Source organism: Neoarius graeffei, chromosome 8 (genome assembly GCF_027579695.1).
Source record: "Neoarius graeffei isolate fNeoGra1 chromosome 8, fNeoGra1.pri, whole genome shotgun sequence".
Lineage (NCBI taxonomy): Eukaryota > Metazoa > Chordata > Actinopteri > Siluriformes > Ariidae > Neoarius > Neoarius graeffei.
In genome coordinates, this window is record NC_083576.1 from 58,215,394 (window position 1) to 58,287,482 (window position 72,089).

General features: G+C 41.4%; 1 protein-coding gene across 2 annotated transcripts; it reads left to right on the forward strand.

Annotated features, from left to right (window-relative positions):
- The first annotated feature begins 25,058 nt into the window (after window positions 1-25,058).
- Window positions 25,059-51,544, forward strand: ap1ar (adaptor related protein complex 1 associated regulatory protein). Of its 2 annotated transcripts, none has more exons than XM_060927909.1 (10): window positions 25,059-25,386; window positions 25,919-25,967; window positions 26,062-26,088; window positions 26,197-26,222; window positions 32,921-33,017; window positions 33,401-33,499; window positions 33,856-33,905; window positions 37,497-37,567; window positions 38,985-39,107; window positions 49,785-51,544. In XM_060927909.1, the coding sequence occupies exons 1-10, from the start codon at window positions 25,316-25,318 to the stop codon at window positions 50,042-50,044; spliced, it is 873 nt and encodes a 290-aa protein (XP_060783892.1). In that variant the 5' UTR covers window positions 25,059-25,315; the 3' UTR covers window positions 50,045-51,544. The 2 variants fall into 2 exon arrangements, with proteins under 2 accessions (XP_060783892.1, XP_060783891.1); XM_060927908.1 differs by having other exon boundaries at window positions 25,060-25,386; window positions 33,853-33,905.
- The last annotated feature ends 20,545 nt before the right edge of the window (window positions 51,545-72,089 follow it).

Sequence of the window (72,089 nt, forward strand, 5' to 3'; positions counted from 1 at the left end):
CACCAAGTAATTACTAAACGCATCTAGAAAATTTTATATTTAACAGATTACAGTTTGAAATAAATGAATGAATAAATCCTTGCAACATTATGCCTGCATGTGGTGGAACCTTCTTGTTGAAGAGGGAACAGGTACTGTACAGCCAGGAGGGTATAGGTAGATACACTATAGGTATACAGGAGGGATTCGAGCTGTCTGATTATTTATAAATGTACATCTTACAAGTGTGAAATTAGTATTATATATCTCCTTACATGTCAGTCAAAAGTTCAAAAGTTAAAGCTTCACTCTGTCCCTAATTATCTGAAACTTCTACAATGTTATCCTGTCCCTTAACACTGCAGGTGATTTGGGGACGTATAATTTAGGAATGACCGCTGCATGACTGAAAAGGTGAGTCATCTTTAATGATGAGCATTTGCTCTCCCAGGTGTGAATTAATGGCTTTATATTTGGCTTGTCTGTGCGAAACTCTAGTGTGAGAAGGCTGGATTGCTTTTTTACCCCCAAACTGATCATCCTGATTTAGAGAAGCAGTTTTCCTCCAGGCTCTTGACATGTGCTACCGGATGTGTTAATGACAGTCATTTATATTGTCATTTGCTTATATGGCTTGCAGAGGCTATATTTGCCTTTGCCAAATTTGGAGCCAGAAAGCAGGGAATTATTCTTATTATTTTAAAATAAAACCACTGCCCAGGTCAGACATGATATAACTGGATGCTCTTTATGTAATGAATCTGTTTCTAAGTGCCCAGTAGATGTGAAATAAGTCGGTTGAACTTATGGGGTTGCAATTATTCTTTCTGTGTATATTTGAGTGAGATAGATGAAAAATTGTGCAGTTACACAAGTGTCTAAGCTACCTTTGAACTGAGGGATTCGTTGCCATGGAAATTGTGAAGTGGTCTTCTGCTATAATGCGTACACCACAAGCATTTTAGGAACAATGGAGTTTCAAGACTTAGTAGGCACAATACCAGCAGAACCTACTCATATTCATGCATCCACCTCAATCTAATTAAGGTCAGTCCTATAATAATATCAGAGGGCAATGCAAATGCAATGGTTAGAGTCATAGTGTGGCCACAAAGAAATGGAAAGGGTGTATTTTACAATAATTTCAGTCAATATTGCTTAGGTTTAGGATTGAAACCCAACAATCCCCCCCTAACAATTCCGAATAGAAAACTGAATAAACTTAGTGTCTTGCAAAAGTATTCATCCCCTTTGGTGTTTGTCCTGTTTTGTTGCATTACAAACTGGAATTAAAATGGATTTTTGGAAGGTTAGCACCATTTGATTTACACAACATACCTACAACTGTCTTCTTTCTTCTTTTAGCTGCTCCTGATTAGGGGTCGCCACAGCGGATCTTTCGTCTCCATTGTTCCCTGTCTTCCGCATCCTTCTCTACCACGCCTGCCACTTTCATGTCCTCTCTCACCACATCCATGTATCTCTTCTTTGGCCTTCCTCGGTTTCGTTTGCCTGGCAGCTCCATCCTCAACATTCTCCTTCCAACATGCTCTGCATCTCTTCTCAGGATGTGCCCATACCATCTCAATCTCATCTCTCTTAGCTTAATTCCCAAGCTCTCCACATGTACTGTTCCTCTGATGTGCTCGTTCCTTATCCTGTCCAACCTTGTCACTCCCATCGCAAACCTTAACATCTGACAAGTGTAAAGGCGAAAATTGTTGTTTTATTGTGACACAAACAATAATTAAGATGAAAAAACAGAAATCTGGAATATGCATAGGTATCTCCCCAAGTCAATACAGTAGAGCCACCTTTTGCTGTAATTACAGCTGCAAATCTCTTGGGGTATGTCTCTATTAGCTTAGCACATCTAGCCACTGGGATTTTTGCCCATTCCTCGAGGCAAAACTGCTCTATCTCCTTCAAGTTAGATGGGTTGTGTTGGGGTACAGCAATCTTCAAGTTATGCCACAGATTCTCAATTGGATTGAGGTCTGGGCTTTGATTAAGCCATTCCAAGACATTTAAATGTTTCCTTTTAAACCACTCCAGTGTAGCTTTAGTAGTATATTTAGGGTCATTTTCCTGCTGGAACGTGAACCTTCATCCCAGTCTCAAACCTCTGGCCAACTCAAACAGGTTTTCCTCCAGAACTGCCCTGTATTTAGTGCCTTCCATCTTTCCTTCAGTCCTGACCAGCTTTTCTGTCCCTGCAGATGAAAAAATATCCCCACAGCATGATGCTGCCACCCCCATGCTTCTCTGTAGGAATGGTGTTCTCAGCATGTTGGATTTGCGCCACACGTGGCATTTCCCATAATGGCCCAAAAGATCAAATTTAGTCTCATTTGACCAGAGAATCTTCTTCCATGTGTTTGGGGAGTCTGCCACATGCTGTTGGGCAAACTCCAAATGTGTTTTCTTAAGTAATGGCTTTTTTTCTGGCCTCTATTCCTAAAAGCCCCACTCTGTGGAGTGTATGACTTAAAGTGGTCCTATGGACAGATGCTCCCATCTCCACTGTGGATCTTTGCTGCTCCTTCAGTGTTCTCTTTGGTGTCTTTGCTGCATCTCTGATTAATGCCCTCCTTGCCTGGTCTGTGAGTTTTGATGGGCAGCCTTCTCTTGTCAGGTTTGTAGTGGTGACATATTCTTTCCATTTGGCTATAATGAATTTAATGGTGCTCTGTGGGATATTCAAAGTGTGGGATATTTTTTATAACTCAACCCTGATCTATACTTCTCCACAACTTTGTCTCTGACCTGTTTGGAGGCTCCTTGGTTCTCATGTTGCTTGCTTAGTAGTGTTGCAGAGTCAGGGTCCTTCCAGAACAGGTTGATTTACAGTGGTGCTTGAAACTTTGTGAACCCTTTAGAATTTTCTATATTTCTGCATAAATATTACATAAAACATTGTCAGATTTTCACACAAGTCCTAAAAGTAGATAAAGAGAACCCAGTTAAACAAATGAGGCAAAAATATTATACTTGGTCATTTATTGAGGAAAATGATCCAATATTACATATCTGTGAGTGGCAAAAGTATGTGAACCTCTAGGATTAGCAGTTAATTTGAAGATGAAATTAGAGTCAGGTGTTTTCAATCAATGGGATGACAATCAGGTGTGAGTGGGCACCCTGTTTTATTTAAAGAGCAGGAATCTATCAAAGTCTGATCTTCACAACACATGTTTGTGGAAGTGTATCATGGCACGAACTAAGGAGATTTTGAGGACCTCAGAAAAAGCGTTGTTGATGCTCATCAGGCTGGAAAAGGTTACAAAACCATCTCTAAAGAGTTTGGACTCCATCAATCCACAGTCAGACAGATTGTGTACAAATGGAGGAAATTCAAGACCATTGTTACCCTCCCTAGGAGTGGTCGACCAACAAAGATCTCTCCAAGAGCAAGGCATGTAATAGTCGGCGAGGTCACAAAGCACCCCAGGGTAACTTCTAAGCAACTGAAGGCCTCTCTCACATTGGCTAATGTTAATGTCCATGAGTCCACCATCAGGAGAACACTGAACAACAATGGTGTGCATGGCAGGGTTGCAAGGAGAAAGCCACTGCTCTCCAAAAACCTTGCTGCTCATCTGCAGTTTGCTAAAGATCATGTGGACAAGCCAGAAGGGTATTGGAAAAATGTTTTGTGGATGGATGAGACCAAAATAGAACTTTTTGGTTTAAATGAGAAGCATTATGTTTGGAGAAAGGAAACCACTGCATTCCAGCATAAGAACCTTATCCCATCTGTGAAACATGGTGGTGGTAGTATCATGGTTTGGGCCTGTTTTGCTGCATCTGGACCAGGACGGCTTGCCATCATTGATGGAACAATGAATTCTAAATTATACCAGCGAATTCTAAAGGAAAATGTCAGGACATCTGTCCATGAACTGAATCTCAAGAGAAGGTGGGCCTTTCAGCAAGACAACGACCCAAAGCACACAAGTCGTTCTAACAAAGAATGGTTAAAGAAGAATAATGTTAATGTTTTGGAATGGCCAAATCAAAGTCCTGACCTTAATCCAATCGAAATGTTGTGGAAGGACCTGAAGTGAGCAGTTCATGTGAGGAAACCCACCAACATCCCAGAGTTGAAGCTGTTCTGTATGGAGGAATGGGCTAAAATTCCTCCAAGCCGGTGTGCAGGACTGATCAACAATTACCGCAAACGTTTAGTTGCTGTTATTGCTGCACAAGGGGGTCACACCAGATACTGAAGGCAAAGGTTCACATACTTTTGCCACTCACAGATATGTAATATTGGATCATTTTCCTCAATAAATAAATGACCACGTATAATATTTTTGTCTCATTTGTTTAACTGGGTTCTCTTTATCTACTTTTAGGATTTGTGTGAAAATCTGATGATGTTTTAGGTCATATTATGCAGAAATATAGAAAATTCTAAAGGGTTCACAAACTTTCAAGCACCACTGTATACAGACTTCATGTGACAGATCATGTGACACTTTGATTGCACACAGGTGGATCTTAATCAACTAATTATGTGACTTATGAAGTGAATTGGTTGGACCAGGTCTTATTTAGGGGTTTCATACGAAATGGGGTGAATACCTATGCACACTTCAGATTTCTGTTTTTTTTTTTCCATTTTAATTATTGTTTGTGCCACAATAAAACAATTTGCACCTTTAACGTGGCAGGCATGTTGTGTAAATCAAATGGTGCTAAGCCTCTAAAAATCCATTTTAATTCCAGCTTGTAATGCAACAAAACAAGACAAACACAAAGGGAGATGAATACGTTTGCAAGACACTGTATATAACCTAATAAACCAATAATGATTTTCTTGAATCAAGCAAATGATAGAAAGAACACTATTCAATGTCAAGTTGGCTTTCATTCATCTATAACTTATCACAAAATAATATACCAAGCAATATATTCAGTAGGATAATGTAAATACTCTTCTGTGTATTTCCATTCTGAAATGGCTGACAGTAGATTTAAATCCCCTCTTTACTAAGCTTATTCACTGACAGATTGGTCTTATCATGATCATAGTAGGAGACAATTAGCCCAGCTGTCCCACCATGTCACTGGAGAAAACTTTCCTGGCCATGTGCAGATTTTTCCATGATGTATACTGGCATTGTGTCTGTATGCGTCTGTACACAAGATCATCAGTGGAGGTAGGTCAGGATGGCTTTTAGGATGGCTAAGCTCAAATCACAATCAGCTCTGCTAAAACATGTTAACTGTCAATGCTGATCCCTGAATAAACACCAATAGAAAGGGAGAACAACACAAAAGGCAAGTCTGGATAATAATGCCTGTGTTTGGGGAGACATCAGACAGGGCTGTGATATGCAATCAAACGTCAAGTATAAAAAGAAAGCATGAGGTCATCCATATTTCTTGGCTTTTGTTCGCTTTTTCCACCCATGCTGCTCTGAAACTAATAACTTTCTAATTACCCCTCACTCTGAGCCATGAACTTGAAAACCTGTCACTTATCTCGCAATGTTAAACTCCTGGACCCGTCCCCAACCTCCTCTAACTTATGACATCATTATGATGTCAGAATTACTGATGACAAGACCAACAATATGGTATGATCACACCATGGTGCTGAAGAGAGGTCATATGGCAAGATTTATGGCAATTTAACCCTTTTGAGGGCGGGATGATGGTGTAGTGGTTAGCACTGTCGTCTCAAAGCTAGAAGGTCCTGGGTTCGAGCCCAGCGTCCGACGAGGGCCTTTCTGTGCGGAGTTTGCATGTTCTCCCCGTGTCTGTGTGGGTTTCCTCCGGGTGTTCTGGTTTCCCCCACAGTCCAAAGACATGCAGGTTAGGTTAACTGGTGGCTCTAAATTGACTGTAGGTGTGAAGGTGAGTGTGAATGGTTGTTTGTCTCTATGTGTCAGCCCTGTGATGACCTGGCGACTTGTCCAGGGTGTACCCCGCCTCTCGCCCATAGTCAGCTGGGATAGGCTCCAGCTTGCCTGTGACCCTGCACAGGATAAGCAGCTACAGATAATGGATGGATGGATGGATGGATGAATTAACCCTTTTGTCACCATTTTCCTACAGTCAGGTGACCTTATATTTTCATACAAGTGTATACTGTGTACACATTTAAAAATACATTTAAGGCTGCAGTGTTGAATTTGATTCCCTTTTAATTAGCACTGGTATCATTTCACAGTGGTAGTCTTGTGTTTAAATTAAGTCCAAGATGGAAGTGGCAATGTTTGTCAAAATTTAATTTGCATGGAGCCAGTCTGACCTATTCTACGCTCGTGGTGAGCCTAAAGGCAGAGGAACTCATTTGATTAACTGATTGTCTTTACAAGGAGAAAGTGTTTTGCATAAATGCATTATTTATATTGGATACATGATAAATTACTCATTTTGTACAAGTGAGAACAGAAAATGTGACATGCCAAGCAAAATGGTACAGTATTTCAGACATCAGCATAAGAATTATTTTGTTGTTAAATTTATCAGCCCCATTTATGTGCTTATATAACACTATATTTCTTTTTTGCCTCTGCAATATTGCTGTTTATCTCGGTGCTATTTAGGTTCCAAATGGAGCAGCTGCACAACCATAACTTTAAAGTACTCGTTCTATAGACTTCATAAATGTTGCAGTATACAGCAGTTTAGAGATGTAACTGTAAATTAGAAATTTAAATTAGGACGAAATAAAAGCATAGTAAGATGCGAGTCGACTTTTTTATCATTGACCCTATTGACAAATCTTGTCTTACTGCTCCTCAGAAGGCAATATGCATAGAACTGTTGGTTGAAGTTATCTTATTTAGTATAAGGTCAGTAGAAATCAGTATTCAGGTGAGAGTGTGTTTGGTATTATCAAAGATATATATATATATATATATATATATATATATATATATATATATATACCCAGCATGTCTCTTGTGGGTTGTCAACAGTGCAGCGTCCTAGCCAATAGGTATGATCTAGAATCTGACAATTCTGCAATAGCAGACTCAGGCTCAAGCTAAATTCTGGTCAGAGCAGGATGTTTCAGAAGAAAAGGATGTAGAAATTGTTCTGTTATCAGTAGGTTTGTTGCATAAGGCCCCTTAAGCATGTCTCGCTTCTTGTAAATCTACTGCATGGAAATAATAACAGTTCTGAAATAATGGCAGTAACAACAACTTAAAAGTACCCCCTAGACAACTTACTCTGTCCTAAATATCTAAAATTAGGTACCACTAATAAAGAGCAACTATAGAAACTTAGCACTCTAGCTTTCCACACAATCCCTTTTCCATAAAGTAACAAAACAACAACAAAAAGAGAATGCGTCACTCAACCCTCTCTTCTAAAATGACAGAGGAAGTAGGCGTAGCATGAGTACTGACAAACCACAATGGCTATACACTCACCGGTCACTTTATTAGGAACACCCAGACTCCTGCTGTTTTATGCAGTTCTCTAATCAGCCGATCCCTTGACAGCAGCACAGTGCATAAAATCATGCAGATACAAATCAAGAGCTTCAGTTAGTGTTCACTTCAAACATCAGAATGGGAAAAATTCTCATCTCATCTCATTATCTCTAGCCGCTTTATCCTTCTACAGGGTCGCAGGCAAGCTGGAGCCTATCCCAGCTGACTACGGGCGAAAGGCGGGGTACACCCTGGACAAGTCGCCAGGTCATCACAGGGCTGACACATAGACACAGACAACCATTCACACTCACATTCACACCTACGGTCAATTTAGAGTCACCAGTTAACCTAACCTGCATGTCTTTGGACTGTGGGGGAAACCGGAGCACCCGGAGGAAACCCACGCGGACACGGGGAGAACATGCAAACTCCACACAGAAAGGCCCTCGCCGGCCCCGGGGCTCGAACCCAGGACCTTCTTGCTGTGAGGCGACAGCGCTAACCACTACACCACCGTGCCGCCCATGGGAAAAATTGTGATCTCAAATTGTGACTTTCACTGTGGCATGGGTGTTGGTGCCAGATGAACTGGTTTGAGTATTTCAGAAACTGCTGATCTCCTGGGGTTTTCACACACAACAGTCTCTAGAGTTTACACAGAATGGTGCGAAAAACAAAAAAACATTGCGTGAGCGCCAGTTCTGTGGCTGGAAACATATTATTGATGAGAGGTCAGAGGAAAATGGCCAGATTGGATCAAACTGCCAGGAAGGATATATTAACTCATATAATCACTCTTAACAACCATGGTGAGCAGAAAAGCATGTTCTGCAACAGCAGAAGACCACATTGGGTTCCACTCCTCACTCCTGCCAGCCAAGTACAGGAATCTTAGAATCGAGAACAGGTTCCTATTAAAGTGGCCAGTGAGTGTAAAACAACAAGTTCTACAAGTTGTATGACAATTATGGAGAGAAAGTAGTCCATTAAAATAAAGAGATTACTATGACAGGCTTTCCACTACATTTTGGAACATGGCTGTGGGCATTTCTGCCCATTCAGCCTGAAGAATGGTTAAAGGGCATATTCTGGACCAATTTTTTTTTTTTTTTTTTATTAAAGTATGTCCTTTTACACACTCATCCAGAAGGGTAATTTTGCACAAGGCCATCTGTCTACAGCAGAAAAAAAAAAAATAACAAAACGCGTCTGGAAAAATCCCAAGGGAGTCTGGAGCCAGAATCGTGACGTTATCTGCGGAAGCGCCAGCAGGCTGCGCGAGCTTGCGTGGTTTCAGTGCACAGCCTGTGTAGACCAAGCATTCCCATTTCTCTCTCATTGTCCGGTCTTTTGGGAAACGATGAGTACTGATCCCATCAAGATTGGTGTTGTTATACCCTCCTACGGTACATCTGTTAACCATTTTAATAATTACGTGATAACGTTGAAGAAATTTGCAGAAAACCACCAGGTCATTTTCTCATAAACAAACCAGCACTAACGTAGGATTCAGAGGGAGGCGTCCCGCAGATGACATCACGAAAATCAATGTTTCCCAGGAAATCTAGAGGCGGACCAATTCGCCTCAAATGGCTTGATTTCAACTAAATTTTTCTGGTATTGCGCAAGGTAAAAAAATTGTAGAGAATGCAGAATGTTACAGATATCTGACCAAAGTTTAATATAAAATAGGAGAATTACATTGATCTTGCTCCTGAATTTACCCGTGATATGCCCTTTAAGAGGGTTTTCTTAGATCTTCATTATTTTAGACCTGGTATAATTCTCTGCCTGATGGAAAGAATGTTTCTGGACCAACGATTTGTGTTAAAACCAGAGTCCTAAAACAGGCATTTATGAGCTCAGGTCACAGATAAGGGGTAAAACCTATAGCAATGAACAGACAGGATGGTATGTGTTGTAAAAGATGGTATGTGCATATGTGTATGTCTGTTTGAGGCTTCAAAGGCCCATGGTAACATCCTTATCTTGGTTACAACTTTGGGGAGAAGGCTAGAAGGGTGAAGGCTGTGAGGGAGAAGCCTGGAAGTTGAAAGAGTGTGAGCACTGAACAAGCGCTCATAGGGGCAACACCTGGGTATGAACCTGAAGTTTCAATACTACTTTCTTCTCTCCTCCAGTTTTGTGTCTGCTTGTATCTTTATTCAAGGGGAAAATAGAAAATTGACTTCACAATCCAACAAGCCACAAGAGCATTTGTGAGGTCAGGCACTGATATTAGGTGAGGAGGCCTGGCACAATGTTGGCAATCCAGTTCATCCCAAAAGTGTTCAGTGGGGTTCAGATCAGGGCCCTCTGAAGGCCACTAGAGTTCTTCCACACCATCCTTGGTATACTACGTCCTTCTTGACCTCTTGGCTATAATTTAGGCAAATTGACATGGACACTGTGTGAAGTGGAGTGAGGCAATCAGTCAATACATCTCAGTACGTCCCACATGTTTGGATAAGGGTAATGACTTAATTTGAAAATCACTTAAACAAATTAGGGTATTCGGGGTACTGGGACCATGCCATATCACCCTCGGGGAAAAGCAATACTACAAATGTTTGACCTGGTCTCTGATCAAAAATGACTCATTCTTCTGCCACTGCCAAATAGTGGTCTGTTATTGAACATGGTCTGTTAAGGGCAGCTTGAGCAAAGGTGGTCAAAGATGAAGAAGAGCTGGGACAGCAGTAATTTTTCAGGGAACCCTATTTGACCCGACGTCTCCAACCTACCACCCACCCAGCACTGATGGACAGGATTCCAAGCAGACTATTCAGCAATGAACCAACTTGCATGATCTGTGACCTGAAGGAAGCAAAGCTGAACCTAGGTCCATCAAAAAAAAAAAAAAAAAACAAGTACGGGTGTATCCCAGTAATTGTTGTTTCAAAGAGGTTTGAAATGTCCAGGCCCTGTGTTGACTTTTCAAAACATACAGTATCAAGTCAGTATTGATTGAGTGGTTTGGTACCTTGTACCATGGAGCTGTGCAAAGTTTACTGGCAGTTGCTTCCATTACAATGAGCCAAATAACTCATAATGTTCCCAGTCCTGAGTGGACATAATCAATTTACTGAAATTGCATTTGGACTCCACAGATCCAATGACACCTTCATCTTACACACATCTTGCAGGATAGTCTATACTTCTGCCTACATACACACACCAGCTACTTTATTAGGTACACTCATACACCTGCTGTTTGATGCAGTTATCTAATCAGCCAATCCTTTGACAGCAGCACAAGGCATAAACTTATGCAGACACAAATCAAGAGCTTCAGTTAATGTTCACTTCAAACATCAGACTGAGAAAAATTGTGATCTCTCTGACTATCACTGTGGCATGGGTGTTGGTGCCAGATGGACTGGTTCGAGTATTTAAGAAACTGCTGATCTCCTGGGATTTTCACACACAGCAGTCTTGAGAGTTTACACAAAATGGTGTGGAAAAAAACAGTGAGTGAGTTCTGTGGGTGGAAACACCTTGTTGATAAGAGAGGTCCGAGAAAAATGGCCAGATTGGTTTGAGCTGCCAGGAAGAACACAGCAACTTATAACAACTCTTTCCAACCATGGTGAGCAGAAAAGCATCTCAGCATGCAACAGCAGAAGACCACATTGGGATCCACTCCTGCCAGCCAAGAACAGGAATCTTAGAATCAAGAACAAGTTCCTATTAAAATGGCCGATGAGTGTAAACAATGTGTCAGTTTGTAGCCATTTGTGGTAGGAGCATTGGGGCCTTAAAAGGGTATTTCAGAAGATCCATGAGGTAAGACTAGTGTTTAAAGCCAAGTCACTGTGTTATGCCAGGGGTCTCCAACCTGAGCTATGTTCTACAGTGGTGCTTGAAAGTTTGTGAACCCTTTAGAATTTTCTATATTTCTGCATAAATATGACCTAAAACATCATCAGGTTTTCACACAAGTCCTAAAAGTAGATAAAGAGAACCCAGTTAAACAAATGAGACAAAAATATTAGATTTGGTCATTTATTTATTGAGGAAAATGATCCAATATTACATATCTGTGAGTGGCAAAAGTATGTGAACCTCTAGGATTAGCAGTTAATTTGAAGGTGAAATTAGAGTCAGGTGTTTTCAATCAATGGGATGACTATCAGGTGTGAGTGGGCACCCTGTTTTATTTAAAGAACAGGGCTCTATCAAAGTCTGATCTTCACAACACATGTTTGTGGAAGTGTATTGTGGCACAAACAAAGGAGATTTCTGAGGACCTCAGAAAAAGCATTGTTGATGCTCATCAGGCTGGAAAAGGTTACAAAACCATCTCTAAAGAGTTTGGACTCCACCAATCTACAGGTCAGACAGATTGTGTACAAATGGAGGAAATTCAAGACCATTGTTACCCTCCCCAGGAGTGGTCGACCAACAAAGATCACTCTAAGAGCAAGGCATGTAATAGTCAGCGAGGTCACAAAGGACCCCCGGATAACTTCTAAGCAACTGAAGGCCTCTCTCACATAATAATAATAATAATAATAATAATAATAAGTTAAATTTATATAGCACCTTTCACAAACCCAAGGATGCTTTACACAGGAGTTACACAGAAAAAAAAAATTGGCTAATGTTAATGTTCATGAGTTCATGTTCATCATGAGAACACTGAAGAACAATGGTGCGCATGGCAAGGTTGCAAGGAGACAGCCACTGCTCTCCAAAAAGAACATTGCTGAACAACAAAGGAGATTTCTGAGGACCTCAGAAAAAGCATTGTTGATGCTCATCAGGCTGGAAAAGATTACAAAACCATCTCTAAAGAGTTTGGACTCCACCAATCCACAGTCAGACAGATTGTGTACAAATGGAGGAAATTCAAGACCATTGTTACCCTCTCCAGGAGTGGTCGACCAACAAAGATCACTCCAAGAGCAAGGCGTGTAATAGTCGGTGAGGTCACAAAGGACCCCAGGGTAACTTTTAAGCAACTGAAAGCCTCTCTCACACTGGCTAATGTTAATGTTCATGAGTCTACCATCAGGAGAACACTGAACAACAATGGTGTGCATGGCAGGGTTGCAAGGAGAAAGCCACTGCTCTCCAAAAAGAACATTGCTGCTCATCTGCAGTTTGCTAAAGATCATGTGGACAAGCCAGAATGCTATTGGAAAAATGTTTTGTGGACAGAAGAGACCAAAATAGAACTTTTTGGTTTAAATGAGAAGCGTTATGTTTGGAGAAAGGAAAACACTGTATTCCAGCATAAGAACCTTATTCCATCTGTGAAACATGGTGGTGGTAGTATCATGGTTTGGGCCTGTTGTGCTGCATCTGGGCCAGGATAGCTTGCCTTCACTGATGGAACAATGAATTTTGAATTATACCAGCGAATTCTAAAGGAAAATGTCAGGACATCTGTCCATGAACTGAATCTCAAGAGAAAGTGGGCCATGCAGCAAGACAGCGACCCTAAGCACACAAGTCATTCTACCAAAGAATGGTTAAAAAAGAATAAAGTTAATGTTTTGGAATGGCCAAGTCAAAGTCCTGACCTTAATCCAATCGAAATGTTGTGGAAGGACCTGAAGCGAGCAGTTCATGTGAGGAAACCCACCAACATCCCAGAGTTGAAGCTGTTCTGTATGGAGGAATGGGCTAAAATTCCTCCAAGCTGGTGTGCAGGACTGATCAACAGTTACCAGAAACGTTTAGTTGCAGTTATTGCTGCACAAGGGGGTCACACCAGATACTGAAAGCAAAGGTTCACATACTTTTGCTACTCACAGATATGTAATATTGGATCATTTTCCTCAATAAATAAATGACCACGTATAATATTTTTGTCTCATTTGTTTAACTGGGTTCTCTTTATCTACTTTTAGGACTTGTGTGAAAATCTGATGATGTTTTAGGTCATATTTATGCAGAAATATAGACAATTCTAAAGGGTTCACAAACTTTCAAGCACCATTGTGTGTGTGTGTGTGTGTATATATATATATATATATATATATATATATATATATATATATATATATATATATATATATATATATATATAAACCCCATTTCTCAATAATGTTACCACTCCAAGACAGAACTGGTATGAGATTGGGAGCACAAAGGTCAGTCTGAGTACTCGGAGTTTTTCTCACTCTGTCGCCAGTAGATGAGTAGAGTTTTCTCACTCTTTTGTAGATACAGGAGAGTAGAGTAACACTCTGTGTGGATGGCATCCCAACAGCTATCGCTCCTGTTTTAAAGGACAGTGTTATTCACTGTGCCAATAATGCTTAGTTTGCCCATTGTCTGCCCAGTGTCCTTTTTTTTCGTGAAAATTTGTGTTTCCTGAGGATATCTGCATACCTGTCCTTGACCAATATGGTCCCAAATCCTCAATACAGTCATTTGTTTTTAATCGACACAAATTATGTCTGCATACAGGACACTTTTTCCATGGAATAAAAACATGTATTCTATTTCCTTCTCATGGGTTTATTGATAGCATGCAATATTGTTATCTTATGGCTTATCCTACATGTATTACACCACTCTACTCAATAGAGAATGAGCATGCAATATTGTTACAATAGTGCACGTTGTCAAAACAACACGACTTGTCATCGATTCGCTCAATATCATGCTAGCTGAATGGAATATATCTGACAGACCACTCAAAGCCAGCCAATATTATTTAATTATTGTACCTACAGGACACTTTTTCAATGGAATAAAAACATGTACAGTATTCTATTCCCTTCTCATGGTTTTTATTCATTTGGCTGGATAGCATGCAATATTGTTAGCATATCGCTTAACCTATGTGTATTACGTCAGTCTCCCCAACAGAGAACGAGCGGTGAATATGGTTTATGATATTGCATGGTTGTCAAGACAACATGATGTCACACTTCGGAGACATAAAACTACCACGCTAGCAAACAACTGTGACAATTTGTAAACAAACTTGGCTGCCAGGTTTGCTTCATTAAATACAGAAGATTTTGAGAGAATTTTGAAAGAGAAAGATGCGTTGAACACCCGAAAATAATCCATCTATCCATTATCTGTAGCCGCTTATCCTGTGCAGGGTCGCGGGCAAGCTGGAGCCTATCCCAGCTGACTATGGGCGCGAGGCAGGGTACACCCTGGACAAGTCGCCAGATCATCGCAGGGCTGACACAGAGACACAAACAACCATTCACACTCACATTCACACTTACGGTCAATTTAGAGCCATCATTTAGCCTAACCTGCATTTCTTTGGACTGTGGGGGAAACCAGAGCACCCGGAGGAAACCCGCACAGACACGGGGAGAACATGCAACTTCCACAAAGAAAGGCCCTCGTCGGCCTCTGGGCTCGAATCCGGAACCTTCTTGCTGTGATGCAACAGTGCTAACCACTACACCACCATGCTGCACCTGAAAGGAATGTGTATATATATATATATATATATATATATATATATATATATATATATATATATATATATATATATTATAATAATAATAGCTTTCTTTCGTGGTATCTCAGATATACCACCGTCTTCAACTTGTTCAGTATCTTGCTAGGTGAATGGAATTGAGGTTTTTCACCCACGTGACCAAGTCATGTGAGGCTGCCATTTTGGACGTCACGGCTCGAATCAGTTTGAATGCGAGGAAGGCGACAAACGAAAAACATAAAAGAAAAAGGAGCGAGATGCAGAAAACACCTTCACTATCCAGCGACGTAGGGCATTTACAGGGCGAGCAGAGGGAGAGGTATTTGCAAAAATTGAGGTTAGCAGGCTTAGAGAACGACGTTTACCTGCTTCCACCAGGATTGTTCACTGACGTACGGAAGTACACGAAGCCCTCGTCTTTACCTGACTTCGGCCCACATGATCTATGTCGTTAAAAACCCATCGCCATACACAGGTATTGATCTGAAAGCGTATAAGAGTTTGGATGCCTACAAATATTTTGTGTCAGGCTGGGTAACATGCCTACATCAGTGGGTCGTCCCTGGAGCCGGTGGTTGCCATCTTATTACAGCTAAGGTTTGTTCACATTTTCATTTACTTTCGGTCCTCAGGATAAACAAAATGTTATTAAATGTCATTGAAATAACTTCTTAGTCTGTTGAGACATGGCCCGTTATAAATTTGCTGTTACCAGGCAATGACCAAGAACTGTATTATTAGGGTTGGTGTCTGTGTTGTAGCAGTGTACTAGCAGCTAGCTGTTAGCACTAGCTAATGTCAACAACATAGCTAGTATGTTACTGTAGCAATGTTTACGTTCAGTCATTTGGATGACTGTTAAAACCTTTCAGTCTCAAGTTTTTCCTTTACTGTATTTACTAGTTTACTGTAATTATGATCCGGCAGCTATTTACACCGGATCCAGTGTAAATAGCTGCCGGAGCGCGCTCCGGCTTGCTCCCCCTCAAATTAAGCAGCGCTCTCCGGGAGCAAGCCGGAGCACGCTGCTTAATTTGAGGGGGAGCAAGCCGGAGCGCGCTGCTTAATTTGAGGGGGAGCAAGCCGGAGCGCGCTCCAGCAGCTATTTACACTGGATCCGGTGTCTGTAACACGTTTTTTTTTCAAGCTGGTTCTCCCTCTCTGTCTGCAGCGTTAGTATGTAGCTTGACCTTCAAAATGGCTGACACCGGGGCGTCACGTGACCCTGTGACCTCAGGTGAAAAACCTCAATATATCTGATATACCACTCAACGCCAGCCAATATTATTAAATATGCCAATGTAGACTAAATCATTTACAACAGCTATAATTCTACTTTATGCATTTATTTGTGCATGGAGTTTAATCAAAAGACAGGATTTTAGAGAGAACTATGACTAGTTTAGCTGTGTACCACCCATGGGAAATTAACAGCATGGTTGCTAACCAGCCTGAGTTACCAAGCAAAATTGGTAATTACCACAAGTCTACCTATGCCACGAGTAATGCTATCAGAAAATGAAAAAAAAAAAAACTTTTCAGACAGCTCAACTCCTTTCAGATAGGGTCAACAAAGTCCACAGCAGTATTACAAAAAACAAAAGTCAATACAGAAAATAACAAATGCCCTCAACGGATATCCTGATTTAACTGAATGACGATGGGGGTAGCACGGTGGTATAGCACTGTTGCCTCACAGCAAGAAGGTCCTGGGTTCGAGCCCAGCGGCCGGCGAAGGCCTTTCCGTGCGGAGTTTGCGTGTTCTCCTCGTGTCTGCATGGGTTTCCTCTGGGTGCTCCGGTTTCCCCCACAGTCCAAAGACATGCAGGTTAGGTTAACTGGTGGCTCTAAATTGACCGTAAGTGTGAATGTGAGTGTGAATGGTTGTTTGTGTCTATGTGTCAGCCCTGTGATGACCTGGCGACTTGTCCAGGGTGTACCCCGCCTCTCGCCCATAGTCAGCTGGGATAGGCTCCAGTTTGCCTGCGACCCTGTAGAAACAGGATAAGTGGCTACAGATAATGGATGGATGGGGCGGCACGGTGGTGTAGTGGTTAGCACTGTCGCCTCACAGCAAGTTTCAATACTACTTTCTTCTCTCCTCCAGTTTTGTGTCTGCTTGTATCTTTATTCAAGGGGAAAATAGAAAATTGACTTCACAATCCAACAAGCCACAAGAGCATTTGTGAGGTCAGGCACTGATATTAGGTGAGGAGGCCTGGCACAATGTTGGCAATCCAGTTCATCCCAAAAGTGTTCAGTGGGGTTCAGATCAGGGCCCTCTGAAGGCCACTAGAGTTCTTCCACACCATCCTTGGTATACTACGTCCTTCTTGACCTCTTGGCTATAATTTAGGCAAATTGACATGGACACTGTGTGAAGTGGAGTGAGGCAATCAGTCAATACATCTCAGTACGTCCCACATGTTTGGATAAGGGTAATGACTTAATTTGAAAATCACTTAAACAAATTAGGGTATTCGGGGTACTGGGACCATGCCATATCACCCTCGGGGAAAAGCAATACTACAAATGTTTGACCTGGTCTCTGATCAAAAATGACTCATTCTTCTGCCACTGCCAAATAGTGGTCTGTTATTGAACATGGTCTGTTAAGGGCAGCTTGAGCAAAGGTGGTCAAAGATGAAGAAGAGCTGGGACAGCAGTAATTTTTCAGGGAACCCTATTTGACCCGACGTCTCCAACCTACCACCCACCCAGCACTGATGGACAGGATTCCAAGCAGACTATTCAGCAATGAACCAACTTGCATGATCTGTGACCTGAAGGAAGCAAAGCTGAACCTAGGTCCATCAAAAAAAAAAAAAAAAACAAGTACGGGTGTATCCCAGTAATTGTTGTTTCAAAGAGGTTTGAAATGTCCAGGCCCTGTGTTGACTTTTCAAAACATACAGTATCAAGTCAGTATTGATTGAGTGGTTTGGTACCTTGTACCATGGAGCTGTGCAAAGTTTACTGGCAGTTGCTTCCATTACAATGAGCCAAATAACTCATAATGTTCCCAGTCCTGAGTGGACATAATCAATTTACTGAAATTGCATTTGGACTCCACAGATCCAATGACACCTTCATCTTACACACATCTTGCAGGATAGTCTATACTTCTGCCTACATACACACACCAGCTACTTTATTAGGTACACTCATACACCTGCTGTTTGATGCAGTTATCTAATCAGCCAATCCTTTGACAGCAGCACAAGGCATAAACTTATGCAGACACAAATCAAGAGCTTCAGTTAATGTTCACTTCAAACATCAGACTGAGAAAAATTGTGATCTCTCTGACTATCACTGTGGCATGGGTGTTGGTGCCAGATGGACTGGTTCGAGTATTTAAGAAACTGCTGATCTCCTGGGATTTTCACACACAGCAGTCTTGAGAGTTTACACAAAATGGTGTGGAAAAAAACAGTGAGTGAGTTCTGTGGGTGGAAACACCTTGTTGATAAGAGAGGTCCGAGAAAAATGGCCAGATTGGTTTGAGCTGCCAGGAAGAACACAGCAACTTATAACAACTCTTTCCAACCATGGTGAGCAGAAAAGCATCTCAGCATGCAACAGCAGAAGACCACATTGGGATCCACTCCTGCCAGCCAAGAACAGGAATCTTAGAATCAAGAACAAGTTCCTATTAAAATGGCCGATGAGTGTAAACAATGTGTCAGTTTGTAGCCATTTGTGGTAGGAGCATTGGGGCCTTAAAAGGGTATTTCAGAAGATCCATGAGGTAAGACTAGTGTTTAAAGCCAAGTCACTGTGTTATGCCAGGGGTCTCCAACCTGAGCTATGTTCTACAGTGGTGCTTGAAAGTTTGTGAACCCTTTAGAATTTTCTATATTTCTGCATAAATATGACCTAAAACATCATCAGGTTTTCACACAAGTCCTAAAAGTAGATAAAGAGAACCCAGTTAAACAAATGAGACAAAAATATTAGATTTGGTCATTTATTTATTGAGGAAAATGATCCAATATTACATATCTGTGAGTGGCAAAAGTATGTGAACCTCTAGGATTAGCAGTTAATTTGAAGGTGAAATTAGAGTCAGGTGTTTTCAATCAATGGGATGACTATCAGGTGTGAGTGGGCACCCTGTTTTATTTAAAGAACAGGGCTCTATCAAAGTCTGATCTTCACAACACATGTTTGTGGAAGTGTATTGTGGCACAAACAAAGGAGATTTCTGAGGACCTCAGAAAAAGCATTGTTGATGCTCATCAGGCTGGAAAAGGTTACAAAACCATCTCTAAAGAGTTTGGACTCCACCAATCTACAGGTCAGACAGATTGTGTACAAATGGAGGAAATTCAAGACCATTGTTACCCTCCCCAGGAGTGGTCGACCAACAAAGATCACTCTAAGAGCAAGGCATGTAATAGTCAGCGAGGTCACAAAGGACCCCCGGATAACTTCTAAGCAACTGAAGGCCTCTCTCACATAATAATAATAATAATAATAATAATAAGTTAAATTTATATAGCACCTTTCACAAACCCAAGGACGCTTTACACAGGAGTTACACAGAAAAAAAAAATTGGCTAATGTTAATGTTCATGAGTTCATGTTCATCATGAGAACACTGAAGAACAATGGTGCGCATGGCAAGGTTGCAAGGAGACAGCCACTGCTCTCCAAAAAGAACATTGCTGAACAACAAAGGAGATTTCTGAGGACCTCAGAAAAAGCATTGTTGATGCTCATCAGGCTGGAAAAGATTACAAAACCATCTCTAAAGAGTTTGGACTCCACCAATCCACAGTCAGACAGATTGTGTACAAATGGAGGAAATTCAAGACCATTGTTACCCTCTCCAGGAGTGGTCGACCAACAAAGATCACTCCAAGAGCAAGGCGTGTAATAGTCGGTGAGGTCACAAAGGACCCCAGGGTAACTTTTAAGCAACTGAAAGCCTCTCTCACACTGGCTAATGTTAATGTTCATGAGTCTACCATCAGGAGAACACTGAACAACAATGGTGTGCATGGCAGGGTTGCAAGGAGAAAGCCACTGCTCTCCAAAAAGAACATTGCTGCTCATCTGCAGTTTGCTAAAGATCATGTGGACAAGCCAGAATGCTATTGGAAAAATGTTTTGTGGACAGAAGAGACCAAAATAGAACTTTTTGGTTTAAATGAGAAGCGTTATGTTTGGAGAAAGGAAAACACTGTATTCCAGCATAAGAACCTTATTCCATCTGTGAAACATGGTGGTGGTAGTATCATGGTTTGGGCCTGTTGTGCTGCATCTGGGCCAGGATAGCTTGCCTTCACTGATGGAACAATGAATTTTGAATTATACCAGCGAATTCTAAAGGAAAATGTCAGGACATCTGTCCATGAACTGAATCTCAAGAGAAAGTGGGCCATGCAGCAAGACAGCGACCCTAAGCACACAAGTCATTCTACCAAAGAATGGTTAAAAAAGAATAAAGTTAATGTTTTGGAATGGCCAAGTCAAAGTCCTGACCTTAATCCAATCGAAATGTTGTGGAAGGACCTGAAGCGAGCAGTTCATGTGAGGAAACCCACCAACATCCCAGAGTTGAAGCTGTTCTGTATGGAGGAATGGGCTAAAATTCCTCCAAGCTGGTGTGCAGGACTGATCAACAGTTACCAGAAACGTTTAGTTGCAGTTATTGCTGCACAAGGGGGTCACACCAGATACTGAAAGCAAAGGTTCACATACTTTTGCTACTCACAGATATGTAATATTGGATCATTTTCCTCAATAAATAAATGACCACGTATAATATTTTTGTCTCATTTGTTTAACTGGGTTCTCTTTATCTACTTTTAGGACTTGTGTGAAAATCTGATGATGTTTTAGGTCATATTTATGCAGAAATATAGACAATTCTAAAGGGTTCACAAACTTTCAAGCACCATTGTGTGTGTGTGTGTGTGTGTATATATATATATATATATATATATATATATATATATATATATATATATAAACCCCATTTCTCAATAATGTTACCACTCCAAGACAGAACTGGTATGAGATTGGGAGCACAAAGGTCAGTCTGAGTACTCGGAGTTTTTCTCACTCTGTCGCCAGTAGATGAGTAGAGTTTTCTCACTCTTTTGTAGATACAGGAGAGTAGAGTAACACTCTGTGTGGATGGCATCCCAACAGCTATCGCTCCTGTTTTAAAGGACAGTGTTATTCACTGTGCCAATAATGCTTAGTTTGCCCATTGTCTGCCCAGTGTCCTTTTTTTTCGTGAAAATTTGTGTTTCCTGAGGATATCTGCATACCTGTCCTTGACCAATATGGTCCCAAATCCTCAATACAGTCATTTGTTTTTAATCGACACAAATTATGTCTGCATACAGGACACTTTTTCCATGGAATAAAAACATGTATTCTATTTCCTTCTCATGGGTTTATTGATAGCATGCAATATTGTTATCTTATGGCTTATCCTACATGTATTACACCACTCTACTCAATAGAGAATGAGCATGCAATATTGTTACAATAGTGCACGTTGTCAAAACAACACGACTTGTCATCGATTCGCTCAATATCATGCTAGCTGAATGGAATATATCTGACAGACCACTCAAAGCCAGCCAATATTATTTAATTATTGTACCTACAGGACACTTTTTCAATGGAATAAAAACATGTACAGTATTCTATTCCCTTCTCATGGTTTTTATTCATTTGGCTGGATAGCATGCAATATTGTTAGCATATCGCTTAACCTATGTGTATTACGTCAGTCTCCCCAACAGAGAACGAGCGGTGAATATGGTTTATGATATTGCATGGTTGTCAAGACAACATGATGTCACACTTCGGAGACATAAAACTACCACGCTAGCAAACAACTGTGACAATTTGTAAACAAACTTGGCTGCCAGGTTTGCTTCATTAAATACAGAAGATTTTGAGAGAATTTTGAAAGAGAAAGATGCGTTGAACACCCGAAAATAATCCATCTATCCATTATCTGTAGCCGCTTATCCTGTGCAGGGTCGCGGGCAAGCTGGAGCCTATCCCAGCTGACTATGGGCGCGAGGCAGGGTACACCCTGGACAAGTCGCCAGATCATCGCAGGGCTGACACAGAGACACAAACAACCATTCACACTCACATTCACACTTACGGTCAATTTAGAGCCATCATTTAGCCTAACCTGCATTTCTTTGGACTGTGGGGGAAACCAGAGCACCCGGAGGAAACCCGCACAGACACGGGGAGAACATGCAACTTCCACAAAGAAAGGCCCTCGTCGGCCTCTGGGCTCGAATCCGGAACCTTCTTGCTGTGATGCAACAGTGCTAACCACTACACCACCGTGCTGCACCTGAAAGGAATGTGTGTATGTATATATATATATATATATATATATATATATATATATATATATATATATATTATAATAATAATAGCTTTCTTTCGTGGTATCTCAGATATACCACCGTCTTCAACTTGTTCAGTATCTTGCTAGGTGAATGGAATTGAGGTTTTTCACCCACGTGACCAAGTCATGTGAGGCTGCCATTTTGGACGTCACGGCTCGAATCAGTTTGAATGCGAGGAAGGCGACAAACGAAAAACATAAAAGAAAAAGGAGCGAGATGCAGAAAACACCTTCACTATCCAGCGACGTAGGGCATTTACAGGGCGAGCAGAGGGAGAGGTATTTGCAAAAATTGAGGTTAGCAGGCTTAGAGAACGACGTTTACCTGCTTCCACCAGGATTGTTCACTGACGTACGGAAGTACACGAAGCCCTCGTCTTTACCTGACTTCGGCCCACATGATCTATGTCGTTAAAAACCCATCGCCATACACAGGTATTGATCTGAAAGCGTATAAGAGTTTGGATGCCTACAAATATTTTGTGTCAGGCTGGGTAACATGCCTACATCAGTGGGTCGTCCCTGGAGCCGGTGGTTGCCATCTTATTACAGCTAAGGTTTGTTCACATTTTCATTTACTTTCGGTCCTCAGGATAAACAAAATGTTATTAAATGTCATTGAAATAACTTCTTAGTCTGTTGAGACATGGCCCGTTATAAATTTGCTGTTACCAGGCAATGACCAAGAACTGTATTATTAGGGTTGGTGTCTGTGTTGTAGCAGTGTACTAGCAGCTAGCTGTTAGCACTAGCTAATGTCAACAACATAGCTAGTATGTTACTGTAGCAATGTTTACGTTCAGTCATTTGGATGACTGTTAAAACCTTTCAGTCTCAAGTTTTTCCTTTACTGTATTTACTAGTTTACTGTAATTATGATCCGGCAGCTATTTACACCGGATCCAGTGTAAATAGCTGCCGGAGCGCGCTCCGGCTTGCTCCCCCTCAAATTAAGCAGCGCTCTCCGGGAGCAAGCCGGAGCACGCTGCTTAATTTGAGGGGGAGCAAGCCGGAGCGCGCTGCTTAATTTGAGGGGGAGCAAGCCGGAGCGCGCTCCAGCAGCTATTTACACTGGATCCGGTGTCTGTAACACGTTTTTTTTTCAAGCTGGTTCTCCCTCTCTGTCTGCAGCGTTAGTATGTAGCTTGACCTTCAAAATGGCTGACACCGGGGCGTCACGTGACCCTGTGACCTCAGGTGAAAAACCTCAATATATCTGATATACCACTCAACGCCAGCCAATATTATTAAATATGCCAATGTAGACTAAATCATTTACAACAGCTATAATTCTACTTTATGCATTTATTTGTGCATGGAGTTTAATCAAAAGACAGGATTTTAGAGAGAACTATGACTAGTTTAGCTGTGTACCACCCATGGGAAATTAACAGCATGGTTGCTAACCAGCCTGAGTTACCAAGCAAAATTGGTAATTACCACAAGTCTACCTATGCCACGAGTAATGCTATCAGAAAATGAAAAAAAAAAAAACTTTTCAGACAGCTCAACTCCTTTCAGATAGGGTCAACAAAGTCCACAGCAGTATTACAAAAAACAAAAGTCAATACAGAAAATAACAAATGCCCTCAACGGATATCCTGATTTAACTGAATGACGATGGGGGTAGCACGGTGGTATAGCACTGTTGCCTCACAGCAAGAAGGTCCTGGGTTCGAGCCCAGCGGCCGGCGAAGGCCTTTCCGTGCGGAGTTTGCGTGTTCTCCTCGTGTCTGCATGGGTTTCCTCTGGGTGCTCCGGTTTCCCCCACAGTCCAAAGACATGCAGGTTAGGTTAACTGGTGGCTCTAAATTGACCGTAAGTGTGAATGTGAGTGTGAATGGTTGTTTGTGTCTATGTGTCAGCCCTGTGATGACCTGGCGACTTGTCCAGGGTGTACCCCGCCTCTCGCCCATAGTCAGCTGGGATAGGCTCCAGTTTGCCTGCGACCCTGTAGAAACAGGATAAGTGGCTACAGATAATGGATGGATGGGGCGGCACGGTGGTGTAGTGGTTAGCACTGTCGCCTCACAGCAAGAAGGTCCTGGGTTTGAGCCCAGCGGCTGGCGAAGGGGTTTCCCTTATAGTCCCCTGTGGGTTTCCTCTGGCTGCTCCGGTTTCTCCTATAGTCCAAAGACTATTAGGTTAACTGGTGGCTCTAAATTGACCGTAAGTGTGAATGGTTGTTTGTGTCTTTGTGTCCGCCCTGTGATGACCTGGTGGCTTGTCCAGGGTGTACCCCACCTCTCTCCCATAGTCAGCTGGGATCGGCTCCAGCTTGCCTGCGACCCTGTAGAAACAGGATAAGCGGCTTCAGATAATGGCTGGCTGGGGTGGCATGGTGGTGTAGTGGAAAGCACTGTTGCCTCACAGCAAGAAGGTCCTGGGTTCGAACCCAGGACCCAAGGGCCTTTCTGTGTGGAGTTTGCATGTTCTCCCCATGTCTGTCTGGGTTTGCTCTGGTTTCCCCAACAGTCCAAAGACATGCAGGTTAGCTCTAAATTGGCCGTACGTGTGAATGTGAGTGTGAATGGTTGGTTGTCTGTGTGTCAGCCCTGCGATAACCTGGTGACTTGTCCAGGGTGTTCCCCGCCTTTCACCCGTAGTTAGCTGGGATAGGCTCCAGCTTGCCTGCGACCCTGCAGGACAGGATAAAGCGGCTAGAGATAATGAGATGAGATGAGATAATGGATGGATGGATGGATGGATGGATGGATGAATGACGATGCGGTCCCCCCCCCCCCCCCACCTTTTTGTTTCCTACCCACTTGTATTGACATTTGTCTCCCCCTAGCGATGGTTCACTGTGGTGCATGATTTGAGCCACACTGCTTTCCGTAGTTTAAACATTAATCACGTGTTCTTGGCAGGAAGAGGAAACAATAGCTGAGCAGTCACTCCAGCTCATCCCTTGTGCATTCAGCTGCTGTATGAAACAAGTTCAGGCGGCTAACCGTTGGATGGAGTCGTTTCTTTTAGAAGTATCTGAAATGCCTTACAATGCGTTATTCTTTTAGCGCTGGCGATGTTTCCGGGCAGTTGATCAGGGAGATCTGTGTGGGATGGAAAGGCAGGCTGATATCTGATCTCCTCCCTGGACTTTGACACAATGCCATGGGGAACTGCTGGACTCAGTGCACAGGGCTCTTCAGGAGAGAGGCGAACAGGATCCAGAGAGGAGGAGGGTGAGAGTGTTGGCTGTGTTTATGGGAATTAGTAGAGAAATATTGTCTTGATGAATGTTTGAATATGTGAAGTCAAACGGGTGGATAGTGGGATTACAGGAGCATGTGATCAGGTGCATTGGATTGAACACACACACAAGCTAAACTGCGAGTTGTATTTCACTTAAGTAAATTTAATAGCAAACGAAAACTGCGTCTTTTCTTTCGAGAATAATTTATTTAAACGCGGAATATTAATTATGTATCTCTGTTTATCTGTTGTGAGACAGCTAGCTAGCATCCGTGTTGTACAGTATCATGGCCACGCCCCATAACCCATCCCTCCTTCTGCTAGTTTTGTTTTGCTAGCTGCTTAATTAACAGTAGCCGTTAGCTACTAGCTTTACACTTCCGGGTCTGACATTCATAACGAATAAAGTTAGTAAATAGTGTGTAAAACGTCGTCAAAAAGTATTGAAATATAACGTCACTCATTCCTAAGAGAGAATATTGCAGTTTAAGTTCTTGTATGTTTTTCTTTTCTTATCCTCAGGTCTAAATACTTCAGAAGTAGCACAACTGGAGAACACTGTACAATAGAGGTGTGGTCATTTTGTCTTTTTATTTCTCCATTTTTTTATTATTATTTTTTTTACACAGAATGACTTGATCTCTTTATCTGGTTTTATCTTCCAGTTTGAGAATCTTGTGGAGAGTGATGAGGTGAGTGCTGAATCATTTCACAAATAAAGTCTCACTTAGGAATTCCTGTTTTTTTTTTTTTTTTTAATATATATATATTTTCTCTAATGATATTGTTTCTTGTTACAGGGCGAGAGTTCACAGAGTTGTGCCAGGTATGATGTTTTGTTTTGCTTTTCTGACACAACTTGGGCCCAGATCACACTCCAGCTCATGATGGGTTTGTGAATACTTGGCGATGAAAAATTGGTCGCATTGCCACTGATCGTGCAATACACAGCGATTTGTTCTCTGAGCTTCATGAGTTGTTGTTTTTTTTTTTTGTGTGTGTGTGTGTGTTAGAGGTCTCCGCAGGACAGAATTTTCAGTCCCGCTCCCGCATTGTGCAGTCCTGCTCCCGCCCGCTCCCGCAAAGAATTATGATTTTCAGTCCCGCTCCCGCCTGCGCCTGCCATATTTTGTCCCGCTCCCGCCCGCAAATCCCGCATGATGCAGACGTTCGCGTTATTTCTCACGAAAGTTCTTGTCATTGGCTTGGGGAATTAAACATGCTGAGCTTAGCTGAGCTCTCCACTGACCGATCCTTCACCTAGCGCATGTAGCGAGGGTGCGCGTTGCCAGGCGGCATGCACAGCTGAGGCTTTACAGAGATACCTATTCGGAAACGTACGTGAGATTAGACCACATCTGCAAATTTAGGCATCTTAAAATTTTATTAATGCCAAATAAAATATCCAGCACAAATTGTATATGATGGACATAAATTTAATAATTTATAAATTTTATTTTAAACACGTTTTTAGTTAGCGGGACTGTAGCTTATCACCTCTCCCGTCCGCTCCCGCATTGTGCACTCCCCCTCCCGCCCGCAATGAGCTTTCAAAATTTGTCCCGCGCCGCACTGCTTTGCGTCTGGTCCCGCGGGAGTGCAGGGCTCTAGTGTGTGTGTCTCCGCCTTGTGAGTGCATGCATTGAAATTTGGTGGCGAGGTTTTCTTTGGGGGTGGCGTAGTGGTTAGCGCTGTTGCCTCACAGCAAGAAGGTCCTGGGTTCGAGCCCAGTGGCCAGCGAGGGCCTTTCTGTGTGGAGTTTGCATGTTGTCTGCGTGGGTTTCCTCCAGGTGCTCTGGTTTCCCCCACAGTCCAAAGACATGTAGGTTAGGCTACAGTAATTGACCGTAGGTGTGAATGTGAGTGTGAATGGGTGTCTGTGTCAGCCTTGCGATGACCTGGCAACTTTTTCCAGGGTGTACCCTGCCTTTCGTCCAAAGTCAGCTGGGATAGGCTCCAGCTTGCCTGTGACCCTGTAGAACAGGATAAGCAGCTACAGATAACGGATGGATGGGTTTTCTTTGGCAAACTAAGCAGTGAACACTTGCAGATGGGTTTGGGAACATTTTCTGAAGTTTGGGGAACCTTCTTTGAGCCTTCTGAGCTGTATCTGTCTCAAATCCATGTCTCCGATGTTTGCAAGAGACTCAACACAGCGGCTCGGCATAGCTTAACTTTCGCTGAGACTTAAAAAGTGCATTTACAGTCGGGGATCCTTCAGAGCATGTTACGTGCACGCTCTTGGGACCCAGTCATCATGGGAAACACCTGATGCTGATTTGAGTGCAATCAGCACGTGCATATAAGGACTCTGTTTTCACAGAGACTTTGCAAGTATTCTGTCAGGTATGTGCTGACGGGAGACGAGTCTAAGTTCAGGAAGAGTGTTTATTAGCAGATGTGATATTTATAAAAACAAATCCAAAAGCAGAGTCATAAACATGGCTAGAAACAAATGTGACCGTGATGATGATAATACTTTGCAAAGCCTCTGCGTTTTTATGTGCGTGCTGATTGTGCTCAAATCAGCATCAGGTGTTTCCCATAATGCCTGGGTCCTGTGAGCGTGCGAAGGTGCGATAGTCAAGTATTCACCTGCTGTGTGGCCACAACTTTTAGCTCGCATGTACAACAAAAAAGTTGGGACAAAGTACAAATTGTAAATAAAAACGGAATGCAATAATTTACAAATCTCAAAAACTGATATTGTATTCACAATAGAACATAGACAACATATCACATGTCGAAAGTGAGACATTTTGAAATTTCATGATAGCAACGCATCTCAAAGTTGGGACAGGGGCAATAAGAGGCTGGAAAAGTTAAAGGTACAAAAAAGGAACAGCTGGAGGACCAAACTGCAATTCATTAGGTCAATTGGCAATAGGTCATTAACATGACTGGGTATAAAAAGAGCATCTTGGAGTGGCAGCAGCTCTCACAAGTAAAGATGGGAAGAGGATCACCAATCCCCCTAATTCTGCACCGACAAATAGTGGAGCAATATCAGAAAGGAGTTCGACAGTGTAAAATTGCAAAGAGTTTGAACATATCATCATCTACAGTGCATAACATCATCAAAAGATTCAGAGAATCTGGAAGAATCTGTGTGCGCAAGGGTCAAGGCCGGAAAACCATACTGGCTGCCCGTGATCTTCGGGCCCTTAGACGGCACTGCATCACATACAGGCATGCTTCTGCATTGGAAATCACAAAATGGGCTCAGGAATATTTCCAGAGAACATTCTGTGAACAGAATTCACTGTGCCATCTGCCGTTGCCAGCTAAAACTCTATAGTTCAAAGAAGAAGCCGTATCTAAACATGATCCAGAAGCGCAGACGTCTTCTCTGGGCCAAGGCTCATTTAAAATGGACTGTGGCAAAGTGGAAAACTGTTCTGTGGTCATACGAATCAAAATTTGAAGTTCTTTATGGAAATCAGGGACGCCGTGTCATTCGGACTAAAGAGGAGAAGGACGACCCAAGTTGTTATCAGCGCTCAGTTCAGAAGCCTGCATCTCTGATGGTATGGGGTTGCATTAGTGCGTGTGGCATGGGCAGCTTACACATCTGGAAAGACACCATCAATGCTGAAAGGTATATCCAGGTTCTAGAGCAACATATGCTCCCATCCAGACGACGTCTCTTTCAGGGAAGACCTTGCATTTTCCAACATGACAATGCCAAACCACATACTGCATCAATTACAGCATCATGGCTGTGTAGAAGAAGGGTCCGGGTACTGAACTGGCCAGCCTGCAGTCCAGATCTTTCACCCATAGAGAACATTTGGCGCATCATAAAACGGAAGATACGACAAAAAAAAGACCTAAGACAGTTGAGCAACTAGAATCATACATTAGACAAGAATGGGTTAACATTCCTATCCCTAAACTTGAGCAACTTGTGTCCTCAGTCCCCAGACGTTTACAGACTGTTGTAAAGAGAAAAGGGGATGTCTCACAGTGGGAAACATGGCCTTGTCCCAACTTTTTTGAGATGATGTCGTCATGAAATTTAAAAATCACCTAATCTTTCTCTTTAAATGATACATTTTCTCAGTTTAAACATTTGATGTCATCTATGTTCTATTCTGAATAAAATATGGAATTTTGAAACTTCCACATCATTGCATTCCATTTTTATTTACAATTTGTACTTTGTCCCAATTTTTTTGGAATCAGGGTTGTATATTGCCATGTATTATCACCAAAATGCCTCATTTTCGTTGATAACCGGTTGCAGAGCATCATGAGCTGGAGTGTGACCGTATCCTGAGACAAACCATAAGTTTAACAGATAGCTGCAGTGTGGCTGTGAAGTGGAGCTTCTGTGCTGCTAGAATGAGTCATAAGAGAAGAACAGTAATTCCAGGGAGGTGAAGTGCCACAACATCTGGCAGAGCTGCCTGGAGAAACTATTTATATGAATAAATAGCTGTTATACTTGCAACAGCATTTTCTTTTTGGATTAACGTAGATTTTATTTTGCAAAGTAGTTGGTCATTCTTTTAAAAAATATCCTTGTTAGACTTAAATGGGTTAAGTAGTGTCAAACTAGCAATGACAATGGGAAGGTCATTCATCTTCTGTGCCACTTACCCATTGTGGGTGAACTGGAGCCAATCCTAGCTGACACTGGTTGAGAGGCAGTGTACACCCTGGACAGGTCACCAGTCTATCTTGGCACTAACCGAGAGAGACAGACAGCCTTTCACACCTATGGGCAATTTAGAATAGCCAGTTGACCTAATCCACATGTCTTTGAAATGTGGGAGGAAACACAAAAAGGTCTCAGCTAGCTGGCAATTTCGAACCCATTACCTGCTTGCTGTGAGGTGACGGTGTTGACCACTGCGCCACGATGCTGCCCTAACAGAAAATTAGATACACTGAATAACATTGAGCCTGGGATAGACTCTGGAACCACTAGGACCTTGACCAGGATGGAGACGAGTGAACAAGGGAAAATAAAATGTAAAAAAAGCTGGGCATCCGCAGACTTAATAGGCTTCCAGTTTTTGGCTTGGTAATGAAGTATCAGAGGGCAGTCATGAATGTTATGTTTGATGGTCCAAGTTTTAGGGGTTGTTTATTGAACAATCAGGTTTCAGGGACCACTTTTAGACAAACCATGAAGCTGTAACGATAGAGGGCAAAGTCTCTGTGATTTTCTACAAACGTTCAGACTGGGAGACACGTGAGAAGCAGCTGAAGTGTCAATATCATTTGTGACCTGTCAATGGTGTGTTTAAAGTGCATATCACGGGTAAATTCAGGAGCAAGATCAATGTAATTCTCCTATTTTATATTAAACTTTGGTCAAATGTCTGTCACACTTTGCATTCTCTGCAATTTTTTTTACCTTGCGCAATACCAGAAAAATTCAGTTGAAATCAAGCCATTTGAGGCAAATTGGTCCACCTCTGAAAAAACTTGGCATTTGGATTTCCTGGGAAACACTGATTTTCGTGACTTCGTGTGCCGGACGCCTCCCTCTGAATCCTACGTCAGCGCTGGTTTATGAGAAAACGACCTGGTGGTTTTCTGCAAATTTCTTCAATGTTATCGCGTAATTATTAAAATGGTTAACAGATGTATCGTAGGAGGGTGTAGCGACACCAATCTTGATGGGATTAGTACTCATCGTTTTCCAAAAGACCGGACAATGAGAGAGAAATGGGAGCGCTTGGTCTACACAGGCTGTGCACTGAAACCGTGCAAAGCTCTCGCAGCCTGCTGGCGCTTCCGCAGGTAACGTCACGAATCTGGCTCCAGACTCCCTTGGGATTTTTCCAGACTTTTTTTTTTTTTTTAATTTTTTTTCTACTGCAGACAGATGGCCTTGTGCAAAATTACCCTTCTGGATGAGTGTGTAAAGGGACATACTTTCATATTTAAAAAAAAAAACAAAATTGGTCCAGAATATGTACCCTGCTAGCTGAATTTTGAATGTCCTAGAATCTGCTTTACAAGACATGATGATTGAGAGCTGTGGTAGCGTACACATTACATAAACTGCTATTGTACCCAGACCAGTCCATTAAAGTGAATTTAATGTCCCTAAACCCCACTTCTTTTTCCTTGTACAAAGCAACAATCATCATGTTGATTGACCATGTGTTTTCGAACCAGAGCTGATCCAAAAGGCTGTAAATTAATGGAAAATCAATAAAATCAGCTGACTTTCATGGAATCTGCCGAGACTGAACTGGAAGATCCTGAAGGGGTGCGTGACGTCACACGTGTAACAATCCAGGTATCAATTTCGTTCCCGTGCGCAGCAGTGGTTAGACCAGTCTCGATATGGAATCACGTTTTGGAGAGAATTGATAGTGATTGGGATTCTTATATGTTGGATGAAGGGGCAGATGATTATCAAGGATGTTCCAGAGTAAATGGTTATCTTTTTGAGCCCCCAAAACAAGAAACTTTCAGTTCACAACAGTCCCACTCACCGCCGATAACGCACCACCAGCCAGAGAGAACTGGAAACACAGATCGGTTTGTGTATCTTTTATTCTAAGCTGGCTGCTCCAAAATATTGGGAAAATATTTACATGTACCTCAACAAATGCAGAAATATAATCTTTAAAACGTTTAATTATTGAAAGAAAATATGAAGTGGGCGATAATGGGGGAATCGACAAACTGTCCAAATGTCAGATCAAATTTCATTTATTAAATAAATGGGTTTCTTTTTTGCTCCAGTAAATTCCCATGTGGTCGTGGTGGTGAACACTTGATGAATCAGATTTATTATTAGTAGGCGACTCGAAATCTGCTCGCTTTGTTTGCACAAACCTCTCACCCGTTGTCGCTTTAGATTTGTCATTTCTCGGAAATTCCTGAACTGAATGTCCTGTTGTATATGGGTTTGAACATCCAAACACAACGCAGCACTTTTCCCATCAAAAACAATATCTAGTTTCAGCGAGTAAGCAAGCATGGAGTCAGATGAACCGAAGTGACCCAGATAACCGGGATTCCACGTGTGATGTCATGTGAGATGAGCCCTGAGGCAAGGCTGCCTCTTTTCGGGATCCGGATGCCGCGATTTGATAGTTTTGTGCTTGATAACAAATAATTAAAATTTTTTTCTATGATTTATTAATTCAGTTTGGTTGTTACTAACGATATATTTATTTTAAAGCACTACAATAAGGCTTTTGTTAGTTTTTTCTTTATCAGACATCTAATTTTTTAGGTTTGTTTACCTGACATGTTTCGACGTACGACTGTCGTCTTCCTCAGAGTGTCACCGGATGTTATTGGTGACGCATCTTTTATCAGCTGATGATAAAACTAACAATATTCAATATAAGACATAATGAACGTAATCGAAAGATTACAATAAGGCATTACATACACTAAGATTTTAATAAAGCATGGCTTTGAGCAAGTGAGAGTGAAGATGAATGAGCGATGCCCTCAGACCTCTTTTGGTATATGTGACTTTGAGATGTATAAACTGTAGAATGTCAGAAGGGCTATGAAGTCTGACCCTTATTGTATTTGGCTCAGGCCCATCAGTGAAGAGGAGATCAGCCATCTGAAGGAGCAGTGCTATGCTGCTATTGCTGATAAGCAGACGCTGATCGACGAGAAGCTGAACGCGGAGGTATGGCCCGTTACCCCGATGCCTCACCTTGTTCTTCTTGCTGTTGGTCTAATAAACAAATCATGAAGACATGCAAACATCATATCGTCTTGAGTTAATTAGATTAGTTGCTTTTGCTACCTGTGATAATCCTGATCAGGTTTGTTTCAGTAAAATAACTTAAAAATATATATATTTTTAAATCTTTAAAATTCATCAAAATGAGCAGAAGGTAGTTTTAGTTCAAGGGGTTAGTTTGATATTTAAGCTCACGTCCAATAAGCCTATATTTAAGTTTTTCTTTCTTTCCATGATTTGCAGTCTGTGTTGCTTTTTCATTCCTGCTATTCATTATGTTTTTGTTCGGTTTCGTTACTGTCCCCCTTTTTGTTATTTCTGCCCAGTTAGTGGCACAAGAGGAGAAGTTAAGGCTAGAAGAGGAGGCTATAGTCGCAGCTCAGCGCGAGGCTGCTCGGCTCGCAAAGGAGCGAAAGCTAAAGGAGGTGAGGCGTCCACACTGAGCACGCCCAGCCCTTCTCTTATCTTATCCTCTTGCCATTCTCCTGTCCTTCATTCTACTGCTGATATATTTAGAGAAAAAAAAAATAGTACTACAAGTAAAATAGAATTTTTCCCTATCCCTTCTTAACATCTTTTTATGTTGCTTGTATCCTTATTTGCACTCATCTTTATATTGTTTTTCTCCCATTTATGCTGATTTTAGTTTGCAGGACCCATAAAAAAAGTGTAATTGAGTGTAATTTGGTTGTTTTGTGTATGATTTGAGAGAATTTCTGATCCGCCATCTGTCTAAATAGGCTGTTGTTACTAAAGTCGTGTGTGTTTTTGGAAACAGCAGCTTGCACAGACGAAAACCGAAGCAGAGGGCGACAGCTCACATCACAAACAGTGAGTATGACTCACACTTGGTCACCAACATATTCTATAATACCTTTTTAATATAAGAAGGACGGGGGTGGCACGGTGGTGTAGTGGTTAGCGCTGTCGCCTCACAGCAAGAAGGTCCGGGTTCGAGCCCCGTGGCCGGCGAGAGCCTTTCTGTGCGGAGTTTGCATGTTCTCCCCGTGTCCGCATGGGTTTCCTCCGGGTGCTCCGGTTTCCCCCACAGTCCAAAGACATGCAGGTTAGGTTAACTGGTGACTCTAAATTGACCGTAGGTGTGAATGTGAGTGTGAATGGTTGTCTGTGTCAGCCCTGTGATGACCTGGCGACTTGTCCAGGGTGTACCCCGCCTTTCGCCCGTAGTCAGCTGGGATAGGCTCCAGCTTGCCTGCGACCCTGTAGAACAGGATAAAGTGGCTAGAGATAATGAGATGAGATGATGAAATGCATGTCTAGACATCAACTTAAGGCAGTCAGGATTATACACAGCAATAAAATAAATATTCTTATGTCACTAGCTTGTGTAAGATTTAATGGTGAGATCTCCTCTCGCACTGTACTGTTCAAGCCGTTTGTCTGAGACAGGTGGTTCAGCAGTGTATTGCTGGGTTTCACTTGACGTCACATCCGCCTCATTAGTTATTCAAAACTTTAGCTGGTGATCAGCCAAAGCGCAGTTGACAAAGCGTTTGTACGGAGAAGGTGCATTGCTCCATGAAAAATGCCTTACACTTGGGTTGTAGGTTGTTTGACTCGATCGAACTGTGAAACTGATAAGTTTCTTCAGGGTACGCTGTGAACTAATAAAGGGTGAACAAACACAGGATTTCACAAAAAGATGTCAAGAAAGGTGGCTTTTGAACCTTTCACTGAAATCGAAGGGGGCAGAGTCAAAACATGCTCGAGTTTGCAGTGATCACTTAGTGAAAGGTTTGTATATCCCTCTCAGCTATGTCCTTAGTGTTTTCCAAGTACTTTTCTTGCTATGTGTTATTTTACGGGACTTTTTTTTTTTTAAAGTCATGAAGCGCTAAAGTCCCCAGCGGTTTCTTTGTTTCCTCCTCACTAAGTCCATGTGCATGAAGGTTGCGACAAAATTCTTCCCCAGCCATACAGTTACAACGCGCCGTAATCACTTCTCCGTCTTGTTTAACTAAGATCCAGGTCTTTAAAGGGGTTTCTGATGATCTTTGTAAATGATTTTACCTGAGAGACAAGAGCCAACACAAGCAAGAATCAAGCGAACTGTTTGTTTACACTTCAACTTGCAGCGCTTCCTTGTAAAGATGTGAACGAAAAGCTTAAAAAAAAACATACATGGGCAAAAACAATACAGGATTCATTTGGCAGCGACTTGATAGCGAGGTCCTTTACCCAGCCATGTACAAAAAAGTCATAAGCCTCCATACTCTTCCACACTTTCATCTGTTTTGCGGTGTAGAAGGACGTCTGCAACACCAGATAGTTCGAGATGTCGGGGAACTTGACTGAAGGATAGTTTTCAAGATCGTATGACAAATCCTTCTTTCGCAGACTGTAGGGGTCGATTCCATTGCGCATAGCAATCTTCTGAATATATCTAAAGCCAGCAGTGGCTTCTAGATTACGAGCATACTCTGATAAATTATCGCTAGTTGTTTGCACTACGGCAGCTGTTTTAGACCACCAGCGATTTCATTTCCGGTAAAACTGTGAAGAAAAGTCACGTGACTGAAACCCAGCAATATGTAACTTTTTCTGAACTCAGCAATGAGGAAAGGTGGACTTGAGGGGAGAACCAGCATTACTAGTGTATCTCAAAAAATTAGAATACCATGAAAAAGTTCTTTTTTTTCATAATTTAATTCAAAAAGGTAAACTTTCATATATTCTATATTCATTACATGTAAAGTTAAATATTTAAAGCCTTTTTTGTTTTAATTTTGATGATTATGGCTTATAGCTCATGAAACTCAGAAATCCAGTATCTCAAATTATTAGAATATTCCCCAAGATCAATCAAAAAAAGGATTTACAATACAGAAATGTCCAACTTCTGAAAAGTATATTCATTTAAACACTTAATACTTGGTTGGGGCTCCTTTACCATGAATTACTGTATCAATGCAGTGTGGCATGGAGGTAATCGGTCTGTGGCACTGCTGAGGTGTTATTGAAGCCCAGGTTGCTTTGATAGTGGCCTTCAGCGTATCTGTATTTTTGGGTCGGGTGTTTCTCATCTTCCTCTTGACAATACCCCACAGATTCTCTATGGGGTTCAGGTCAGGCAAGTTGGCTGGCCAATCAAACACAGTAATATCATTGTCAGCAAACCATTTGGTAGTAGTTTTGGCACTGTGGGTAGGTGCTAAGTCCTGCTGGAAAAGGAAATCAGCATCTCCAAAAAGCTCGTCAGCAGATGGAAGCATGAAGTGCTCTAAAATCTCCTGGTAGATGGCTGTGTTGACTTTGGACTTGATAAAATACAGTGGACCAACACCAGCAGATGACATGGCACCCCAAATCATCACAGACTGTGGAAACTTCACACTGGGCTTCAAACACCTTGGATTCTGTGCCTCTCCACTCTTCCTCCAGACTCTAGAACCGTGACTTCCAAATTAAATGCAAAATGTACTTTCATCTGAAAAGAGGACTTTGGACCACTGAGCAACAGTCCATTTCTTTCTCTCCTTAGCCCAGATAAGACACTTCTGACATTGTCTCTGGCTCAGGAGTAGCTTGATATTAGGAATGCAAAAGTTGTATCCCCTTTCTTGAAGATGTCTGTTCGTGATGGGTCTTGATACACTGACACCAGCCTCAGTCCACTCCTTGTGAAGCTCTCCTGAGTTCTTGAATCAACTTTTCTTGACAGTCCTCTCAAGACTGCAGCCATCCCTGTTGCTTGTGCACCTTTTCCAGCCACCCTTTTCAGCAATGACCTTTTGTGGCTTACCCTCCTTGTGGAGGGCATCAGTGATCATCTTCTGGACAACAGTCAAGTCAGCAGTCTTCCCCATGATTGTGGTTGTGTGTACTGAGCTAGACCGAGAGATACACTGTGTTCATACTGTTTTATTCAAACTCGAAATGAAATATTCTAATATTTTGAGATGTTTTTTGTTTTTGTACTGTATGCCATACTGATTAAAATAAACTAAAATGTTTCAAGCATTTTTCTATGTGTAATGAGTCTATAATATATAACATTTTCACTTTCTTAAATAACTGATGGAAAATATTGAACTTTTTCACAATATTCTAATTTTTTGAGATGCATTAGTATATTGTAGCATTATAGTACTTTTCTGGAATGAGGATAACTGTCTTGAAAGAAACGCCAGTGTGGGAATCGAATGGCATCAGTGTCATTACTGTAATGGAGAGCGCTAGGTAGTGGGTGGGAATTGGTAGATGACCAAAAGATGAAAAATGGCTTGTCTTATTTTCCGAGACTGTTATTAATTTAGTAGAAGTCAAGTATATGAAGGTTTTAACCAAAATGGCAGCTGCTTTTATTTATTTAAAAGTCTTAATTTTTATTTATAAAGAATTTTGAGACTTAAAGAGGAGTGTGACAGGAATGCACTGAAATATTATGTGTTTCTGGAACAGGCCATCAGGTGGAGAGTTTGAAGCGTACCTACAGTGTGTGAAGGCTCAGTCAGAGGCATTCCGCAGTAGCCGTGAGTACTCAAATCTCTCGTCATTTGATATCGCATGTAGCTTATGTGAGCAACTGGATAGCGACAGTTTGTTTTTGCTCTGGAAAAGTATATTGGACGCAACCACACCGCCCCCCAGTATTAGCTCTTAGAACCCAACGCATGCAGATTGCGTACAAATTCACATCCTTTAATCTTGGTTGAATTGCTCATGAAGTATTCATCTTCCTCGAGGTGCAGAGCATATCCTGTGAAACAGCACTACTTGACATTTCCAGTGATACTAGTCACTTATTTATGCTGTGAAGTGTTTGTGAGAAATTATTTTGAATTTACAGTACCAGTTAAGTTTGTATACACCTCCTAATTCGATTATTTTTTTCTTTATTTTTATTAATTAAGACACCATGTTTTAAAGTCGTGATGGATGTTTTGGTTTTTTTCTCTTTACTTAGTTGAGCAGTTCTTGACACAATATGGATTACTACAGTTGTGGAATAGAGCTATTTACTGTGTTTTTTTTTTTTTTATTTATTTATTTATTTTTTTATTATTATTATTATTTACTGTTTGGGTCCACCAAAAAAGGATCAGGATGTAATTCCAATGGCATAGCTCCCCACAATCCCACCAAAAGGCGCACGAAGATAAATCCCACACTGCCTGCACAGCCGCCACGATGCCACCAGGCGACATCGCTTGGAACACCATACAGCGCTGACCTCCGATTCCTTTCCTTCACAATATAACGTCTTTTCTTCTCATTCATTAATTCATTCATACACGTCCTCCATTTTTCTCTCCTGTTTTGAATTTGTGTCCCACAATGCCTTGTGCCCACCACATGATGCATGATGTAGTATCTTGTATTGCGTCACTGCGAAGCAAGAAAAAATAGCGGAAAGTTTAGGGCCACGTGGCCCTAAATTCATTAATTGTTCTATTAAAAAACCTAATAAAATTGGAAGTCACTTTAACTACAATGCCACTCTAATCATATTGTTTTAATTTTATCCACGTGTCATTTTATTTATTTGTCATATTTTATCTGCTGCCTTTTTTTTTATTTATTTATTTATTTTTTCTTTTACTTTGTTACTGGCAACAGGCCTGCCATTGTATATTGTACAAATGCGCTTTTTTCCCCCACCCATTTTTGTGATTTTTTTTTTTTTTTTTTTTTTTAATTTTTTTATTTTCTTGCTCTTTTAATGTACCACTCTTCGCCCTTCTAATTGCCCTTCGGGGATAAATAAAGTTTTGTCTAAGTCTGTGATTCGAATTCAGTAGCCATCGGTCCACTAAACAAAAATAATTGGGTGTAAGGGAAAATTCTTTTTATGACCTACACTTGGAAAAATCTGAAAGGCCGTCTACCTTTAAACATTTTGCCATATGATGAGAAACAGTAATATCGTGATATTGTGTTTATATCCAGGACTCTCCTCTGAGACAAATCTAGTGACCCCGAACACCGAGAGCAGCTGGGACTTCACCTGCAGAACTCGCTCCACTAATGACGATGCCACCTCACTCGACCTTGAGTGGGAGGATGAGGAGGGTGAGTAAGAGCTCGTCTATTACTGACACACACAAAAAAGGCAGGATCATTTCATAAGCATTATTGTTGACTGTTGAGAATCCTTTATATGGAACTTGAGAGTATTGGTATCTGAATGAGAGAATAGTTTTTAAGAGAATTGCTTTAAATCTGCTTGCACCTGAGAATGCTCATATGATTGATGTTATATGGTAGCTTATAGGACTTTAAACCAAGCTTGTAGTACTCGAGTCCGACTCGTGCCCTAATTTTAAGGATTCGTGACTCGACTTGGACTTGAGCACTGATGACTCTGACTTGTGCATTAACCGCATTCGGACTCCTAAATTGGAGACGAGGACTCGTTTTTTTTTATTTTATTTATTTTTTGTAATATGGCATAATAATTTGGCACAAGGTATTTATATCTACATTAAATTTAGTGCAAGAGTGTCACCCCTGCGTACCTTGGTGCTCGCATCAGATAGACTCTCGGGTGCGCTCCGGACAGCATGTGCACCAAACGGACTCGCGCACATGCCTGAAACGACTCGCACCTGCACAGGATTAAGGTACAATCAGTGCGCCTATATAAAAACTGTGAAAATGCACTCACTTTGCGAAGTATTGAGTTGCATTGCTGACACATTACCAAGCCTCATTTCCATGTTTGGTTTCTTGAGTTTCTGTTTCTCGTCTTTGATCCTGCCGAGTCTATGATAGCCTGTTTGTGCCTCGCTTGACCAATTGCCTGTTTTACGATTTTGCCTGCCATTCTGGATTGTTTACCTGCATGGGTGCAAGTTTTCCGGCATGTGCCGGAAGCTCCGGTTTTTTTTCGGTTCTGAAAGTCATTTTTCCAAATCGTGTAAATCCGTTGAGATTTTTTTTTTGGGGGGGGGGTGTCTCTCTACACCGCTCACCGACGAGCGGTCCTGACTAGCCCGTTGTTTCACGGTGTTGTGCATGTGTGATGTGATATGTTTCACGCACGTAGCACGTTGTTCGACCAAATCAACACAGCTATTCCAGTGTATATATTGTCAGACCCTCCAGGATTTCACAATGTTGCTACTTGCAACATCAACGCAAATTCAACCAATCCCCGTGAATTCAGGGCGGTGTTGGATATAATTGCAATCACCGCAACTTTCCCGCAAATTTGATCAATCTTTGGTGTCGTCTTGAGGTGACGTCGACAAACTACCTTCCGCCTTACTTCTGTGTTTCCGTTCAAGAGCAGCAGCAGCATGTGCGAGTCTCAGGAGAGACTGCCTGCACACAGCACTAGTATTAATAGGTTTTTTTTTTTCTTATATGAAGGCTGAGGCATTTCCTTTTGAATTTGAAGTCCGTGTTTATATAGGCTTCAATTCTTTATAGTGTTACTGAAAGTGTGTTATGTTTACATTGAAGCACTGTGTGCACATTTTTTTTTTTTTTTACTTAATACAAGAAATTAATGGATGCCAATTTTGCAAAATGGTATTTTATTTTCCATTGTTTAGGCAGCTTCAGCATCATACTGTGAGGTTCTGTTCAAATGGCTTTTTTCTTCTATGAAGCCTGAGCCATTTATTTTATTAGTTTATAATTATTGTTTAATTTAGTCTTCAGGAGAGACTGCCTGCACACAGTACTAGTATTAATAGGTTTTGGTTTTGTTTTTTTCCTTACATGAAGGCTGAGGCATTTATATTATATTTTAAGGTAACTTCATGTTGTGCTGTGAGGTTCTATGCACTTTAACTTTTGAACCAACAGGTGCATTTGGATAAGTAAAGCCTATTTTTCTGCATTTTTGTAGTCCTGGTAATCTTTTATATTGGTAAAGTTGTTTATAAGACCATTTCTCAGTGTCTTTATTTTTTTTTTTTTGGGGGGGGGTTTGGGTTTTTTTTGGGGTTTTTTTTTTTAATCAATAGTTTTTCAGTAATAATATTTAACATCACTCAATTTTAATCACAAAAAGAGAAAATCGCAACAATTTCTTGCAACTTTCACTTCCTCCCGCAATGTAATCGCAACAAAAACCAAAAAAACACTGCAACTTTCATCGCAATTTTTTGGAAAAACCCACGCAACATCAGACATTTTAGCCCACAACAATCACAAAAAAGGCCCGCGAAATCCTGGGGGACTGATATTGTAAAAAAAAAAAAAGGTATCACAGCAAAAGCATATTAAAAATGGTTGTTTCAACATTTTAAATTAGTAGTTGCTAGAGGTTTTGAAATATCAAGCCTTGTCCTTGAAATATTATTTCAGATGAATTGATGAAATGTATTAAACATTTGATGTGAATATGCAAATCATTTAACTATTAATATTATAAATGTTTGCATGAGAGACAACCATTTAAAATTTTTTTCAAGCCCTAAAGGGGGTTCACCCCCCTGCATGGCTGTGCCATGCACATCTGACCTTGTCAGACTTTTCAGGTTTTCGAAAATTTTATACTTGCACCCATGTACCTGTCTTCACTTGTATCCATCTCCCAGTCATCTCTGACCGAATACTTCACACTCCCTGATAGAGTGCACATTCACCTGTTCATACGTCATGTTCAGGAACAAACTAATGTTAATGGTGCTAAAACAGCCACCGTCAAATGGTGCAGTTGGAGTTTTGGACTTGACTCGGATTTTTTTTTTTTTTGAAAGTGACTTGGACTTGGGTGGCACGGTGGTGTAGTGGTTAGCGCTGTCGCCTCACAGCAAGAAGGTCTGGGTTCGAGCCCCGTGGCTGGTGAGGGCCTTTCTGTGTGGAGTTTGCATGTTCTCCCCGTGTCCACGTGGGTTTCCTCTGGGTGCTCCGGTTTCCCCCACAGTCCAAAGACATGCAGGTTAGGTTAACTGGTGACTCTAAATTGACCGTAGGTGTGAATGTGAGTGTGAATGGTTGTCTGTGTCTGTGTCAGCCCTGTGATGACCTGGCGACTTGTCCAGGGTGTACCCCGCCTTTCGCCCGTAGTCAGCTGGGATAGGCTCCAGCTTGCCTGCGACCCTGTAGAACAGGATAAAGTGGCTAGAGATAATGAGATGAGACTTGGACTTGAAGTTTAGTGACTCAACTACAATGCTGCTTTAAACCCAGCATTTAACTAGTATGTATATGTATGCTATAATGTGTATACTATAAGTACATGCAGTATATACACTCAGTGGCTGCTTTAATAGGAATACCTGTACATCAGCTCAGTCATGTAATTATCCAGTCAGTCATGTAGCAGCAGCCCAATGCATAAAATCAATCACATTTAAGCAACATTGATGAGGTCAAGAACTCCAGTTAATTTTCACATCATCAGACTGCTGTCGGTGCCAGAGGAGCGGACATGAGCAGTTCAGAAAATGTTGATCACCTGGCATTTGCACGCACATAAATCTATAGTTTACACAGAACGGTGAAAAACAACAAATTAAAACATCCAATGAGCAGCAGGTCTGTGAGTGGAAACGCCTTGGTGATGAGAGGTCACCAAGGAGGAGAGTGGCAAAGCTGATTTTAAACTGACAGGAAGACTGCAGTCACTCAAATAACTCTTTACAGCCATAGTGAGGAGAAAAGCAGATCAGAACACACACCATGTCAAACCTTGAACAGCTGAAAACCACATCGGGTTCCACTCAGTCAAGAACAAGAATTTGAGGCTACAGTGGGCATGGGCTCACTGTTGAAGACTGGAAAAAGACCAGGCGATGTTTTGTTTGTTTGTTTTTTCAGTTGTGTAACTGAAAGCTGAAATGTATGCAAGAGCAGCAACTAAATGGTACATTTCTGGTAGATGTGTATTTGAAAACTAGGCACTGTGTAAGGATGCGTAATATTTACTGTTAGTCTGTGAAATCCAATATTCTCAACATGCTGTAAGAGAATGGCTGGTCATCCAAGGCAATGAATTTAGTTATTTTGTTGTACTTTGGCACTATTGCGTGTGTGTAATTTTCCAGTCTTTTCACATACTGGCTACAGATGGATTCCTTTTTGCTCTTGTTTTTGCGAAACCTGTAGTGGAGAAGTCCTTGGCCATTGCATGTCCTCTTGATACTTGCATGAATAGTCATTAGAGAATGCTTGTACATCGTGAAATGCTTCCACATGGCTGATATTTTGCTGCTGGCCAAACTGTTTGAACGTGTCCGCTCCGACTGGCAGGAGAACAAAGGAAACAGACCGTGTTTTTAATCACTTTCTAATTTTTATTAGCAAAAATAATTTTTGTAAAATGTGCCTTTTTGTGGGCAGCATGGTGGTGTAGTGGTTAGCGCTGTCGCCTCACAGCAAGAAGGTCCGGGTTCGAGCCCCGTGGCCGGCGAGGGCCTTTCTGTGTGGAGTTTGCATGTTCTCCCCGTGTCCGTGTGGGTTTTCTCCGGGTGCTCCGGTTTCCCCCACAGTCCAAAGACATGCAGGTTAGGTTAACTGGTGACTCTAAATTGACCGTAGGTGTGAATGTGAGTGTGAATGGTTGTCTGTCTATGTGTCAGCCCTGTGATGACCTGGCGACTTGTCCAGGGTGTACCCCGCCTTTCGCCCGTAGTCAGCTGGGATAGGCTCCAGCTTGCCTGCGACCCTGTAGAAGGATAAAGCGGCTAGAGATAATGAGATGAGTGCCCTTTTGTAGTAGGACTGTTTAATCTTATCTGTCAAAAATGTCCTTTTTTTTCCGTCTAGTTACATAAAAGTGGAGTGATGCAATTATTGTACGTCAATATAAATGGACTGTAAGAGAGGACACAGGAGTTTTAAGTCTGAAGCCTTTGTTTGCACCAAGAGTGGAACTATATAGCTCAGCTTTGGGGCCAAAGTGCACTTGTAAACGAACACTATGCTAGTAGGTTACGAACACCACTACTCATGTTGCCGTGTCAGTGCACGCATTTCTTTTCAAGCCACAAATATGGCAATGGAAAGTGCGACTGAGATGCATTTCATACCCATGCCCAGACTCGCTGGGGATAAGTTGTACCTGCTGACATAAGGAGGAAAGAATTTCAATCGCGCTTCTTGTTATACCATGGCGAAATAATAATTTATTATTATTATTATTATTATTACTTTTATTTAAAAAATTTTTTTAATTTTTATTTTTTTATTATAAAACCACCAGGTGACAAAACAACTATTTGAGTGTATTCAGCCTCTCTTCTTATTCCACCACTGCACCACACCATAAAATAGAAATGTCCTGCTAGGTTATGTGTTGGTTAATCACATTTGCATTTTTGGCCACATTATGATTCTAATGTTAATTGGTCAAAAACAGAAATCTAATGCAATAGTTGGCACAGCTTCCCCTCAACTGGACATGTGGAAATTGGAAAAACATCAGGTCTTTTTCTAATCCTCTTGAACTGTATCTGCATATTTTATGCGTTCTGCTGCTACATGATTGACTGCACTGGATAATTGCATGAATGAGCCAAGGGTATAGTTGTTCCTATTAAAGGGACAAGTACAATGCAAGATGACTACAGAAACTATTTAAAAGGTGTAGTGGAAAAGCATAATAAGACTCAAGGCTGTTAGGAAAAAGCAGATGGAAATGAGTTTATTAATACCCTTGCAAGAGTAGGTCTTCCCAGTGAAAGCGTTTATATATTTAAAAAAAAAAAAAGTTTCAACCAGAAAGAGACGTTCTCTATTTTCTCACACACTGTTTTATACAGGTTCGCATAACTGACACATCAGATGTTCCCCTGTTACTGTATCTGCTTACATGTCAGGGGTACCTCCTCTATCACGATCTCGTTATCCTGGCTATCTTCACACGTACACATGTTTACAATAACCTTGCAAAATAGATGAGTGTAACACAAAACATTCTTCATCTTATACAAACATGAGACAGTGTCTGTGAGGCTTACAGTGGTGCTTGAAAGTACAACCCTGATTCCAAAAAAGTTGGGACAAAGTACAAATTGTGAATAAAAACGGAATGCAATGATGTGGAAGTTTTAAAATTCCATATTTTATTCAGAATAGAACATGGATGACATATCAAATGTTTAAACTGAGAAAATTTATCATTTAAAGAGAAAAATTAGGTGATTTTTAAATTTCATGACAACAACACATCTCAAAGTTGGGACAAGGCCATGTTTACCACTGTGAGACATCCCCTTTTCTCTTTACAACAGTCTGTAAACGTCTGGGGACTGAGGAGACAAGTTGCTCAAGTTTAGGGATAGGAATGTTAACCCATTCTTGTCTAATGTAGGATTCTAGTTGCTCAACTGTCTTAGGTCTTTTTTGTCGTATCTTCCGTTTTATGATGCGCCAAATATTTTCTATGGGTGAAAGATCTGGACTACAGGCTGGCCAGTTCAGTACCCGGACCCTTCTACGCAGCCATGATGCTGTAATTGATGCAGTATGTGGTTTGGCATTGTCATGTTGGAAAATGCAAGGTCTTCCCTGAAAGAGACGTCGTCTGGATGGGAGCATATGTTGCTCTAGAACCTGGATATACCTTTCAGCATTGATGGTGTCTTTCCAGATGTGTAAGCTACCCATGCCACACGCACTAATGCAACCCCATACCATCAGAAATGCAGGCTTCTGAACTGAACGCTGATAACAACTTGGGTCGTCCTTCTCCTCTTTAGTCCGAATGACACGGCGTCCCTGATTTCCATAAAGAACTTCAAATTTTGATTCGTCTGACCACAGAACAGTTTTCCACTTTGCCACAGTCCATTTTAAATGAGCCTTGGCCCAGAGAAGACGTCTGCGCTTCTGGATCATGTTTAGATACGGCTTCTTCTTTGAACTATAGAGTTTTAGCTGGCAACGGCGGATGGCACGGTGAATTGTGTTCACAGATAGTGTTCTCTGGAAATATTCCTGAGCCCATTTTGTGATTTCCAATACAGAAGCATGCCTGTACGTGATGCAGTGCCGTCTAAGGGCCCGAAGATCCCGGGCACCCAGTATGGTTTTCCGGCCTTGACCCTTAGGCACAGATTCTTCCAGATTCTCTGAATCTTTTGATGATATTATGCACTGTAGATGATGATGATCTGTTCAAACTCTTTGCAATTTTACACTGTCGAACTCCTTTCTGATATTGCTCCATTATTTGTCGGCGCAGAATTAGGGGGATTGGTGATCCTCTTCCCATCTTTACTTCTGAGAGCCACTGCCACTCCAAGATGCTCTTTTTATACCCAGTCATGTTAATGACCTATTGCCAATTGACCTAATGAGTTGCAATTTGGTCCTCCAGCTGTTCCTTTTTTGTACCTTTAACTTTTCCAGCCTCTTATTGCCCCTGTCCCAACTTTTTTGAGGTGTTGCCGTCATGAAATTTCAAATGAGCCAATATTTGGCATGAAATTTCAAAATTTCTCCCTTACGACATTTGATGTGTTGTCTATGTTCTATTGTGAATACAATATCAGTTTTTGAGATTTGTAAATTATTGCATTCCGTTTTTATTTACAATTTGTACTTTGTCCCAACTTTTTTGGAATCGGGGTTGTACTTGGTCATTTATTGAAGAAAATGATCTAATATTACATATCTGTGAGTATGTGAACCTTTGCTTTCAGTATCTGGGCGGCACGGTGGTGTAGTGGTTAGCACGGTCGCCTCACAGCAAGAAGGTTCTGAGTTCGAACCCAGCGGCTGGCGAGGGCCTTTCTGTGTGGACTTTGCATGTTCTCCCTGTGTCTGCGTGGGTTTCCTCCGGGTGTGCCGGTTTCCCCTACAGTTCAAAGACATGCAGTTAGGTTAATATGGGACGGCCTTGGGCTGAGGTGTCCTTGAGCGAGGCACCTGACTCCCGACTACTCCCCGGGCGCTGTTAGCATGGCTGCCCACTGCTCTGGGTGTGTGTGTGTGTGCGCGCGCGCATGTGTGTTCACTGCTTCAGATGGGTTAAATGCAGAGAGGAAATTTCACAAGTGTGTGATGAAAAGTTGTGCTTTCTTCTTTCTTTCTGGTGTGACCCCCCCCCCCCCCCCCCTCCCCCTGTGCAGCAATAACTGAAACTAAACGTTTCCAGTAACTGTTGATCAGTCCTGCACACTGGCTTGGAGGAATTTTAGCCCATTCCTCCGTACAGAACAGCTTCAACTCTGGGATGTTGGTGGGTTTCCTCACATGAACTGCTCACTTCAGGTCTTTTCACAACATTTTGATTGGATTATGGTCAGTACTTTGACTTGGCCATTCCAAACATTTAACTTGTATTCTTCTTTAACCATTCTTTGGTAGAACGACTTGTGTGCTTAGGGTCGTTGTCTTGCTGCATGACCCACCTTCTCTTGAGATTCAGTTCATGGACAGATGTCCTGACATTTTCCTTTAGAATTCGCTGGTATAATTCAGAATTCATTGTTCCAGCAATGTTGGCAAGCCGTCCTGGCCCAGATGCAGCAAAACGGGCCCAAACCATGATACTACCACCACCATGTTTCACAGATGGGATAAGATTCTTATGCTGGAATGAAGTGCTTTCCTTTCTCCAAACATAACGCTGCTGCTGCTGCTGCTACTACTACTACTACTACTACTACTCTGGTTGATGTCTCAGGACAATGAGAATAACGCTAAACGTTCCTATCCAACATGCTAGACTCCAGCTCGTTGATGTGTTGCAGAACTGTGTCTCTGAGGAGCATGTTGACTGTAGTCTTCCATGTGACTAGGAACTGTGGGTTGGCTGCCAAGTGAGTGATTGGTGGGTAGGCGACAACTTGTCTCTGAACACATGACCAGCAAGATTGAGTCTATGGATTCGAATAGTATCAGAGACTTTCAGGGGTGATAGCGTTCCGGCGCGGCGCCGGATTTCCGGCGTACCGTGGCTGGGGGGAAAAAAAAAATCTAGTTCGCCCATTGTCCTGTGTCATTCTGAGATGTGCAGATAGACAGTAAAGGGAATTCCGAATTCCCTTTACTGTCTATCTGCGCATCTCAGAATGACACAGGACAATGGGCGAACTAGATTTTTTTTTTTTTTCCCCCAGCCACGGTACGCCGGAAATCCGGCGCGGCGCCGGAATGCTATCACCCCTGGACTTTTGGTAGTTTACCATATAGCGTCTTGTCAACTCTGTCCCTCCAGCTAAAATTTAGAATTTTCCTCAACATGTGGGTATATGTGCCAGCTAGAGACATCTCTTCCTGCTTGGTCAGCGACCAAGTGGAGCTTCTATACAGAAGGATCGTTTCAACAGTTGCTGGGAATAACTGTGTCTTGATCTTGTTTGGCATATCACTCACCTAGATTTTGTGGAGAGATTTCCAGGCAAGGGCTTTTTGAGTATGGATCTGTCGCTCTTTGTTGCACCAACAGCCAAGGTATTCAAAATCTTGATTACCACACTCAGTCAAGGCTTGATTTATTTGCAACCCATCAATAGTGTGCAATGGTTGAACATCCACATTGAAGTACATTTGCTTTTGTCTTGCCTGAATTGATTCTCAAGCTGACTTTAAAGCACTCTGATTCAGCAGCATGAAGTAGTCGGCGAGCTTGGGCGATTTCATTCAACAACAGCACAATGTCATCAGCAAATTCCAAATCACAAATGGTTGTTGCAGGAATTGGCCTTCTTCTGGTGCCAGCACAAGGGTGCAGAGTGAAATCCAAAATCTACTTCCTTACCCTGAATGGCTTTCCAAAGAGCATAATCTAGCACAGTGACAAAGAGAAATGGTGCTAGGGTGTCACCTTGCATAACTCCTGCATGAATTTTGAAAAAGTCTGTTTCGCCATCAGGAGTAAGGACCTTTTGCTTTCAGAAAGGAAGAGAATGCTTCTCATTTAAACCAAAGTTCTGTTTTGGTCTCATCCATCCACAAAACATTTTTTCCAATAGCTTTCTGGCTTGTCCACGTGATCTTTAGCAAACTGCAGATGAGCAGCAATGTTCTTCTTGGAGAGCAGTGGCTTTCTCCTTGCAACCCTGCCATGCACACTATTGTTCACTGTTCTCCTGATGGTGGACTCATGAACACTGGCTAATGTGAGAGAGGCCTTCAGTTGCTTAGAAGTTACCCTGGGGTCCTTTGTGACCTCGCCGACTATTACACGCCTTGCTCTTGGAGTGATCTTTGTTGGTCGACCACTCCTGGGGAGGGTAACGATGGTCTTGAATTTTCTCCATTTGTACACAATCTGTCTGACTGTGGATTGGTGGAGTCCAAACTCTTTAGAGATGGTTTTGTAACCTTTTCCAGCCTGATGAGCATCAACAACGCTTTTTCTGAGGTCCTCAGAAATCTCCTTTGTTCGTGCCATGATTACACTTCCACAAACATGTGTTGTGAAGATCAGACTTTGATAGAGCCCTGTTCTTTAAATAAAACAGGGTGCCCACTCACACCTGATTTCAATCAATGGGACGACAAACACCTGACTCTAATTTCACCTTCAAATTAACTGCTAATCCTAGAGGTTCACATACTTTTGCCACTCACAGATATGTAATATTGGATCATTTTTCTCAATAAATAAGTATAAATTTTGTCTCATTTGTTTAACTGGGTTCTCTTTATCTAATTTTAGGACTTGTGTGAAAATTTGATGAAGTTTTAGGTCATATTTATGCAGAAATATAGAAAATTCTAAAGGGTTCACAAACTTTCAAGCACCACTGTACTTTTCTAAAGATCACTAAAGTCATAGTTATTTTTTTCCTTTACAAAGGCAAGCTATTTTAATGCTGCGTGTCCAATCACTTGTAGGTATGAATCGGACGGGTGCTGCATGGGAGCGCTCGAAGACCGAGGAGGACATCCTGCGAGCTGCACTCCGTCCTGTCGGTAAACCATTGGATAGTGGGCCAGCTTCTGCTTCAGAGGACTCCAACGCTCTTGAGTGGGAGAACGACTTTGTCAGTGCACATGCCGAAGACAGTAGTGAGCAGTGTGATGAGGGATTCATTAATCCAGTACTGGACACTCCATCTGAGGCAGAGCCTAATGTTGACCAGCAGGACAGATAATCCCAGGTGGAAGCAAAGGAGGTGTAGAGTTGAGTCCATCACTTGACTAGCTCTATTGTATGTAAATTATTAATTTAGCCTTATTTTAAGATTGGTCTTTGAATCAAGTGCAATTTTTCAAATTCGGGCTGTTGCAGAAAAAGTTTTAAGGGATGTTTGAGGTAATCATGCCTGTCTGTAATTTAGTCATAATTGCACTCAACTTTTCTTTTCTTATTGGGAATGGGCTTCATCTTTACAGAACAAGCCCATGACCACAGTGGTGTACTAGGCCTACCTCACTGGAATCAAGGAGAGGTACATAAATGCTGGTGTTGTGGGTTGGGTTGGGTCTCCCCCCCTTCCTTTCTTTTCTTTGTAGCTTGCTTAAGAAAACTGACTGGTGCCTGATATCCCAGCCATCCACTTAGCATCAAGCTGTCTTTTTTACACATTTCAGCAAAGTGGAACCTATATGCTGGAGTATACAGACATGCATTTAGGGGGAGAATTCTCCCTGTGTCTCTCTATCAACCCTTATGTTGATCTACCAGTCTTGTATCACGAAAAATCCAGGCCACAAGTGTATAGCTGCAATTTCTAAAAATGCCTCATGAACACCACCCTATCCATGAAAACGTAATGCGTGCGCACACAAGTGCTTTAAAAGTGTGAAATTTACACATGCAACACCTTTTTGAGTTGCTGGATTTGTCTTGATACCAAATTATGACTGAAAAACACAATTTGTATCTGTTATGGATTTATTTGTAGTTCCTTGCCTGATCTTACAAATATTAGTTAAATAAAATGTACTTTATTCTCAAGTAAGTTTACAAGCCAGAATGCACTATCTTTAATCACTGGATAGCAATTAATGACAAACAACTGCCATTAACATTTCACATATCTGTACAATCTCTCTTTACACAAGTAAGATGAAATGCGTTTCGTGATCCTATTGGGCCTCAATAGTGACAAATTTGTCAAATTTATGAATTAAGTGTGGTGAGAGGTCTGTTTTTGGCCCTCTCATATGAATATACAGTACCCTCTTCATGTTTAAAAATTATCATACTTTTAAACATGCTTAAAATGTTGTGCCTAGTTGGGACACTATAGCTCACTGCACAGGGCCCGCCCACCCTTTCTTGCCCTCTTCCTTCCCTCCTTCCTTCACCTCCCATTCACCTTGGGATTTAGAGCTTTAATTTTGTGTGGGGGTGGGGTGGGGTGTTAATTTTCATTGCCACTGGTTTGTATAAATAGCGAATATGTGGCATTAAAATACTTTTTTGGTGCATTCCAAACATTCAAACTTAAATGCGAAGATCACATAGAGTTGCACATGTTTGCTCATCTACACAATGGGGTGTTTGTAAATAAAGGAGCACATTTTATATCTCTCTGCATATCTCACTGAAAACATTAGAGGGCAAAGATTGAACGCAATATACCTGTAGTTTGGGAAATCCGTCCTCTTGAAGTTTGACTGCTAATAAAAACGAGCCAGATCAGAAACTGTTGTGGAGTGATTTTCTTCATCATATAAACTATTTTCACTACTATAGATAGATTTGTTTTTGTTTTTTTTAATTCTTGCACATGATTCAGTCCCTTGGGATGTGGGTTTCCAGGAAAGTGCAATATACAACAGATACAATAAATAACAGATGCTAATAATGGTATGAATAGAAAGCACACTGTTTTTGTATTTATTAGTGTTATGATTTTGCCAGAAAAGATTGCATAGCATCTGGTTAAGATTGGAGGTGTATATTGAGACTGAGATTCTGCAGGATGCAACACAAAAGTCACACAACAGGTGGTGGTGTTTTTTTTTTTTTTTTTTTTTTTTAATACATATAAATAATTAAGGCCTGGTCCCCCAGCTCTGTCTTACTAAGTAGACCAATCAGTGTTCTGTGTGAACGGGCTTTATGGCTTCTCTCCGAGAGAGAGCATCCTGATTGCTCTGTTTTGTTAAGTAGACCAATCAGTGTTCTGCATGGGCGGGCTTTACGTCATCTTTCCCGGACAGAGAGTCCATCAGTTCAGTGGATCTAGGAGCATTGTCACTGTGCCAAAAAAAACCTCACCCACTTCACCTCAGACTACACGAAAGTGTCCCCTTGCCTAATTGGGGTAAAATAATGTTTCATTAGTGTTATTATAGTACAACCCCGATTCCAAAAAAGTTGGGACAAAATACAAATTGTAAATAAAAACGGAATGCAACGATGTGGAAGTTTCAAAATTCCATATTTTATTCAGAATAGAACATAGATGAGATATCAAATGTTTAAACTGAGAAAATGTATCATTTAAAGAGAAAAATTAGGTGTTTTTTTTTTTTTTTTTTAAATTTCATGACAACACCACATCTCAAAGTTGGGACAAGGCCATGTTTACCACTGTGAGACATCCCCTTTTCTCTTTACAACAGTCTGTAAACATCTGGGGACTGAGGAGACAAGTTGCTCAAGTTTAGGGATAGGAATGTTAACCCATTCATGTCTAATGTAGGATTCTAGTTGCTCAACTGTCTTAGGTCTTTTTTGTCGTATCTTCCGTTTTATGATGCGCCAAATGTTTATGGGTGAAAGATCTGGACTGCAGGCTGGCCAGTTCAGTACCCTTCTTCTACGCAGCCATGATGCTGTAATTGATGCAGTATGTGGTTTGGCATTGTCATGTTGGAAAATGCAAGGTCTTCCCTGAAAGAGACGTCGTCTGGATGGGAGCATATGTTGCTCTAGAACCTGGATATACCTTTCAGCATTGATGGTGTCTTTCCAGATGTGTAAGCTGCCCATGCCACACACACTAATGCAACCCCATACCATCAGAGATGCAGGCTTCTGAACTGAGCGCTGATAACAGCTTGGGTCGTCCTTCTCCTCTTTAGTCCGAATGACACAGCGTCCCTGATTTCCATAAAGAACTTCAAATTTTGATTCATCTGACCACAGAACAGTTTTCCACTTTGCCACAGTCCATTTTAAATGAGCCTTGGCCCAGAGAAGACGTCTGCGCTTCTGGATCGTGTTTAGATACGGCTTCTTCTTTGAACTATAGGGTTTTAGCTGGCAACGGCGGATGGCACGGTGAATTGTGTTCACAGATAATGTTCTCTGGAAATATTCCCGTGCCCATTTTGTGATTTCCAATACAGAAGCATGCCTGTATGTGATGCAGTGCCATCTAAGGGCCCGAAGATCACGGGCACCCAGTATGGTTTTCCGGCCTTGACCCTTACGGACAGAGATTCTTCCAGATTCTCTGAATCTTTTGATGATATTATGCACTGTAGATGATATGTTCAAAATCTTTGCAATTTTACACTGTCGAACTCCTTTCTGATATTGCTCCACTATTTGTCAGCGCAGAATTAGGGGGATTGGTGATCCTCTTCCCATCTTTACTTCTGAGAGCCGCTGCCACTCCAAGATGCTCTTTTTATACCCAGTCATGTTAATGACCTATTGCCAATTGACCTAATGAGTTGCAATTTGGTCCTCCAGCTGTTCCTTTTTTGTACCTTTAACTTTTCCAGCCTCTTATTGCCCCTGTCCCAACTTTTTTGAGATGTGTTGCCGTCATGAAATTTCAAAATGTCTCACTTTCGAAATTTGATATGTTGTCTATGTTCTATTGTGAATACAATATCAGTTTTTGGGATTTGTAAATTATTGCATTCCGCTTTTATTTACAATTTGTACTTTGTCCCAATTTTTTTGGAATCGGGGTTGTACCTATAGACCCCTTTCACTGACATCACCCGAAACCGGAAGTAAACAGACCCTGCGCCATTTTGGAAGACCAACAAACTCGTGATTAGGGGGAAATAACGGCAGCGGTATGTGAACCCACGAGAATAAAGTGGAGTGGCAAACTACTTAAACAAACAAATCTGAGCTGTTTTATTTATGATTTATTGGCCCAACAGTAGACTTGAAAGAAACCTGTGTGAGACTTGGCAAAAAACTGTGGATATAATAAGTCTGTGCATGATCTGTGGACACTTTGAGGTAAGCAAACGCAAGAAATCCAGATTTAAAACATGCTAAATTGGCCCCAAGTTGATAACTGTATGAGGAGCAAGCCTCCCAGACTTCTACAATTTAATAATAATAATAATAATAATAATTTAGGATGGTTTGGGGCTTGCTCGCTGCTGCCAGGTTGGTTGTTGCGTAGCCCGACTGTTTTGTTTTTTTTTCCTTGTGTGTGGTATCATTGTTGACGCGAGGTTGTTTTTTGAACATGCCAATGCGGACACGATTTCCCCTGATGAGTTATGACTTCAGACGCGATGCGTGTGTGGAGGTGTGGAGTCCGCGTGATATGTGCGTAAGATAGGCTTCTCATGCGTTTGGAGATCCGCGCTCTGAGACAAGCGCAAGCACACACACACACACACACACACCCAAGGGAAAAAAAGGGACCCCCCGAAAATATCGGCATAGTTCGAACACTGAGTGTAGGCACTGGGTGTAAACAACAAATAGTTTACAATGTCTGGGTAGCAAACAGACGGCAGAATTGGTGTCCGGTCCTCCTTATGTTTCCATTCTCCCTTGCCCCGAGTCTTATCATATGGGTCAAACCCATCAATCACAGCCAGTTTCTCCACATATCGTGCCCTTTCTGCAACTGGTAATGTACTCACATAACCAGAATTATCATCCATCGTGTCACTTTACTCTCGCTCGTACTTTGTTTTATATTGAGTGCGCATGTACTTGGTCTTCCAATATGGCGCCTAACAAAATCTCGCGGCGCGGTGACATCATGTGAAAGGGGTCTATTTACAGTATGAGTACCAGTAAGTTGTAACCAACTGGAACATCTTTGCCTTTTCACGTAAATTATATTAAATTTGTAGTATAATTAGCAACTAATGTCTAGTGTAATTTGGCCTTTGAAGATCACAAAAATGTGCCTGGAAATAGCTGAGAAGCCATCTCCAGGCATCTAAAACCCTTTAGCTTCTGGGGCCTTAAGGTGGGCTCCGGACCCCCAGCTGCACTGTTCCAGGCCTTTGGTCCATTATTTGGACAGGCTGAAATTTGTATGGACAGACAACATTTCAGATTTGTCTGTCCGGTGACAGTCTGCTTAAAATTCCTTATTTCCCCACACTGAAATAATATAACTACTACAGCTGTTTCTCTGATTTAGCTGTTTAATTGAATGTATATGGAGGAAGAATTAATAACATTTATTATAAGTCCTGGGTATGACTTTAAACTGCAACCAGTGGTGAGTCTCAGGTCTGGGAGGACTTGAGTATTGGGGAAAGTGGAATTACCCTTTAATCACCATTGCCCCCAGGTCCGCTCTGACCCAGAGTTGTAGCACCTGCCTGGGTTCCAGCTATGGGTTAAATAGTACATTGCCAATAAGGCGCTGGCAGCAGGGTGCTTTTTGGTGCAATGTGGCAGATGAACCCAACAGGGTCAATGGCACACCACCTGATGGCATGTGGAAGAGCCACTCAAATGGCCAATGGATGGCATCACCCAGCAAGTCAGTTGTCACTGCTGGGCAACTTCCATACCCATCAGGTCTGTGGCACTTTTGTGCACCACTTGGCATCAGGTCTGGAGGTCCAGAGAGACAACACGATGGGGGCATGATATTGTTTGTCTTACCTTACTGTGCAAGGCACTTCATTAGGAGCGGAGCTCTAGTGCGGGCCTTGTGGACCACGTCCATTTCTGCGCATCCTAATGAAGCAGTCATCATCGCTAGTGATGGACAGCCGATGAATAACATTTATTTGTCTGTCTTTACCATGATAGATTCTCACCTGTGCCACCTATTCCTCCTGATAACCACAATGACCCTATAATCCATGCAGACTGGAGTCCACTTATCCCAGTACATCGACAGGAATGTCTTCGAAGACTTGGCAGCATTTACAAATCGATGTGAGTTTCAGATTAGAGGAGTGTGTCTGAACACCACATCCCAAGAACTGCAGACCTTCTTTGGTCTGTCTACATAGCCTGCCTTGGCTACCCATGAATCAACATTTATGGTGCATCAGTTGCCCCCTAAAAATGAAAAGTTCCTCCGATCATGATGCATTTTTGTTTTTATGTTCCTTTTGGTAAGAAAACACACTGCGTGAAATATTTTGACAAAATTCAAAAGGAGCTCAAAGTTTTGGAAAAAGCTGCTATTTTATGACTTTTATGACAAAATTTTGATCACTTTTCATGAAACATTATGGCACCTTATAGAGTATACCAAATATCTTAGATACACATTTTTAGTACATATTCTAAATATATTATCAAGCACAGTTTGAGTTTTAGCTGTTCATTGAATCATTGTTCAACTACTTTTAAACAATACAAATGTATTATGAATCACATTATTGCTTCTCAATCCCAAAGGTTCTTAACATGATCTCTGGGTCACAAGAAATCAATAAATGGAGTCCAACATTGTGATTCAAACCTTACGCGAAAACATAAAATAAGCGTTTTTTGGCAAAAAATGAACCTCATGGTGCCACCATTAGACTTTTGAATATGGTCAAAAAATTTTACAGGATGTCTTTATTGGTGAAAAGGAACACCCAAACAAAAATGCATCAGATTTTATGAAAGTGAGGGCAACTGATGCACCCTAATCAACATGTTTTGGGCTAAAAAAAAAAAAGCCCTAAAATGCCAGTAATAAGCAACACAATGACAAAAAATAGGGTCTTCAAGTTGAGAAACTCACTAAAAGTTGTCAATGACTTGGATACAACAGAAGAAACAAAGAAGATTGACTTTCTTTGGAAAGTCACGCCACTCTTTGACAGAGTGAAACAAGGCTGATGTAGCCTACCAAAACCAGGATTGGTTTGCATTGATGAGCAAATGAGCAAATCCTTTCCCTGACTGCTGTCCAATCAGGCAGTGTATTCCAGGCAAGCCATATCCCGATGGACTGAAGATATTTGTCCTTGCTTCTCCAGATGGTCTGATGTTAGACTTTGGAAGTGAACCAAGGAGAGAATACTTTCACTGACATGGGATTGGGTATTGGGGCAGCAGCAGTTCAACACATGGTTGAATCTGTTCCCAGAGAAACTCAGGACTTCTTTGACTGGTCCTTCATGTCATTGAACCTTATGTGGATATACAGTACCCTCCACAATTATTGGCACCCCTTGTAAAGATAACTACAGAGGGTTAGAAAAAACACCTTTTGGTGAAGTAACTTCATCTCACACTAAAAAAAAAGAGAAAAATCCAACCTTTAATTGAAATGCGTTTATTCAGAGAAAAACAGATCCCTCATCAAGAAATAATTATTTTCAACAAAAACACGTGCCACGGTTATTTATTGGCACCGCTGGAAATGATACTAAACCCAATGTAACTGAAGCATGTTTCCCATTTAAATTGTAATTTTTTGAGTTGATTGGAGGAACTTTCAAGCTGTAATCCATGCCTTCCTGATGAACTGGGGTACAAATATGAGGTGAGACAGAAGCCAAATTCCCTCAGCCATCCAACAACATGGGAAAGATAAGAGAACATGCAAACCAAATGAAGAAGTGTGTTGACCTTCATAAGTCAGGGAATGGTTATAAAAATAGTTATTTGGCTGAAAATGCCCTTTTGTACTGGTAGGGCAAAAAAAAAAAGTGGACACTGACTGGAAGTGGTGCAAACTTGTCTGGAAGAGGACCCAAGTTTATTTTGCCCCCACATACAGTGAGGACAATGGTACCCACCAACCTACCTAAGGGAACGACCTCAGTCCGACATCCATGACCAATCTTCTTGATAAATTTCTATCTTCCAGCACTTTAGGCAGAAGTACTTTCAGGATATTTGTGTCTTCTACTAATTGGTCAAAGTGTGTGATGGTCTTCTTTAAGATCGCTTGCCATGTCTAGGTTCCCACAGGATGACTTGGTGTATTATTTCATCCTTACTCGTCCAATAGTGACCACTAAATTCGACCCTCCTTTCTGCAATCGTGGTTGTTATTCTAGGTAATTCATCATATAGTATCTTGTTACTGATTTGTTGCTGCCGTATGATGTTTCAAATCACTCTTATATTTGTATATGCAACATGTAGTTTTTTTTGTTCAAAGATTTTGTTAGTGTCCAAGTACTGGAGCCATAGAGGAGGATTGCTTCAACTGCAGCTCTGAAAAATTCAGTCTTGATGCTATTTTTTAGGTTTGACTTCCACACAGTGTTCATTTTTTATAAAGCTGACCATGCTTTAGCTATTCTGACATCTACATCCTTGCTACAAGAGTTAATCCAGGAGCCAAGGTAGAGAAAATGATCTATTTGCTTGAGTGTGCTCCCATCTAGTGTTATAAGGTCCCCTTCATGTTGATTGTATAGTATATACTCAGTTTTAGTGGTGTTGATGTGCAGACCAATCTGTTTAGCAGCATTTTTTGCTACTAAATGCATGCAAGTCTTGTCAGCAGAAGTTGAGCTTGTTCGAAGGTATCTGATATCAGAGCAATGTCATCAGCAAAGTCCGTGCCACAAATCACAGTAGCAGGATGGCATCTACTTTTGGCTTTAGTGAGAGTGAAGCCAACGCTCTGCTCCTCCTTTGTTGCTAGACACAAGGCATTGTCAAAAGCAATTATGAAGAGATATGGTGCAAGAGTACCTCCTTGCAAAACACTTGCAAGTATCTAAAAAAAAGTCAGTATCACCATCAAGGGAAAGAACTTGTGCCATTTTATTTGTTTCGAGAATGTTTATGGCGGAGATCATTTGAGCAGGAACTCCATTGGTTGCCAATATCTCCATTAGGTTTCCTCTATGTATGGAATCACACACCTTCTGAAAGTCAACAAATATTTGTCCAGCAGGTAGATTTTTTTTTTATTTGATTCCTTCAGTCGGTCTGCATAGTGTAAGGATCTGTGCCACTGTTGATCTCTTCCGCCGAAACCATTTTGATTGATTCTCCTTTTATTAAAAGAGGAAGATGGTGAGAGAGGAAAAAAAATCCCCAAGGATAACTGTTGGTAAATTACAAGAAAAAGTTAAATCTTGAGGTTATCAAGTCTCCAACCCACCATCAGACACCACTTCCATGCCAACAGATTATTTGGAAGGTATTCCAGAAAAAAACCCTTTTCTGTCAGTTAATCATAAATGTAAGTGCCTGAGGTTTGTGAAACGCTACTACAACTTTGACTGGAACCATGTTCTGTGGTCTGATGTAGCAAAGGAGCTTTTTGGCAATAAACGGTTCTCCCACAGTTCAAAGACATGCGGTTAGGTTAACATGGGGTGGCCTTGGGCTGAAATGCCCTTGGGCAAGGCACCTACACTCAAGGTGGGTTTGGTGTAAAAAGAAGGATGCCTGTAAGGAAAAGAACCCGATCCCAACTGTAAAATACAGTTGAAGTTCTGTGATGTTTTGGGTCTGCTTTGCCTCCAAAGACCCTGGAAACTGTGTTAGGGTAGATGACATTGTGGACTCCATGAAATACCAGGACATCTCATCTCATTATCTCTACTGTAGCTGCTTTATCCTGTTCTACAGGGTCGCAGGCAAGCTGGAGCCTATCCCAGCTGACTATGGGCGAAAGGCGGGGTACACCCTGGACAAGTCGCCAGGTCATATTTCAACACATTCTGTTGAAAAAGAAATAAAAGACCAAGGAAGCAAAGAATTTAACCATTTCATCCTTAAATCAACAAATAAGTAAAAGAAAGATAAAACAAAAGAAATTAAATATGTCATGTCATTAGTTTAGTATTGGTTGTATGGCTGTATAGCTTAACATTTTGTGTTGTCAAGTTTTACTGTTTTTTTCACATTAAAATCGCCCCACCATCTACATGCTATAGAAATAAAAATAAAACAAGTTTGAAATATTCTAAATTGTAAGATTTTTTTTTTACCTTACACATGAAAGAAGAAGAAAAAATATATAATAATAATAATAGGCAGCATGGTGGTGTAGTGGTTAGCACTGTCGCCTCACAGCAAGAAGGTCCGGGTTCGAGCCCAGTGGCTGACGGGGGCCTTTCTGTGTGGAGTTTGCATGTTCTCCCCGTGTTTGTGTGGGTTTCCTCCGGGTGCTCCGGTTTCCCCCACAGTCCAAAGATATGCAGGCTAGGCTAATTGGTGGCTCTAAATTGACCGTAGGTGTGAATGTGAGTGTGAATAGTTGTTTGTCTCAATCAGTACGTTTACATGCACATCCAAATCGAGCTGCTGTCAGTAATCGAGCAAAGGGTCCCAGCAGGGGTGCCAGAGAAATCCAATCCTACATGCACACAAGGAAATCGAGCTATTGTGTGAGGTACATTGTGCACCCGAGCCACAGGTGGCGCTACACGCCCCATCGTGTTGGTACACTTCCGGTTGTCATCATGAAGAAGAGCTATTCAAGAGTGTAAACAAAGTTATCAGTTCCGTGTTCTCCATTGTGCATTTTTCTCCCGTCCATGAATTTTAATATATTCAACTCCTTAAGCTGAATAAGCATGAACTCTGTCTCCTCATTGCTCCAGAAGTGCACGTTTCTGCTCGCCATTTTCTCTTCTTCGTTTGTTCCTCCTGACCTCTTCTGCTGCTCGCTACTACTGTTGTCATGCCGACTGAGGCTGTCGTGTTTCCCGCTTGTGGTCTCATCACTCGTCACTTCCAGAAGGGGCAGTGCTGAAGTAAGTAGCTCGACTACGTAGCTTGATAGGGTTTACATGCACTAAGTAGCTTGGCAAAAATTGCATAATCTAGGTCGTATAGCTCGATTACGAGAAATCAAGTTCGGTTCAATTTCAGCCTAGCTAAGGTGTATCCATGGCATTTAGAACTTCGATTTCAGTCGAGCAACGGCAGAAATTCGATTTTCTCTATGTGCATGTAAACGCACTATGTGTCAGCCCTGTGATGACCTGGTGACTTGTCCAGGGTGTACCCCGCCTCTCGCCCATAGTCAGCTGGGATAGGCTCCAGCTTGCCCACAGCCCTGCACAGGATAAGCGGTTATGGATAATGGATGGATAATAATCTGGATCAAACCCTGGAGCTGTGAGATAGCATTGCTACCTGCTGTGGCACCAAGTTGCCCTGACCTCAGTTCAAAATATCCAAACATAATCAACTTGAGGGTGGCATGGTGGTGCAGTGGTTAGTGCTGTCACCTCCCAGCAAGAAGGTTGCATGTTCTCCCACTGTCTGTGTGTGTTTCCTCTGGATGCTCTGGTTTCCTCCACAGCCCAAAGTCATGCAGTTAGACTATCTGGCTACTCTAAATTAGCCAGAAGTGTGAATGGTTGTTTGATCCAGTAGAAGGCAACAGGATACTGCAATTGTCCTTAGAAACTCTGATGGAATTCAGAGTGGCCTGCCACGTCACTGCCAAATATATACAGAGAAAATCAACTTGATTTACGATAGAATGGACCTGCAAATAGAGAAGGCCAAACAGCAGATGGCAGTGTTGTTGCAGGAGTAAACGTGATAAACCTGTACATCTCTGGTTACTCTAACCAAACCCTAACATGGAAAACACGTTTATATCTCAAATATAATGTACATACTAAATTCAAAATTGCTTTATGCTTTATCGACATACATTTACTGATTTTATGGAACACTTGCTCATCTAGCAGACCTCCTACACTTTTTCCTCCATATACAGTTACACACATGTAAAGAAATGCTGTAGACCAAAAATGGCTTAAAAAATAATGAAACGAAATGTTTCAACATAAAAAAAAAATACTATAAACAGCAGTAAGTCATAATAAATTAAAGTCAATATTTGCTGTGGGGGTGGCACTATTGCCTCACAGCAAGAAGGTCCTGGGTTCAAGTCCAGCGGCCAATGAGGACCTTTCTGTGTGGAGTTTGCGTGTTGTCTGTGTGGGTTTAAGGAAATGAGCTGTAGGTTTTACTGAGCATCTTGCAGAACCAACCACAGTTCTTCTGGACACTTTGACTGCTACACTTCCTTCTTAATTTTGCACCAAAACCCAGTAGCCTTCATTATGTTTTCTTTTTTAATCTGAAAAGTGGTCTCTTATGTAATATGCTTCTCAGATACAAAAAAAAAAAAAAAAAATTCCCCCTGTAACATTTAATTTTGTGCTGGAAAACGAATGTTTGGAACTCTAAAATGTTTTTGTACTGACTCGATAATGTAGAAGTCATAAAATAGAAATCTATAACAAAGTTTGTATGAAAAAAAATAGGGTGCCTAAGACTTTTATACAGTACTGCATATGACTATTATGGCTCTCATGTTTCTTATACCTAACTGCTGTAAGCTTCCTACATACAGTATATAACACCCCTGAAAAGTGTCCAGGCAGGAGGAATAAGCAGCGGAAGCAGAATGAGTGCTGATAAGCTAAACTAAATCACGATGCATGTGAATAATGGCAGCTCTCAGTACTCATACTGCAACTGTAAACACTTGTGGTTATCTGGGCTGAGCACATCTGGATTGTTTCATTATTTTGGATGTATGGCATGCTGCCTTGATGAATGGCTGCCCAATCTTTCACAAACGTCTTCAGTAAGTGTTGTAATATAGCGAGTTTTAGCAAACGTTTCCTTTTTCCTCAGTCATACACAATTTGAGGGAAAGTACACCATGCCTTTAAAATGGGTCAGTTTTTTTGTCAAGCATATTTCATTTGATTTGAGGTAATGGGGCCTTCTATTCATCATGGCAGCTGTAAGACTGGAAGTAACAGTGAATGATGGAGCTGCAGGCACATACCTGGAGGAAAGACTTTGGTGATATGTTCTCTATTTTCTCCCCCCTCCTGCCATTAAGAGCAGGAGCAGCAGCACCAAATGAAGATATATGACTGAGAAAGGACACCTGCTGCAGAGCACAAGCCGCAAACCAATCTGGGACATATTTCAGGGTGAATGAGTGTGTAGTGTAGTGCAGAGAGAGAGAGAGAGAGAGAACAGCGAATAGCTTTGTTTACTAGTTTGGTTATGCTGTTGGTGTATTAGTTCAAGACTTATTGATCATGCTATATTATTCCGAGTAGAGCTAAATTATGTTTTCAATAACAAATGTGTGTATTGATCTCGTGCATAATAGGCATAAATTGATTGCAAATGAGGGAACAGAGAAAGCAATATAAAAGAAAATAAAACCCCTGCAAAACAAGTTATATTGTTTATTATTATTATTATTATTATTATTATTATTCTAAGAGATTCATTTTCCAAACCTGTTTATAACCTTGAATATCTTGAGCACAGTGATGGAATGCTGCATTTTAAAATGGGTCAGTAGTGTCTGTTCAGCATCACAGAGCAGTGACACTGTCAAGAACACCTTTAACTTTATGCTCACCAGGAGGCCATGGAGTGTTCAGTTGCAGTCTTCACCTATGTGTCACAACATGACACTTAGGATTTATTATTTCCTTCCTATATAGTACTTCAAGAGTGCTGCTCCCTCCCCCATTTGTCTGTCTCTACAGTATATGATTTTTTTTTCCTTTTGTTGGTGGCTGAGATGGAAGGAATATTTCCAACTGAAAAGCCCACCCACAGTCACGCATGCACACATACACACCGTTTTGTGTTGCAGTAAATATCTAAGGTCATTCGAGAGACCATAAACTCTGCCTGACTGGGATTAAAGCCCATTTCACGTGTATTTACTGCCCTAAATGAGAGGTTGAGGAGGGTCAGCCAGACTGAGAGAGGCTTTATGGCATCATCTTTCATTCCAGAGATGACTAACAACCATTATCTGAAGAGCCTCTACACAGCAAGGGTTAATTATGCACAGGGAATCAATCTATATGCCAGCCTTTCCTACAAACACGGGGCAGTCAATATCAGTTTATTGACTTTGCACATGCTTCAGGAACATTTCTTTGTGTAAACTTTCAATAGAGGTGATATTTTATGTAATGCATCATATTATAGGATGTATCAGTTTACCATCCTACACAATACAATTCAGTGACATACAAATAAGAACACAAGAGATGGTATCAAATATGGCATTTAGCGATTTCAGCACTGTAGTACTTTCTGTGTGGAGTTTCACATGCTTTCCCTATGTCCATGTGGGTTTCATGCAAGTTCCTCGTACCCAAAAGACTCTAACTTGCCTTTGGGTGTAAATGAGAGTGTGTGTGTGTGTGTGTGTGGGAGGGAGAGAGAGAGAGAGAGAGAGAGAGGTGCCTTGTGATGCACTGGTGTTCCATTCAGTGTGTATTCCTGCCTTGCACCCATATTCCCAGGATAGGTACTGGATCCACTTCAAACCAGTCCAGTTACAGAAAATGAATAAAAAAAAATCAAACACTGTGTCTCTTTTTTTTATAATCCATCCATCCATCCATCCATCCATCCATCCATCCATTATCCATAACCACTTATCCTGTGCAGGGTCGTGGGCAAGCTGGAGCCTATCCCAGCTGACTATGGGCGAGAGGTGGGGACCACTTATCCTGTGCAGGGTCGTGGGCAAGCTGGAGCCTATCCCAACTGACTATGGGCGAGAGGCGGGGTACACCCTGGATACGTCACCAGATTATCACAGGGCTGACACATAGAGACACACAACCATTCACATTCACACCTACGGTCAATTTAGAGCCACCAGTTAGCCTAACCTGCGTGTCTTTGGACTGTGGGGGAAACCGGAGCACCCGGAGGAAACCCACGCGGACACGGGGAGAACATGCAAACTCCACATAGAAGGGCCCGCGTCAGCCGCTGGGCTGGAACCCAGAACCTTCTTGCTGTGAGGCGACAGTGCTAATCACTACACCACCATGCTGCCACTGCCTCTTTTTTTAATAAGTAGAAACTATTTCCATTTTCAAAGCATTGCTAACAATCCACAATCCTTTACAGCAGATATACTGTAGTTGAGCAACTATGGGTTTTTAGTATAAATACACAGGTGATTTATAGGAAATCGCACATCCTGATTGGTTGAGAGATTCGGATTATTTCTTGATAATCACCTCCAGGGACTCGACAAAATGGCGGCCAAATGCTTCGTCGCTGTAAGTGAAGAAGAATTACAAATTATGAAAGAAAGTGCTGTTCCTCAAAGCATTAAAGATGCTACGAAGTTTGGTCTAAAACTATTCAATGGTAAGGTGGACTTGTGATTTATTTTATCTATTTCAAATCAAAGTATTTTATGTGACTCGGCGTAGATAAGTGAAACAAGTCCGTGCGCATTACATTTGCATGATGCTTTTAAATTTTGAAATAAGTTATTTTTTAAATATAATTTTTAAAAATAATCACTTGTGTATTCATACTAAAACAATTATCTGCCTCAGGCTCTGTGAATATCAGTGAATAATAACCTTGACTTCGTCTCGGTTATTATTCACAGATATTCACTTCACCTTTGGTGAATAATTGTTAATTAATGAAAACCTATAAAAAAAAATTTTAAAAAAGGTTTTACCATGTTAGCTCATGTCTCTGGCCACTTTGTACAAGCTCCATCAGGATAATTTACAGACAATACTTGTTTTCATCTTCCATTAAGGGCCCGTTTACACGAGGACGCTGTCGGGTAAAAACGACTAAATATTTTATCGGAAGTGCCTTTCGTCTACACGGGGACGGCGTTTCCGAGGCTGAAAAACGGAAAAAATTGAAAACGCCTTCCAGAGTGGATAAGTTAAAAACAGCCCCCGTTGCATATCCATCTAAACTACCCAATACGCCAAACTCTGCTCGGATCTGCTCACGTCGGGTACGCGTTTACGTCATACATATGTCATATACTGTACATCCCAGCCCGGGAAGTAAGTAAAAAAGTAAGAGCATGTCTGATTACATCGATCCAACGGACCTTCAAGCTGCTCTGGCAGCTTTAATAAACGTCCAGGAGTCCTTCGAACATCTATACCGAATCTGCACATATACCGTTAATGAACAGAGGCGGGTATAGTATGCTCTTACTTTTTTACTTACTTTCTTGCTTACCATAGCCAGAGTAGTCAAAGTTTTCGCGGCGCAGATGTGCAGATCAGACAAGACGGAAGACGTTGCGCATGCGTGCAGACATAGTGGAGGTCTTTCACAGCACCACCTAGCCGCCTGGCATGCACATCTCTGACAGGGCACAATGCGTCTGTCACTAAACAGCGGTTCCTCCCGCTGGTCATGTTTCAATGGTCAAGTGCAATGGACTAAACCACAGTTGCAAAGACATTCCAAATACAATCTGTGTTGTATGTCTGTTGTGGGTTTGGTAATGGGGGCTTTACAAGTATGTTTTGTTACGGGTACATTTGTTACAACTTTTAGATATGTAAACCTGAAATGTTTGGTCCATGTGTTCATAGTAAAAGACGCGACACAGGTTTAAACAGCGCAAGCATTTATTAGTTTTCACTATAAACAATAGCGTGTAAAGATTCATTAAGTGCGCACGTTTAACATCTGAATCCTTTTCTGCTAGAGTTTATCTAACATCAGCCAGAAATGTTTGTAGCCATTTACCTGCTGTAGTCTTCCGGGTGCGGGACCAAACCAGAATGCAGGTCTGAAAGCGCTTTTCAAGGTTTCTTCCGCGATGCGCGGGAAAGCAGCTCATTAGAGCGGAGAGAAATGGTCTAAAAATCTTACGTAAGTGTTTGTTGTAATATTTAAGGTCTGCACATTGTTGTAGGAGTGAAATGCATGCAGTGAAAATGTTTAGAACTGTTAAAATCTGTCTAGATGTGTTGATTGATTTTAATTGTGTTAAGACTGTGCCGTAGTCTTTTAAATATGCGCTGCACTGTTCATTGGGGAGATGGCCTCGGCAGGGAGAGGACGCATGACTTGAGCTCTGTGTGAGTAATGCCAGAGTAGCCTAGCTTGCGTGGGCATTTTGTCCCAGAATTTTTTTTTGTTTGGTTTTGTCATCAGTGTTTTTTTGTTTGTTTGTCCTGTTTGTGTTAACTGCCGGCTTAAGAATAAAAAGAAAACTATTTTTGTACAAGAATTTTCCTTGTTTTGCTCATCATTCTGACTGACTACTCCATCCGCTCAGCACACTCTATTACAACATCCAATTGAATTCCACACATTTATGCGTCACCATATAGACGCAGATTTCCTCCTTGAAAACGGTCGTGTAGACGCGGAAAAAAGTGAGAACGAAAACGGACTTTTGCGTTTTTGTTTCAGACCGTCCCCGTGTAAAGTGGGCCTTAGCCTGCCCCAAAATGTTTTCTGATCTTTCTGGCATCATTAAGCACAAGGAATGAATGTTTACCAGTGATATGATGATTTGTTTCACCTCTTTCTCCCCTTATGGGAAAAAACGGTGAGGCTGTTTAATTCAGAAATACGTACAGTATGTCACGTTACGGAATATCTTGTAATGACTTCCATTAGGTGTGGATACAACGAGCCTTATAAAAACTTCTATTAAGGAGCATTTATTAGTTTGCACCTTTCTGAACTTTGAGGGGTGTTTGGAGTTTTGCTGAAAATCAGTCATCACTCTGAAAACTGATGAATTTGTTCACAGTCTTTCCTAACTTTGTGCACATGCTGAAGGTCTCTAGCAAGCATGCAGACATTATATTTATTTACATACTGACTCAAAAAGCCACTCACTTATTCACTCACTCACAGTGAACACTTATAATTGGTACACCTTGGGTAAGACATCGCATGATGTCCCAGCTATAGTATTTTTGAAAATGGAGGAGACTTATTGGCTGAAACTACAATGCCCTTTGTTGTACTGTTATTAGTATTGCCACCTGTTATAAGAGGGTTAGCCTCATGATCATTATGATTACAAGGTGTGGCCAAGGAAAGTGGTCAGAGAAAGTGAGCATGGGCCGATGTGTTTAACCCTGCAAGCACCTACAGCACAAGTAAGCCTGGAAGCCCTGGAACACTGATAGATGATTAATGATGATTTCTTGGTGAAGTATGGTGGGAAAAAAACTTATACAGTTGTGGTCAGAAGTTTATATACAGTGACATGTATGTCATCTTGGATATGAATGTCATGGCAATATTTGATCTCATCTCATTATCTCTAGCTGCTTTATCCTTCTACAGGGTCGCAGGCAAGCTGGAGCCTATCCCAGCTGACTACGGGCGAAAGGCGGGGTACACCCTGGACAAGTCGCCAGGTCATCACAGGGCTGACACATAGACACAGACAACCATTCACACTCATTCACACCTACGGTCAATTTAGAGTCACCAGTTAACCTAACCTGCATGTCTTTGGACTGTGGGGGAAACCGGAGCACCCGGAGGAAACCCACGTGGACAACATGCAAATTCCGCACAGAAAGGCCCTCGCCGGCCATGGGGCTCGAACCCAGGACCTTCTTGCTGTGAGGCGACAGCGCTAACCACTACACCACCGTGCCGCCCGCAATGTTTGATCTTTCAGTAATTTCTTTGAACTGTTCTTTTTCTGTGGCAGAATGATTGTACAGCATACATCTCTAATTAAAAAAAACACCAGAATTTGGTGCACAAGTTTTAATTTTCTTTGGGTTTTCTGAAATCAACACAAGGTCAAAATTATACATACAGGGTCAAAAATTTACATACGTTAACTTAGATTATTAATTCAGAGGTGCTGAAACTTCCAAAATGTATCTTATCTTGCCAAGGCCAAGGTCTCTTAACTTCCTGTTAGTGATCATGATTGGCTACAGCTGGTAGCTTCTCTTTGCCTTCATAAAAAGGGTTTGTTTACAGCACTCATTGGGTTGACCAACACACAGTAAAATGGGAAAGTCCAAAGAGCTCAGTGCAGATCTGAGAAAGAGGATCACAGATATACACAACTCCAGAATGTCTCTTGGAGCCATTTCTAAACAACTGCAAATTCCAAGGTCAGTTCAAACAATTGTATGCAAGTTATTGTGAGGTGTAGTCACTTTGCCAAGCCACTTTGCTTCAAGAAAACCCAAACTGTCACCCTCAGCTGAAAGGAAATTGGTTTGGATGGTCAGGAACAACCTGGGAACCACCATGTCACAGCCCTGCCATGAACTGGAAGCTGATGGATCACTGTCTACAGTTCAGATCACCATGGACTAAGAGGCTGCTATCCAAGAAATAACCCCCTGCTCCAAAATTGACACCTTCAAGCTTAACTAAAAGTTTGAAGCTGACCACACGGACAAAGAAAAAGCCTTCTGGAGGATAGCTGTATGGTCAGATGAGACAAAGATTGAGTTGTTTGGCCACAATGACCACCATGTACAGAGGGACACTGTACGTGGTGGTGGTTGGATCATCATGCTTTGGGGCTGTTTTGCTGCCAGTGGAACTGGTGCATTGCACAAAGTGGATGGAATAATGAAGAAGGAGGGCTACCTCAGAATTCTTCAGCATAAACCATCAGAAATTTGAACACAACTTGGGAGTTACAACAGGACAATGAACCCAAACATGCATCAGAGCTGGTTGTGGAGGATAAAGCAGGCTAACAAAGCTTAAAACAAGTCCTGACTTCAACCCTACTGAAAATATATGGACCATGCTTATAAGTCGAGTCCATACCAAGAAAAAAACAAACAAAACAAATTTAATTGAACACTACCAAAATCTACCATGAAGAGTCGTGAAATATCCAACCAGAATTCTGCCAGAAGCTTGTTCATGGTAAACAAAAATGTTTGGTCAAGGTGAATCTTGCGAAGAGACATTTTACCCAAATATTAAGTGTGCTGTATATATATTTTTGACCCTGTGTTGATTTCAGAAAACCCAAAGAAAATTAAAACTTGTGCACCAAATTCTAGTGGTTGCTTTTTTTAAATTAAAAGATGTATGCTGTACATTCTGCCACAGAAAAAGAACAGTTCAAAGTAATTACTGAAAGCCCAAATACTGCCATGGCATTCATATCCAAGATGACATTCATGTCACTGTATGTAAACTTCTGACCACAACTGTAGGCTAACATACGACATGAAATGCAGAGAAAACATACACTGTATGTTGTCTGAGTGCACACCTCTGAGGTAAATCCATCAATTTTTGTTATTAAAAAGGTGTCAACCTTAAAGGTCCTTCACATACATTGCAATATGGAGAGAGAAAGAAAGAGAGAGAGAGAGTCTTCCAAGGAAAGAGAGGTTATATTAACAGAGCCACTCATATTAGCATCCATTAGCTGTGAGTGACAGGTTCAGGGAGGGAATTTGTTTCAGCAGCCAGGAAGAGCAGTCTTGCTCCTAGCCACCAAATCTATCATCATCTTCACTACGCTATGGAAGCCACCTGTTCAATATTTATATCTTCACCCGTGAACACAGCTTGCAGCCAAACCATCGTCCTTGCTGTCACGGAGATTCCCAAAGGGTCATAGAAGAAGTGCATGGCCCACTAACCACACATCCCCTCCTCACCATGTCATACTCGGTTTAAACTGAAGGAGAGTGCTCCTGTTTTTCATCCTCATCATGCTGGAGAGATGGACTGGAAGCTTTTGATGGGTTTAATTCAGCAGCCCAGTCCCACATGTCTGTCTCTCTCGGCATCAAAACTATAGAAGGCAAATGTAAAACAAGGCTTTACTAGCCTGTGTGCAATATTTTAAGGACAAAAATAAGATGAAAGAGAACCAAAAATAAGTAGACCAGCATCCTGGCCTGTGTTTTCTATCAAAGAAAAGAAAACAAAACTAGCAACATTACCTCAGGCTTTCATGGAACAAAGGTTTAAAATGGGTTTATTCAATGCCTCTGGCAAAAAAAAAAAAAAAGCTAGTAAAACACTGCTAGTATTTACTCAAAACAGAGCTAGGGAAACATATAACTAGTATTCTGGCAAAACAAAGCTAGTATTCTGCCATAAATATAGCTAGCAAAACATAGTTAGCAAAACAACTAGAATTCTGGCAAAATATAGCTTGCAAAACATACCAAGTATTCTGGAAAAAACAAACAAACAAACAAACAAACAAACATAGTGTTCTGGCAAAAATATAGCTAGCAAAACAGCTAGTATTTTAGGAAAATGCTTGCGAAACATAGCTAGCAAACCAGTATTCTGGTAATAGTTGTGTCAGTTATTTTCCTATCCCTCAGAAGCGCATTTTAAAGCTAATTGTTAATGCACAGTGTGTATATCCAGTTTTCTGCAAATTATATAGGCCTTTGCAATGGACTTTTACAAATGATTTGAGACAGCGGTTCAGTGCAGCACATCCCAATCCATTATAGCGAAGCTCCATATTTAAGAGAAGACGGTAATGCATTGACTGGATTTTTGATGGCTTTTGCGACCATACAACATCCATATGAATGATGTACGTGTACCATCACAGGGTACCTGATTGTAAGTGCAAAACAATGTATCTCAAACACGACCGCCGGACCAGGAAATTTGTATCTTTATCTACATAAGGTAGATGAGTTTTAGTCAGCACTGATTTTTAATTTGCTTTTTAAAAAATAACTTGAGATTATTTATGAACACATTTTACAGAAAATATTCACGATAGTTTCATATAAAACTCGTTAAAACAGTTTGATTAGTCCACTAGCTTGTTGGAGAATTGACAGTTGGAACCAGACAACCATTTGACACAGGTTTGATAGTCGATCGTAACTACACTACCGTTCAAAAGTTTGGGGTCACCCAGACAATTTTGTGTTTTCCATGAAAAGTCACACTTTTATTTACCACCATAAGTTGTAAAATGAATAGAAAATATAGTCAAGACATTTTTCTGGCCATTTTGAGCATTTAATCGACCCCACAAATGTGATGCTCCAGAAACTCAATCTGCTCAAAGGAAGGTCAGTTTTATAGCTTCTCTAAAGAGCTAAACTGTTTTCAGCTGTGCTAACATGATTGTACAAGGGTTTTCTAATCATCCATTAGCCTTCTGAGGCAATAGCAAACACATTGTACCATTAGAACACTGGAGTGAGAGTTGCTGGAAATGGGCCTCTATACACCTATGGAGATATTGCACCAAAAACCAGACATTTGCAGCTAGAATAGTCATTTACCACATTAGCAATGTATAGAGTGTATTTCTGATTAGTTTAAAGTGATCTTCATTGAAAAGAACAGTGCTTTTCTTTCAAAAATAAGGAAATTTCAAAGTGACC

Excerpts from the sequence above, each read along its gene's own strand:
- ap1ar (XM_060927908.1), top strand. The coding sequence starts at position 25,316 with ATGGGGAACTGCTGGACTCAGTGCACAGGGCTCTTCAGGAGAGAGGCG. Across the intron at positions 33,018-33,400 it reads ACGAGAAGCTGAACGCGGAG|TTAGTGGCACAAGAGGAGAA; the intron begins GTATGGCCCGTT and ends ATTTCTGCCCAG. Across the intron at positions 37,568-38,984 it reads AGAGGCATTCCGCAGTAGCC|GACTCTCCTCTGAGACAAAT; the intron begins GTGAGTACTCAA and ends GTTTATATCCAG.